This window comes from Zootoca vivipara, chromosome 12, assembly GCF_963506605.1.
Source record: "Zootoca vivipara chromosome 12, rZooViv1.1, whole genome shotgun sequence".
NCBI classification, from domain to species: Eukaryota; Metazoa; Chordata; class Lepidosauria; order Squamata; family Lacertidae; genus Zootoca; species Zootoca vivipara.
Window position 1 is genome coordinate 26,662,188 of NC_083287.1, and position 72,089 is coordinate 26,734,276.

The following is a 72,089-nucleotide window of genomic DNA, read 5'->3' on the forward strand; positions in this document are numbered from 1 at the left end:
TGGGTGTTCTGCAACATCTGGAGCACTGCAGGTCGTCTACTTGCACCAGTAGAATGTTAAATGCTGCATTTCATCCTGGCAGCTAAAGGTAACTGATTTTTAAGTCTAAGGGGTAGAGTTAAACTCTGTGGTTGAGAGCTACAAGTGACCTTTTCATCTTTCTTGTCTTATATACAAAAGGGAAGTCGAAGCTCACTTCAGTATGCCTGTACAACAAAATGCTTCTGTTCTAGAGGCTTCAATGTGAAGGGTACCAAAACAGCTGGAACAGCAGCATCCCAGTCTGTGTCACACATTTACAAAGCATTCAAAAGGGGTGAACAATCCTATGTTAAAGTATGTAAGGGTAGTTTCAGAATAAAGCAGTATGTTGGACTCTGGTGTCAGCTCTAAACCTAGCTAAAAGTTATCCTTTATGGAGTTGTCAGCATTTCAAAGACAATTTCTCTGAAATCCCACAACCAAAAGAACGAAATATTATGCTTGCAGTCGAAAGGTTCCCATGCGGAGTTGTGTAGCATCAGCCTTGTGCCAGCCCTCTCTTCTGTGCGGTCCTGATAATGTGACCAGAATTACATACCACTGTCAGATTGCTGTAGCAGAGATCTAGCTGCTGAGATGTAGCCAAAGGAAGAGAGTACCAGCCTTGTACAAAAACATGCTTCTGTGCATGGGATCCATCTTGTTTGAATAAAAATATTGTCTAATATTATTATCCAAGGTCAGGTCTAACATTTGGAAATTCTAACAGGGGGAGCAGTGTCAGAACAAATCCTACATTCAAAAAATGCCCCCCTTTACTTCCTCCCTCGTCACACACAGGCCTTAGATCTGGACCTTAATTATGCTTAGAGGGTAATACAATACAACAATGGAACTTAAAATATTAGTTACTACTGAAGTCCTACTAGCTTTAATGGGTATCTCCTAAGCACAACAAAGTCTAGATCAGAGCTTTCCAAACTTTTCATGTTGGTGACACACTTTTTTAGACGTGCATCATTTCGCGACACAGTAATTCAGTTTTACTAGCAAACTGGAGGTTAAACTAACCCCTTTCCAGCCCCAGAGAAGCACCGAGGGCACTCACACAATACACCTACACGCTGCAGCCGACACACTAACATGCCATGAAATACGAGTTTGGAAAGCTCTGGTCTAGATCTACCTCAATTGTTTTAAAAGTAGCAGCAAGAACTAGGTGAGGCCTCGTTTTGAATTCTATCATCCTTTCTACTGCGTTCTGTTTGGCACTTGAAGGAGGGGTTTAAAGGCACCAAAAGCATTTTGAAATTCTTTCTGTTACTGGGGAGTAACACAAACTCAGCTGGTACCTTTGCCGGAGACAGACACCTGAGGGAGTATGCAACAGATGGTTAGAGTGAGGGAGGTCTAGCAATGTTGGATCATTTGTATGAAAGAGGGTTGTCCATCCCTCTTTCTTGTCCATTCGTGGAAACAAAGTTATATGATATACTTTCGAGTTTCTGTATTATCTTCTAGAGCTAGGAATAAAGTATGGTGTGCTGTGGAAAAAATTACGTATTAGCTCTAGTCAGGTGATATTTTATTGTTGTATATTATGCTTTACAAGTTTGACTGAAGCTCATTAAAAGCACTATAAAATTATACCCCGACACGTAAGAAATTAATTGCATGACATAAAGCATAGATAACAAAGGGTGATGGGAGACAGACAGGGAAAAAGCCAAGACAGAATCTACAAAAATGGGTAGTCTAATACTGATTAAAACTAGGAAATAATTTGCTTGGAGGTGGGAGGGTAAGTGTGGGGTTGGTGGGGCAATAAGTCAGCAATTCATCACTTTTGAGAACAGTTTGGTGTAGATCAACAGTGCACCACCAATACATAGGTTTGTTGCATATAGACACAGCTAATGCAGAAAAACAAGTTGATATTACGTGTAACAGAATTAAACTAGCCTACAATAAAGCAGTACACCAATTTGTACTGCATCCTTGGCACTTAGTGACGGGATTATATTTGGTTTAGCAGAAGTGATATGATATGCAGGTCATGATTTGTTGTGGGGTTCTATGTTTTTGGTTTTTGTTTTGGTCTTTTTCTTAAAAAAACAACAACCCTACATTATCCCTTTGAATCTTTCACATTTTACAGTACAGCTACTGATTGTCAACATTACTCTTGTAATAATAAGATACTGTTACAAAAAATATTACAGCAATTGTTTGGAAAGAAGATAATAAGAAGCAATCAATGGCTATTAATCTAATGCATTTAGTGATTTCCAAAGCAAAGTTCAATGCTTAAAGGGCATTATAGCCCAAGCTTCATAGCTATTATTGAAACATAGTATCAAACAGTATTTCCTTTTTAAAAGCAGCACTAGATCCTAAATTTGAAGGTCTACAAACTGCCTGGCCATCTTTTCTAGAAGGACAAGTTTATACAATTTGTGTAAGCAAAATTTTTACCATGACTCAGATTTAAGATGAAAAGAACAACACAGCTTTCAAGTGATTAAAATGAGTAGCCACCTCCCGCTATCCATACAACCTTACCCTCAAAAACATTCCTTCTTGTTATATAAACGTATATATATATATAAACTTAACTGAAACTCTTTTCTCATCAAAAATTTAAACACCACCCTGGAGGGAGTTGGTTTATTATTTTTTTCTTTTTTGAAGAGTCTACACTGTCATTTACATTATACATATGTATGCAATAGACATTTTAATAATATGGAATAACACTTTAAAATTAACTGTTTGTAAAATATTTTACAAAGACATCATTAAATGGTGCTTATTACATATTAACAGCATGTAAGGATATTCACTTGTTTGAACATGTACACACCCCACCCTCCTCCATTTAAACTACTACGAAACACCAAACATTGGTGTATGCGATTCTAAAAATCCTCAGATAAAAATCCAATACAATGTTTTCCATTTTAAAAAACAAAGCTTAAAATATCCTTTTTTTGTTACAAGGATCATCTCTCTCTAATTCTGAACTAAAATAAATTTTCATTTTTTTCATCTCTTGAACAAAGACATTTAAAGTGAATTCACATACACATAGAAAGATAGCCTTTTCTTTTTAGAGTGCAATCATCAGGGATATTTAACATGAACAGACCCTCTCCCCACTGGAACAGTTGAAAAACAGCAGCCAATCAAAATTTGACCCTCAGTGTAGAAATTTTATTTTACAAAAGTAAACTTTAGTACTATTTGCTACTGAGACACTGCTTTCCACTGGCTTTTAAAATTAACCTATCTCAATAACCACTTTAAATGGAAGTATTTGCATAGAGCAGCCTTGTACTTTTTTTTTTAAAGAGACCATTCGACAAGTGTTGTAACACAAGATAAGGCACATGTTTTCAGTATTTGAAATTCAGAGCTAATCCCGAAGAGACAATTTTCTCCTAAAATGTTTCTGTTTTTACCCTGTTCTACCTGAAGAATGCAGAAACGCAACAAAACACAAAATCAAAAATCCCAGTCTTTTAACAAAGTAAAAACTCAGCACATACAGAATAATATCAAATTCTAAAGAAAAACAATATACATTTAATAGAGAAGGAATACACTGCTTATAGGTCTCTAGGTTTTTAAAAACAAACCTAAGTAATCACTGAATAGTCACAAAGTAAATATGATTTGTTCTTACAGTGAATCTCCTTTTTCCTAACTTTTTCCTTTTTCCTCCTTTCAGAAATAAGGTAGCAAAGTTGTGAGGCACTTAAGGCTAACTGTAAAGGAGGAATGCAATGGATTTGGTTGTACAAAACCTAAAACTGTGTATCAAACCCTTGTATTAAACCTTCTACTAAAGTGCTAGAACCTGACATGTAAAGTAAAAGGATAAGCTGAAAAACTACTAAATAAAGTTAACTGCGGGAAAGACATAAAAAATTGAGTGCTTCACTTGCTCCTCTATTTAGAACATGGCTTTTTAAAAGGCCTAAAATAATCTAAGATTAACTATCTTATACCATTCCAAATAAGATTGTCAAAAGTGCCCATTTTATCTGCTAAACATAAAACCATTTGCCTTATCTTATGTTCTACAATGTGATGCAGTAATATTGCAATAGTGCATATTTTCACTCTCACTGAAAATTACATGTGCACACTTTTAGGCCACGATTACAGCTCCAACTTCCACCTATAAATATTAGGTTTGGGATGACAAATCCTATATGCATGCGTTTTAAGTGCAACCACACATGATTTTCAATCTCTGTTCAATAATCCAGTCCTGATCTCTTTCTCTATATGACTTTGTTCTTGAACTACATAAAACCACTGGATGCCAAATCAGAGAAAGATCTGGGTTCTGCTGGATGATGAAGAGGCTGGAGATGTGTTCCAGGCTGGGTGTTGACAACATCTAATTGCGGTGGATATGCATCATTCATATTTCCTCCATTAAAACTATTCTGGAACTAGAAAAAAAAAAAGGCAAGGTCTTATTAAAGATAAATTGCTTTCTTCTTAACACTACTAATTTATATCAAGGTACAGAATAAATGATCCTGCATGCAGTATCCTAATTTCAATGCTTAAGCAGAAACTATTTGATCCAGCTAAGCTAGTTGCAAAGGGACACGGGTGGCACTGTGGTCTAAACCACTGAGCCTCTTGGGATTGCCGATAGGAAGATCGGCACTTCAAATCCCCGCGATGGGGTGAGCTCCTGTTGTTCAGTCCCAGATCCTGCCAACCTAGCAGTTGGAAAGCACGTCAAAGTGCAAGTAGATAAATAGGTACCGCTCCGGTGGGAAGGTAAATGGCGTTTCCGTGTGCTGCTCTGGTTTCGCCAGAAGTGGCTTAGTCATGCTGGCCACATGACCCAGAAAAACTGTCTGCAGACAAACGTCAGCTCCCTTGGCCTGTAAAGCAAAATGAGCGCAGCAACCCCAGAGTCGTTCGTCACTGGACTTAACTGTCAGGGGTCCTTTACCTTTTAAGCTAGTTGCACTCAGGTCCTTTGGGAGCCAATGTGAAAAGTTATTTCAATGAAAACTAAATGCAACTTATCCCAACACCTGTAAATCCTGGAAAATATGCAACACAGAATCTCAACAGGACACATTTAACAGGAGTAGTGGAAAGGACAACTGTTTTCTTTCCCAGCTTCCTGAAATGATTCTTGCCTATGCGGTATAGCAGGAAAGATTGGTTTCTGCTGAATGGAAAGAGAAAAGCTTTCATTTCCCCCATTTCTTCTTCTGAAGTCTCTCCATATAATACAGGGAGATGTGGGTGGGTGTAAAAAACAACTTATGGTTTTCATCTTCCTAGCATAGTATCTACCTAATATCTGCTCAAGTAGGCTTGTTTCTTCCCCGTCACCCCACCTCAAGATGATACCCTCAACAGTCCATAGGTGCTGACAGCATTGACCATGTGTAGGCAAGCTAAGGCCCGGGGGCCGGATCCGTCCCAATCTCCTTCTAAATCCAGCCTGCGGACAGTCCAGGAATCAGCGTGCTTTTACCTGAGTAGAATGTGTCCTTTTATTTAAAATGCATCTCTGGGTTATTTGTGGAGCATAGGAATTTGTTCATCCCCCCCCCCAAATATAGTCCAGCCCACCCACAAGGTCTGAGGAGCTCCCTGCTGAAAAAGTTTGCTGATCCCTGGCATAGACCCTGGGCAAGCTCTTTGGAGGTTTTATAATTTGCTTTTTAAAAGTACAAACTAAAATAATTCTGCATGCCTTGGCAGTCTACCAAGTATGTGGAACATACCACCTTATTTTAGGGAATTCCATTTCAATGCCAAATTATTAGAAGTTATTATGGTGATGAATTTGCTCTTGAAAATTTCATAAAATTTATGAGTTCTAAATCTTTTGATACATTTTTAGCTAAACAGCCTCAGAGTATTTTGCATTTGGTGGCAGCAGATATTCACTGCTATTTAGTGCACTCTGGATTTTGCTCTAATTTCACTCGCCCACCTACCCATAAAAACATTATTTCACAGGCAGCAAAGATCACATTTCAGTCTTTGAATCCAAGATCTAAATTTCACATTTTGTTTCAAATGTTTTAGTTTCAAGCTCTAACACAGGCAACATCAACAAAAGGAGAAGTAAAACATCTAGCCTGGTTTCCAAATATGCAATACCTTCTGATTGAAGAAGTGTTCTATCAAATAGATTATACACAAATATAAAATACAAATAACTTCATTTCTAACACTATAACTTAGATATGCAGTGCAATCCTATATATGTCTATTCAGAAATTATCCCCAATGAGTTCAATGGGACTTATTCCCAGATAAATGTGTACACGACTGCAGCCTAAAACATATACCACTATGAACTGCTGCAACCTCCTGAAACCTATTTAGACTTTTGGATACTGAGCCATTTGACAGCTCTGAAATCTTTTTGTCCATTGTAGAGAAAAATTACAACAAAATCCAGGACCTGGAAAATAAAGCATATTTTGCATCACTTGATCTGACCCCTAGTAAATCTTGGTGCCTTAACAGGTCAAAAACTTAATTTATATTTCTGTCAGTTATAATATTTTGGAGCCTGATTTCTGGCTACCCCTAACTTTAAATCTTTCTAGTTTATATAATGGAAGATCCACTAGCTCTTGTCTGAATCATTCCTTTCACTGAACTCTTCCTCTTAAGAGTATTTTCAAGTTCATTTCAGGCCAAAAGGAGATGCTCCAAAAAGCCTGAAGAGAATTCTTCTTAAAATGAGCATAAAGTGCATCAAAAAATATACACATCAGCACCCTCAGAAATGCTATAAATCATAAAGACAACCCCGCGCTATTAAATGCAACGTTCTATAATGCAATTTTTGTTGAGACATGAATAATCACATGATCCAAATAATTACACCGAGAGGATGTATAATAATAAATACAAGCATTAACAAAAAGTCTCTTTGTGGGATGAACGGTGGATGCTTATGCAAAGGCTAGTGATGTTCTCTTAAAGAGTGGACTTGGATGGCCCCAGAGGAGGTTTTCTAAAAGATCAATAGCACCAACTAAGGCCAACGAAAGTGCAGCCAAGGGCGGTGCAAGCATACACTCCAAACTGCCAGAGCATGTTCTACCCCAAGTCATTGACCTTTATAGCAAGACATATAAATCCTACAAGCACAAAGCTTTAATGAAGAGTTTCGTAGAATGCACAACTTATCATGTCATGGTTTGGCATTATATGCACGAGTAGAGGAAAACCAAGCTATAGCCTTATGTGCTTTTTTTCCTCCTCTTGCATGCTGGGGTTGTTTTCTTTTTCAGCAATACAGTGTTTCATAAAATTAACTGGTAACATATTGAACTGATACAAGTCAAATCTAAAAGCAATGTTATCAACAATTTTTTTCCAGGTGACTGCTCTTAGAAAAGCACATATTCTGATGCATACAAGCATACAAGCAGTCTAAAACTAATGTTTTCCCCTTTAAAATCAAAATTTTAGGGCTTCCGGGTTCAGCGCCAGCGCCGATCGGCGGGGTTTCGTCTCGTCTCCGAGACGGCCCGTCCCTGCTAGCAGTGGGGAGGGCAGCGAGAGCGACGCTGCGCCCCTTAGAACCTCGGGAAGGGCGTCCCGGGGGCAATTTGCTCGGCACAGCCCCAATCCGGACTCCCCAACTCTTCGGTTAGCTCTAATAAGAGCTCCGGAGCGAGGAGGGTAGAAGTCGCGGGGGCCATTTTGAGCGGCAACGTTATTCTAGCAGGGAGAAGCTTCAAGCCGAAGGCGGAGAGCGCTGGATTCTTCCGAAAATAAAACGATTGGAAAAGACTGTAAGTAACCTCACGATTTGGATTATAAAACAATTTGGATCTGGGAGAGAGGGGAGAAAAGAGGAAGCCACCCCCCCCCACGGCAACAAAAGAGACAGTAAATAGAAACCCGAAGCCGTAAACAGAAGATTTGCAATTCAAAAGGATCCCTCAAAGGCATCAAAGAGAATCTCCCCTTTGATGCAGGGTGAAAAGGGGAGTGAGACTGTGGTTTATGACTGCCCTGCAGCAAGAGGTAAAGACTAAGAAAAACCTTTCTTTTCCTCGGGAGCCGGCAGCCCAGACAACCCAGTGAGTTGATCAGGATTTATAAGTCAATTTTTATTTCACTTGGTATTTCTGGACTTTGTGGAATTTCTTTTTTGGTTTAAATGTTTGTGAAATGTGAGTTCGAACTTTATTGTTAATAAGACTTGAAGAATGCAGCCAGCTTGTTAAAATGGAGTCGAGAAAATAAACTGTGATCATATTCCACCCCACGTGACAAGTTTTGACCTTGGCAGGATTGAATTATGTCAACAAAAAAGTGTTCCCCTGAGTTCCAGCGGTCTGTTTTGACCTTAATGTGGGAAACAAGAATAGAGCTATGTCAAGAGGAGACACGACGGCAAGAGTTACAGCAAAAATTTCAGATGGTGATGGCAGAATATGATTTTTTAGGAGATGAAGCTTTTGACACTGAAAAAGATGAATGTGAGAATGACAATGATGGTGATTGTGATTTGGAAGGAAAAGATGAAGATGAGGACTGTGATGATTCAACACAAAATGAAGCACACCACGAAAAAAATGATGACTTTACTCTACAAAAAGTTGGATGGAGTGCCCTGCTTTTGAGGGGGGCACGATTGGTATTATTGGAACTCCAGAACGCCCACAGGGAAGAAGGAAAAAATATGCAGAGAAGAGAAGAAATTCAGGGGTCCTGTATGGTGGCCTGGATGGCAAAAGACTGTAAACAGGGGGTGGGGTGAAGGGAAAGTGATGTTGTGATTATAAGGATGGATTAACAGGTTTATAACTGGTCTGCTGATTATGGAATTTGCTGGATTGGGGGGGTGGAGCCGGTAATCGGGGATGTAAGGTTAAATTGAGAATAGTTATAGTTTTAAAAGTGAATGGATTTTGGAAAATGTGAAAATATGGAGGCTTATAGAGGGAGAAAAAATTAGGCACGGGAAGATAAAATGGGAGTTTGATTTTTCAGTGATTTGAATATTAGATGAAAATGTTAACAATTGATTTATAAGTTGTATAAGATACAAAGGTGTATTTTTATAAAGTAAGAAACTGTTGCAGATGATAAAAAAGGGATGAGAACCGGGGAAGGGGGGGGAGGGGAAGCCCACAAAATATGGTTTTACAATTATGAATGTAAGAAATTTTTTTCTGTTTTGTATTGTTTTTTTTCTCTTTTTTGCCCTTTCTTTTTTCTCTTTTTTTCTATTTCTATTTTTCTCCTTTTTTGGTATGACAATAGATGGTTGGATGGATGGCCTCCTGCGTACTGCCCTGGTTTGCTGGAGCTCCCTGGTGGCGGGGGGGGGGGGCTTTGGGGTCAGGGGAGGGGGACAGAAATCCAAGCATAAAATGGACCATCTCTGACTGTTCACATACATGGGATACTTCTGTGGCAGGGGAGGACCCATGTGGGTGGGTAGGAAGGAGGTGGAAAAGGTGTTTATGTATGTACCGTTTTTTTTGTTTTTTTTGTATTTTGTAAAATTAATAAAAAGTATGTTTTTTAAAAAAATAAAATCAAAATTTTATTTGAAACCCTGCTCCAGAGGGTTAAGAGACATTCAGAGGCAGATTAGGGAGGTTCAGGGAACTCTGGGGGCGGGGAGGAGAGTAAAGTGAAAGTCCGGTCAGGAAAGAGAAAGTCCACTTACACTATACTGAATTTCACCAGTTATGAGGAAGTCAGCCTCTTTTATTTTCATGGATCAAAGATGATATTAAATGTAAGCATCTACACAAATAAAGAAGCTTAAATTTGATAAGATATCATATGCCATTATTTGTAAGCATCTATTGAGACTTGGAACTGTAAAAAAATAGTTTGTTCAATTCATGTTTACTGAAATGAATAAGAGCAGCGTGACTGCTGTTTTATTTAATCAAGGCAATGTGCAAATTAGGCATAATCTAGTTTAACGGCCAGGGATGGTCCCTGTAGCCTCAATGCCGTTTTCTGCCCTTCCCTATCCTGCATGTGTACACTGGTAATTCTCCCAATGATCCAATGGTTTTTCTTGGCCCATGTAGTGAGGGATAGGGAAGGAAACTTCTGGTTGTTGCTGTTGTTGTTATAGCTTATGGGAAATTCACATCCATGGCCTTTACACTTGCAGCCCATAATGTTTATTACATGCCAAGTTCATGTAAACAAGAATAATTCACTGTAGCTTCTGAACTGCATATGTTTTCAAGGTGATTTTTAAAGATGAATATTTTTGCAGCAAGACATGGAGAGCATGCTCTGTGAAGTGGTCTTGGGGGAACTGTCACAAGGGACTTTATACACTAAAGGATGCTACATCTTAGAAATTGATCTAGATCGCAAGGCTGCAGTTGAAGAAGAAATAAACTGTTTAAAAAAATTCTAACAGGATGAATGTGAGTCCTTCTAGAAAACCTCTAGTTTGGAATTTGGATATATGCTCCAAGCTAAGCAAAGAGAATGGCAAACCAAACAAAGGGCTTATGTGAAAGTTTCTTTACATTTGTTGTCTCGCACATACTATACGGCACATTAAAGTCTATTTTGGTTTTGAACATTATACTTCTATAACACTTGTTGGGGACAATCGCCAACTAATGAAAACTACTGTGGACTTTGTTATAGGGTCCCAGACTCAGAATTCAAACTTACTGGAGTAAAAAAAAAAGTTTCAATGCAAACTATAGTAAACCTTCAAGCTGGGTGAGTCAGAGAGCTACTGAATGAGTCAAATATCATAGCTTGAAGGCAGATCCAGCTGCATTTTAAACAATGATGGAAAAATGTCAACTATTACAGCTATGGAAGGATTACAGTTCTGGCCACGCAACACTGTATTAAAAGTTGAAAACATAGCTTTAAGCAGTGGTCAGCTTCTAATATCTTGTAGTGTTTTGTCCCCCCCCCCCCCTGCATCTACAGCAGTACTTCTCCAGCGGAGGGTCTGGGGCCATCAGTGGGCCCAAGTCCACTACCAGATGGGCATCAAGTGCTTGGGCATACTGTAGCCTATTGGACTGACCAATGCAAGTGCAGCAGCATCTTGCATGCATGGCGCATAGGAACATGTGGTAGTGATTCTGAGAGCAAGGTTGTAGCATGCAAAGTTGGAGGGGAGGAAAGAAAGAAAGAAAGAAAGAAAGAAAGAAAGAAAGAAAGAAAGACGGAAAACAGATGATGGACAGACTGAGAAGCAGTGTAAGAGAAATAAGAGAGTCTGAGGGAGATGAAAAGGAGAAGTGCCTACAACATATACATATACATACACACACACACACACACACACACACACACACACACACACATATATATATGATCAACAGCATCAGGGAACAGAGAAAAAGGGAGGGGAAGAGAAGGGAATATAAAGAGAGAAGAGATCTGAAGGAAGTCAGCAGGTTGATTTTTCAGGGTAGGGATAAAGTTATTTCATGGTTTGAGGTGACAAATTCAGTGCAAAGGGAGAAGGCAAGACTCAATGACAGGAATGACTTTTGAGACACATAGAATGGGAGAGAAAATATAAAACAAAACACCTTCTCCACAAGGAGCCCCTGGATTAGCAAATTCTACCTAAAATGGGGGTGCTGAGTCACAACACCTCCAGAGCCAATGCCTATATTTAGGTTGAGAAAAGCTGAATGATGGACCTCCTTGCCACAAAGGAAATTTCTGTGGCAAAGAATTTAGCAATTTTCAAAGAGAAAGTAGGTGTCAATAGAAAATGCCAGTAACTGCCAGTTGGTTATGCCAAGCTCTACCTCTGTCTACTATCATTTTGTGTTTGATTCTGCCTTTGGCTCTGTCATTTTCTGGCTCTCGTGAATTTTCAGCCCTCTCAAGTGAAACCTGGGAGTAGAAAGTTCGAGAAATCCTTGTCTGCAGCAGCAAGTAATCGTTAAGATATATCAACAGGGTTTCGTTACCTGTGTGTTGCCTACAAATTTAACAGAACTGAGGTTAAAAAGGTTTAAAGATCAGAAAGTCCAATTTTAGTCCCAAGGCAAGATCCTCTTACAGATCAGCCCATATGAGAGTTTGTCAAGAGAAGCTGCCAGCTGGGGTTGGAAGACTCATCACCAGACCTCACCTATACCAAATAACCATCATCAGCCACATCAATTTTCTCCTCCTAATGCTGTCCTAAAGAGACATCATAAATGTGTTCTATCCCACAAACTTCTGAATGCCAGTCAAATTTCATTCACAAATAATGTGAAGCCACTAAAGATAATATTGTCCTACACTTATTTCAGTTCTAATTGTTCCTTATAACTCCGAAAATAATCTCACAGCATTTGATGCTAACCATGTGAACACACTCTATGTAGATATTGTTTAAATCTATTTCTTTCCTATTCAGAAGTGCATTAATCACTACTTTAAATATCCTAAATTACCTACAGTAATGTAGCAAAATTAAGTTTCCTGAGACTAATGAAGCAAATAATTCACCATTTGACATGACTGGTCCTTTTCTCTTCATAGTTACAGTTAAAATAATTGCTAAGCGATAATGAGGCAGCAGAAGAAAAGGATTCTATTGGAGGGTTACCAGAAAATTTATGCTACCCAGCTAAGTCCCTAGGTCTCTTTAGGATGGCCCACTGAATAAAAATCCATGCACAAATTAAGATGCAAACCAATCAGATGGTAATAGTTCATTTGTACGATGCATTTGTATATTTAAAATTGTTAGCTAGAGAGCAACTCTCAGAACACTGACATAGCACATTTCCAAAGCGAAACAAATGATTTCAGAAATCCCATACCTTGCTTAGCAATGCTTGCTGTCCGGATACCACAGGATTATACTGCATTTGTTCTGTGCTGTTTGGTTGAGTTTCAGATACACACTGATACATTGACACAGCACCTGCATAGCACGTCTGTGGAGTTACTATAACTTGCTGAGAGTTTATTCCACAAGGCTGACTTTCGGGAACCTGCTGCAAACAGCTGAGAAAATCCTCCAGACCAGAAGACCCTGAATAGGATGATCTGTCAAAGCTTCCTACTGGGAAGTCTATCTGCGTAAAATCTGAAAGCTGTGACACCATGCTGGTGGGCTGCTTGTAGGGAATGAACTCCTGCCTACATGCGTATGTTGCTGTGTTGACTTCAGATTTGTAAGGGAACTCCTGAGTTACTTCTTGCATGCCGGAAAAGGCATATGGCTGTGTCTGTTGCTGTGAAGGGTTAAGGGGCATGCTGCTGACAGAGTTCCAGTTTGCGAGCATCCCATTGACCTGCATGTGCTTCATCTTCTGACACAGCTGCTGCTGCTGCTCCACCCCTGGCTGCTGCTTCTGTTGCTGCTCCAGTTGCTGCTGCATTAAACAAGTAGAGTTCTGAACCATGGGCTGCTGTTGCTGCTGGCAACCCGAATACAAGAGGTCAGACTTGTTTAAAGACTCCTGAACATAGGTCAAGATTTCATCAGTTATATCTATGTCTCTAATATCATCTGCCCCAGAAAGTTCGTTTTTAAAAAACTCTTCATCCTGCTGAAAACATTTTATATCTTCAAAGTCAACACCCAGAGTTTTCATGATGTTGTACAGTTCACTGTTTTTGTTATCCTGAAAAAGTCCCACGCTGTCTTCAGGAAGCATCAAGTTGCTTTCCTGGGGGCACTCAGTCTGCTCCTGTTTCAGAATGCTGTTATTCCTCACTGGTAAAACATTATCCTGCCAATCAGAGGCCATCATGCTACCCAGTTCATCCCAGGTGTCCGCAAAAAGGTTCCTCTCAAAGGAAATTTTATTTGGAGCAGGTGGGCAGAGATACACAGATTCATCTTGCTGCAACATTGCACCCAGAAGTGAATTGGGATCAACAGATTCTTTGCGCAGTGTAGTCTTAGAAGAAGCTCCTTTCCCAATGCTGCTTTTAACCTTTGCCTGAGAAGAGTCCATTAAGCCAGGCGGCGGAAACATCACTTCATAGAGCACAGCCTCACCTGTCGCGAACATGAAGGGCAGCTTCATGTTCCGCTTCCGTAAATGCTCTGCCCCTTCTTCATCTCTGAATTGCAAAATAACAAGAATAGCAAGTTAATATAGCAGTAATTGTAAGAAAGAAAGGAAAGCCGTATTTTACTTTAGTGCTGCAACAAACTCTCCCAGTACCTGAACAGACACAGAAAGCAATTATAAGTGGGGGAAAGGCACAGCACTAAAACTGTGCACCTATATAAGAAGCAGACACTAATGGTAGGCTGGGAGACAAGAAACATAATTTACATATTGACCTAGATCCAAAGGACCACATGACAGGTTCCTTATGCCTACAGGAAGTTTGAACATGTTTTTGAAAGACACCCCTAGCTTCTGCCAATTCCACATGGCAAAATGTTTTTGAAAGCACAGGGAAGGGCAGGGAGAGATGACTGGACACTTTGCATCCTAGTCATTAAGTTCAATTTTTATATTGAAACTATTTGCTAATGGAGATTAGAGATTCTATCAATCCTGTATCTATAAACAACATTCAATAATATGATGAATATTCTGCATATTATTAATAATCAAGAAGAACAACTAAAAGGACACACAAGTATTTTAAATGATTTTGTCATTCACAGAAACATGTTACAGAATATTTACTTTTCTGTATTTAGGCGAAGATCCAAAAAGGTGAAGATAGTTCTATGCACCTCAGGGGGCATCAAACCTTTCTGATTAGTAACAGTTCCCCTTACTGTATGGGAAAAAGCTTTCTTCAAACTGAGTAGAGTTAAAAGCAGCTTGTGATATTGTAGTTATTCTTCAGATACAATAAAAGCAAATAATTTCACACTAGGCTAATGCAAGCCTCTAGCATGTATTTGCTTTGGGTTTCAGCCTTTAATATTAACCCACCTTATCCCATTTTGAAGGTTACTAGTAACTCATACAGCAACACCACAACAATTTAAAAAGTTTAATATAATTGTTTTAAATACATATTGCCCTGTAAAAAGGGCCAAACTACCCACAGAGAAAAGAACAAAACAACATTAAGCAAGCCCCTAAACCAAGCAAGCCATTGTTTCAGATCCCAGGTAAAGGGAGCGCTGATTAATTGTGGTTAAGGGGGAAGCAGGCATTGTCAAGATTCTCATAAGTAACCACAGAGCCAACATTTTGCCTGCACTTGCTCCATAGGGAGAAAATGCTTTTAGTGGGAGGATAGGAAGTACAGGGCTAGAATTCTCCCCACAGGACAAACTGGTTAACCACTTTGTTATATATCTCTGTTTTGAATAAGATAGCCTTAGAATAGATCATCCCAACTGCAGTGTCTCTATACGTCGGTGGCTACTTACGTAAGAGGTCTCTGTGTAGCAATAATATAATCTGGTCTCCCATTTTTGTAAACCAGGCGTGCATTTGCTTGAACCCAGGCCCATCGATTTTCTTTGGTAAGAAGTCGAAACACAGTCATACCACTCTCTCCAGTCTTTATCACTAAAAAATTGAGCAGGAAAAAAGAGAGAAGCATTTTTAATGAAGCCCAATAAAAAGTTTGGAACTCTTATTTACATAGAACTTACAAACTAAGCAAATCAAAACCACTTAAAAGGTTAAGTCCAGCTAATTTTCAGGATCAAATGCATATCCATTTAAACTGATGGGTCTTTAGTTATGACTGACTCATGTCCCATTGATTTTAGTGGTTTGCTCTAGATATGACTAAGTTTGGATCCAACCTACTGTTCTGTATTCTATTCTCAACAACACAATGACTGCATTTGCATGTCAGGCTAAAACATAGTTTGCTGAGAATGCAAAAGCATAATTAAGTCTCAGGATTGTGTGCTCCACACACAACTACTCTTGTATAGCTGGAATAGCTTTTGAAACTTTTGGTTCTGCTTCTAGCAAATCACATTTCCCTTCACTGTGCAGTCCTGAAATTGTGGTAAATGCTAACCCTGGTTAGTTTAAACAATTTGGCTTCAGAAAACCGTGTTTTGAATTTGACTTGAATTAAACAGACCATAGTTGGTGTTAAATTCTGGTTAACTAAATCTGTCAATAAAAGCTTCCAAAATTATCTTCCCAGCTGTATAGGAGAAGCAAAAGAAATTAGGCAAGCCCAAGTTCATTGCAAATTGTACATAACATGCTAAACCATGAGTCGGTATTATGTAAAAATATGGCCAATATTTCATGGGTAAACAGAAATAAAAGCTATGGAACCCAAGAGGTTTCAACTGCAACTTATTTAAAACTTTTCAGTATTTTTTTGGGGGAAGGGGTGTCTTTAAACAGGACAAAAATGTGGAATATTTTAACTGTTTTTAGAAAACAAAGTTATTTCCCATATTTATGGAAACTGTAGTTTAAAAAATGCTTTCAGTAAGGAAAGGAGAATGGAAGCCATCTCTAATAAAGTGCTATATAGGACAAAGAAAGAGTACTCCCTTTCTGCAGAAGCTATAGAGATGGTCAAAGTTTGTGACAAAGGGATCCAAATACATCAAGGTCAGAAAACATTCTAAATTTAGACTTTGACTACTTTGAAGAGATTTTTTCCATCTGCCTGAGAAAACTGCTGAACTGGCAGCAAGAGAGGCAGAGAAGAGGAAGTGCAAAGAGCAGGATGTGACAGGAACATGGAGAATGAAGCTAAAGGAATCCACATGGGAAAATTAAACACTGCTTCTTTCAACGTAAGCTCACATGTTTGGTCGAAGGACATGTCTAGAAAAAAGCCCTTATTAGAAAAACAATAAGGTTAATTTTGGATACATTTCTGAATTTATTTTGGCACACTTTGTTCTGCTTCATCGCTCAGCACAAGAGCGCACTTACTTCGGACATGATTCTCAGCACAATAAAGCATATCAGCTGCATGGATAAACTGGTATCCTGTTCCTCTCATGCAGAGTTCTGCTTCAGTATAACCCAGCACAATTCGTCCTCTGCAAAAAGTATTTAAAACATTTAAAATATATTACTCAATCCTTTCACAGCTCAAGAGCTTGAAGAATAAAATAAAACAAAACCCAAAATAAACAAAATAAAATCAGAATTTCCCACTGAACAAGCAGAAAATAATAACTACTCGGAAATTCGCAACAGTCAAATGTTGCCAATAATAATAATAATAATAATAATAATAATAATAATAATAGTGTTCCGTATCTTGCTTCCTGAAAAAGTGGCTTAAATTCATTATTGACCAGTAATTCTCTGAAATATGTACATTTTGGTCATTAAATATGAAATGATCATGAATGAAGCTGTACTTATTTAGAGGGGGTAATTAGCTGAACTTCAATGGAAAGGGTATAAGGACTAAGGCTGCAGAACAATTGCCACTGGGGCTACATATTACAACTTTAACCTGTACTTCTGACTTTCAGCTACTGTATTCTGTATAATTGTCCTCAGATAACCTTGCACTTACTTTGCATCACATCCTGTAGGTGTGAAGTCTAGCTTATGCTTAGTTCTGAAGATGAAGTTTTTGGTACGTATTTCAAGAATGGATGGAGGCTGAAGAGGAGTAGCCACTGCAAACAAAGCCAATTGAGGGGATATAGAAGCGCCATCCTTTCCTTTCTTGTTCTGTCCATGGAGAAACTTTAGTCTCCCTTGAAAATTCATGGCCTTTAAAAGAAGAAAACCAGTTATAACCTCATGCCACATTTTTAGATACAATTTCATTTTTGTTAGGTATGACTGTGATAAGCTATGCCACTGTATATTTTAAACAACATCCAAAAGATCAAGCTTACCCAATTTTACTATGGGACAACCAATCATGTGAAAGGATAGTGAATCTTAAATTAAGAGAATTGATGAACAGCCATTGCAACTTTTCACTATTGAGAGTGAATCGCCTTACTGTTATTTCACAAGTAGCTGCTTTTATGCAAAAAAATTATAGTTTAAACAATTCTTTTGAAAGTATTTTCAAAGATGAACTAATTTATTTCACAAGTTTTAAAGAAAAAGACAGTAATATTTATTGGGGTATAGAAAGACCTCCTTTGGGGACTCTACAACCCTCTTGTGGAAGCTCACATCATTAAAAAATATTAATACAATACAATTCAAACTGCACAACAACTTAATCAAAAAAGAATTTGTAACACTGAAAAATCAATTACCAATATTTTAATTTTTCAGAAAATGACACCGCTGTGATAGAAACTGGGCAGAGCAAGCTTTGTGCATATATTCCCACACTCAATTTGCTGGAAACTGTGAGGACCTTCCTTGTTTTTTCCGCTTAGGGCAGGCATAGACAAACTCGGCCCTCCAGATGTTTTGGGACTACAACTCCCATCATCCCTGACCACTGGTCCTGTTAGCTAGGGATAATAGGAGTTGTAGTCCCAAAACATCTGGAGGGCTGAGTTTGCCTATGCCTGGCTTAGGGCAATGCACTTGCCAGCTCCGATTCAAGGCCAATATAGTCCTACTCATGCATACAGGATTCAGAAGAGGATTAGCTATGATAGTGTCACAGTGGCCGGAGTGGACTACTTCAGAGTAACGACGCTACGCAGCTCTGCATTTTATTCTTTTATTGGTGCTGCGTATTTACAGTGCTGAAGTCATGCTATTTACACGGAGTGATGTGATCAGTCGGTTTCAGAACCTCCTAATGGCTTTTGGCGCGTCTTTCTCCAACACAAAAGCTTTGGCAGACCCATCCTCTTTCCCCTCCTCTTTCTGCGTAGTTCTGGCGTTGGGGGGATGGGTCTCCCTCCCTTATTCGCCCCTTCCTGTCCCGCCTGGGACCCTGGCTCCTCTACCTTGCCTGAGCCTCGGACCCGACTTCCTGCTTCCCTACTGGAATCGGAACTCTCTCTGCTTTCCCCTGTGCTCGGTGATTGGCTTGAACTCAGGAGGGGAGGGACTTCGCGATATCCCCTGTCCCTCACATCCACCCCCCTCCCAAGCTCTCCTTCACCCCTCCCCAGGTCCCCCCCAGGTGTCGGTGACGACTGGAAGCCTAAGAACTCAGTGCTTTCCGAGCCCGTTGGTGTGAACACCTCCCCCCAGTCCTGCAAGCCCCCCCCTTCCGCCTGGGAGGATGGGAATCCCAAAAAGTCCGTGGCGTCAGAGCTGGTGGGGGTAAAAATGTTCTGCCAATCTGCTCCTTCCTCTGACTGGGTGGATCTCGGTGACACCCATACCTCATCCTCTGGTTCCTCAAACTCCGCTTCCCAGCGCCATGGTGAACTGCTCTCCCGTGCTTCCTCCCCCTCCCCCTCCCTTTCCATGTGCCAGGGCTTGGGTCTATGGGGAAAGAGGGCGTGAAATTCTTCTACCAGGAATTCCTCCTGTATCTGAGTGGCTGGGACCCATTCATTCTGGGCCGGTGGAGCATCCTCCCATGCCATGAGGTACTCCAGTCCCCCCACCCCCCACCTTGAATCCAGGATGGCCGTGGCCTCATTGAGTTGCTCCCTGTCTTCCCTCTCCCCCCCTCCCTCAGGGGTTTGTTCGCTGTCTCGGAGCCTGCTGCTTTCCCTGTACGGCGACAGCAGCGATCTATGAAACACAGGGTGCACCCTCATGTCCTCTGGCAGTGCCAGCCTGTATGCCACCGGGTTGACCTGTTGCGTGACCGTGAAGGGGCCCAACCTTCTGGGCGCCAGCTTTTTGCATCGCCCTCTGATGGGAAGGCCCTCCGAGGACAACCACACTTTGTCCCCCACCCTAATGACCTCCCCCGGTCGCCTGTGGCGATCTGCCCCCTTCTTGTACGCTTCCTTGGCTCTCTCCAAGTGTTCTCTGAGCTGCTGGTGCACCGTCTCCAGTTCCGCTGCCCAATCCTCAGCCTGTGGGCCCTCCTCCTCCTCCTCCCCCTCCCTCTCTGGGAAAGATCTGAGGTCACGCCCGTAATTGGCCTTAAAGGGCGACACCCCTGTGGAGACGTGCACCGCATTGTTGTAGGCAAATTCTGCCAGTGGCAGGCGATCCACCCAGTCCGTTTGCCGCTGGCTGACGTAGCATCTCAGGTACTGCTGCAGAATGGCGTTGACCCTCTCCGCCTGTCCATTGGTCTGCGGGTGTCTAGCCGTCGACAAGCTGACCTCCACCTGCAGGAGGTTCATGAGCCGCCGCCAGAACCTGGAAACAAATTGGCGGCCACGATCCGAAATAACCCTCAAAGGTAATCCATGCAGTCTGAATACGTGATCCACAAACAGTTTGGCTGTCTCTTCTGCAGAGACCGCCCTGGCACACGGTATAAAGTGGCACATTTTGGACATGAGGTCCACCACCACCAACACTGCGGTCTTGCCCCTGGACGACGGCAGGTCTGTGATGAAGTCCATGGACACTACTTCCCACGGCCTGTGCGGTGTGGCTAAGGGCTCCAGCAAACCTGCTGGTGGCGCTCTGACCACCTTTGCCCGCTGGCAGGTGTCACAGCCCCTTACATAATCCCTCACATCCTCCCGCACCCCTGGCCACCAGAAGTGTCTCATGACTAGGTGAGCGGTTTTGTCCCTCCCAAAATGACCCGCCGTTGGGTTGTCGTGCATCTGCTTGAGGACCGTACGTCTAAGCTGGGTGGTGGGCAGGTACAGTGCACCCTTGTAGAAAAGCAGCCCCCTGCGTTCTGCAAAGTCGTTTGCCTGCTCCCCCCCCCTCTCAGTTCTCTGAAGATGCGGTTGGCAAATTCATCCGCTGCCGTCAGTGCTGTGAGTTCTGCCTCGCTTACCACTGCTGCTCCGCAGGACCAAGCTGACGGGGGGAAGATGTGCCTGGGTGCCGGTGGCGCCTCCTCCTCCATGTACTCTGGCTTGCGGGAGAGGGCATCCGCCCTGACATTCTGCTCTCCCGGGATGTAGTGTATGGAGAAGTTGAAGTTCGAGAAGAACTCTGCCCACCGTATCTGCCGCTGGTTGAGCACCCTGGCAGTTCTCCAGAACTCCAGGTTCTTGTGGTCTGTGCACACCTGGATGGGGTGCTTGGCGCCCACCAGGAAGTGTCTCCAGTGCTGGAACGCAGCGTGGATCACAAGAAGTTCCCGATCAAACACCGTGTAGTTTCGCTCTGGCTGGGTCAACTTCCTGGAGAAGAAGGCACAGGGTCTCCACTCTCTGTTGGCGTCCAGTTGCAACAAAATGGCGCCCACAGCTTTATCAGAAGCATCTGTCTCCACGCGTAGGGGCGCGTCCTGAACCACGTGGAACAGGTTCTGGTCTGAGGCGAACACCCTCTTGAGGCTTTCAAACGCTGCTTGCGCCTCTGGTGTCCACCTGAACTTCTGCTTGCCTCTCAGGCAGTCAGTGATGGGAGCCGTAACGCGAGAGAAGTTCTTGATGAACTTCCTGTAGAAGTTGGCGAAGCCTAGTAGGCGTTGGGCATCTTTGCGCGTCCTGGGGCTGTGCCAGTCCAGGATGGCCTGCACCTTGTCCTTGTCCATCGCCAGCCCCTTGTCTGACAGCTTGTAGCCTAGGAAGTCCACCTCCTTGGTGTGAAACTTGCACTTCTCCAGCTTCACATACAGGTGGTTCTCCTTCAGGCGCTGCAACACCTCCCTGACATCCTTCACATGCTGCACTGGGTCATCGGAGTAGATAAGGATGTCATCCAGGAAGACCAAGCATTTCCTGAAAAGGAGGGACCCCAGGACGTGGTGCATGAAGGCCTGGAAGCATGCTGAGCCCCCTTGCAACCCGAAGGGCATCACCAGATATTCAAAAGAGCCCAGAGGCGTGAACATCGTGGTTTTCCATTCATCGCCTTCCCGGATCCTGATCAAGTTGTACGCCCCCCTCAGGTCTAGCTTGGTGAAAATCTTGCCCCTGCGTGCCGCTGTCAGGAGATCATCCACTCTGGGCATGGGGAAAGCCACTGGCTCTGTCACTGAATTCAGTCGTCTAAAATCCACCACCAGACGGCGCTGTTGCGTGTCTTTCTTGTCCACCCAGAAGACCGGGCTGCCCCCTGCTGCCTTGCTTTCTCTGATGAACCCCCGCTTGAGGTTCTTGTCGATGAAAGCGCGCAGATCCTCCAGTTCCTGGTCTGACATGGCGTACAGCTTGGCTGGGGGTATAGTTGCCCCTGGCACCAGGTTGATCTGGCAGTCAAAAGGCCTGTGTGGGGGTAGGTGGTCGGACTCCGCTTCGCTGAAGACCTCCTGCAGGTCCCAGTACGGCTTGGGTATCGCCTCACCCCCTTTGATGTGCATGGTGGCCACCGTGGCTATCGGAGGCCCCTCCCCTGGTTGGTGCTGCATGCAATGTTCCAGGCAAAAGTCCGATCCAAAAGTGATGCATCTCTGGTGCCAACTGATGGAGGGGTCGTGGCGCGCCAGCCAGCTCATGCCCAAGACGATGGGGGGGTCTGAGATGGTGGTGACGTTGAATGCCAGTGTCTCTGAGTGCCTTCCCACCGTCATTCTCATGGGGGGGGTTTGATGCGTGATGGCCCCTCCCAGCAGCTCTCTGCCGTCAATGGTTGCCACGTGCAGAGGAAAATCCAGCTGCAGAAGCTGGATCTGGTGCTCTTCTGCAAAGTTTCTTGAGAAGAAGTTCGCTGACGCCCCACTGTCAATTAGGGCGAGGACCGTCAGGGGATAGCCATTTGGGAGCGTGAGCGTCACTTCTAGAACCACTCCTGCTCTGGGAGGGGTGGGCTGGCTCTGCTCCTCTCTGTGCGGGTGGGTGGGCTGGGGCTGTTGTCTGCTGACTGTGCCTGGCTGCTGCCCCTTGTCTCCTGCAGCCAGGCTTTCCCGTTTCCCTGCTGTGGTGCTGCGTCAGTGGGGGAGGGCACAACCGTTCCCGCCTTTCCTTGCCACTCCCTGCGATGTGGGCAGTCTCTGACGAGATGCTGGGGGGAGTTGCAGAGAAAGCAATTCCCACCCCTTCCCTCCTTGCGTCTTGGCGCCGCTGGGGTTTGAAAAGCCCGCGCGCGCGCGCTATCAATCTGCATGGGTTCCTGGTCCTGACTGGCCCCAGGCGTGGCTTGAAAGGGTTGTTGGGGGAGTGGCTTTTCCCGCGACCGTGGGAACCAAGCCCGCTTTGCGCGCGTTGCTTGCTTGTCGCTCCACCGGGATTCCTGTCTCACCCCCACCGCCAGAGCCGCTTTGCTCAGCTGATCCATATTACTGGGCTTTGGACCTCTCGAGAGCTCATCCTTCACCTCCTCATGCAACCCCAAGTAGAACGCCGCTTGCATTGGGGGTGACTCGAGTTCCCACCCCAATCTGTGCACCAGCATGGTGAATTTCGCCCAATACGCGCGAACTGTCATATTTCCTTGGCGTAAATTATGAAGTTCCTCCTTAGTCTGGTCCATATGACTATCGGACGAATACATCGTTTTCAAACCTTCTAGAAATAGTTTGACATTCTTCATGCAAGGATTCTTTGTTGCGATTAACGGTCTTAGCCACTCCCTGGCTGCCCCGGTAAGGTGCTCCACAATAAACGCTACCCTGTGCTCATCATCAGGGAACTCAGCGTGGTGCAGCTCAAGAGCATACACAATCTCAGTCTCAAAGCCCTGATATTCCCTCGGGTCTCCATTGAACTTGCTTACTAGCGTCCCGGCTCTCCTTCCTGGCAGCACTTGGACTTGGGGTGCCCCTCCCGCCTTGTTTTTCTCTGCATCCAGCTTGTTTTGGAGGTCTACCGCCACCGCCCTTAATTCCTGCTCTCTTTCCTGTAGCGCTCTCACCTGTTCCGCAAGTTGTAGCCGGTTGTCCTGGACCTTCCTAGTCTCTTCTTTAGCTGCCTTCAATTCCCCCTGCGCCTGCAGCGACAGCTGCTGCAGTTCTTGCTGGGCTTGCTCCGCGATCTGCCGCCATTTCTCCGCCTCTGACACGCTCATCCCGGCAACTCCAAAGTAGCCCAAAAAAGGATTAGGAGGTTGCTGTCACAGTGGCCGGAGTGGACTACTTCAGAGTAACGACGCTACGCAGCTCTGCATTTTATTCTTTTATTGGTGCTGCGTATTTACAGTGCTGAAGTCATGCTATTTACACGGAGTGATGTGATCAGTCGGTTTCAGAACCTCCTAATGGCTTTTGGCGCGTCTTTCTCCAACACAAAAGCTTTGGCAGACCCATCCTCTTTCCCCTCCTCTTTCTGCGTAGTTCTGGCGTTGGGGGGATGGGTCTCCCTCCCTTATTCGCCCCTTCCTGTCCCGCCTGGGACCCTGGCTCCTCTACCTTGCCTGAGCCTCGGACCCGACTTCCTGCTTCCCTACTGGAATCGGAACTCTCTCTGCTTTCCCCTGTGCTCGGTGATTGGCTTGAACTCAGGAGGGGAGGGACTTCGCGATATCCCCTGTCCCTCACAGATAGCTTTTTGTTTCTTTTAAAAATTGAGTGAAAAATCTGAAATCATAGTATCCTGTTAGGTGTGAAGCAGACATTAATGCAACTCTGTACTCACCAAGAACCCAGATGAATTATCCAAGAGACAGCGTAATCTACAGATGAAGTTTCGTTCCATAAAAGAGGAATTCTCTGGAGGTAGCTGCTCTGGGTTATAATATGTTGCGGACTGTGAAAAGCCATTATCACCTATATGAAAAGATCATTTAAGACTTCCTTTTAGACAAACATTCATTCATATGATAATGGCAACTCCCTTTGTAACCAGGGTTTCAAATACTATTCTAAACAAGAATGACAGTGGGAGGTATCGCTAAGGCATAACACACTTTATAAATATCTGCCATTTGGAAAACCTCTAGATATGTAATGCATGTCCCATTAGTATCAGTCCCCATTACAGATAAGCACCTTTGCAGGTAGTAGGAGAGAAGGCAGTGTGAAGTTTTCTCCTCAATACCTATAAACATTTCTTCCTAGGTATGTCTCGTAAAGACAGACACAAATTATTTGCTAGTGCTACTAACAGATACTAACCTTGCATTATCTGTCCAGAATCTGTAGAATGTACGGGGTTCAGAGCCCAGTGAAGCTGGCGCTGGAATTCTGGTCTGTCTTCCGTGTGAATTAGTTCAAATACACTCTGGTGTATAATATCAGACTATATTCAAGAAACAACGATAGCAAAGAAAATGCTAAGTAATATTCCTGTGCTTGATTGCTACAAAGAATATTACAATTCATGACATTTTAAGTAAGAGAGTCCACTACAATTAATGGACTCCTATAGAATTAATAAAGAAGGAAAGTTAATCCAGCAAAAACCAGTTTTTAAAATCCTTTATAATTGTTTATTAAAACTACTTATACAATTGGGGACAAAACAAAGAATACAATATCCTTGCAATACATCCAAAAGGTGCTAAGCGTATCTTGAACAGGATTGAAACTGATCTGCTTATTTCAAATCTAACTAGAGTATGCATTCAACTGATGCAGTGCCAGCCAAAGTTCCAACAACTGGATATAAGTTAGGTTATGCATTTCTATTGCTTAATTTGGAATCAAGATAATAAAATATATTACCATTTCTTGTGAAAAGGGGGACTAGTCTACTAATCAAAGTCACATTTATGCTATGGACTTTAAATCAACTTTAAATCTCATAGTAAGAACATCAATTTTTGAGGGTGCTGATGATTGTTTAGAGTTCTTAATCCTTTCACAGGAGCTGCAAAATTTATTTACTTATTTTCATATTTTGTGCAACACCTGGTAACCCCTCTCCTTCTGACCCTCCTGAGTTTCGCACATGTGCTTAGAATTGTTCTTCAGGACTTTGCACTGAAAGTGGGAAGGTGGAGGGCTGGTGCACACACCCTTGTGCCACCTACATACATTCACATGGAAACCTCAAGAGAGCTACTGATAGCAGCAAGTGACAAAGCCCAACTCTCCATATAATCTCCCCCAGTGTCTTCATGGAGCAGACAGAAGCTGGAAGTTTGAAACAGAGGTAGTTTTAAAAACAGGTCATAGTGTTGTTGTTTTTAATAAGAGGTTTCTCTACAGTTTCCTTAAGACCTGCTTGCATCAACCATTGTTACCCAGGGAGGTTACCATTTCTGGGATTCCTCTAGAAGCCACCATGACAAATAAATTTGCCTTTCGATACACGAAGCAGACACGAAACTTTGAAAGTACTGTACTCTTTTTTGAAAGAGGAAAAAGTGCTTACCTGCTGAAAACCCAAGTAATCCTGGATTGTAGAAGAAACATAAAATATGAGTGCATCTGATGTGACCACCAGCACAAAGCCGTTTAATGCCTGAAGATAGAACAGCAACAAGTTTAATTTGAAAAATACATTGATACTGCATGTTGAAAAAGAGGATACTGCATGTTGAAAAAGAGGATTTAAAAATTTAATTTAATATATATTACAAGAAGCACAGGAAAAAAGTTAATATAGCCACACTTATTATTCTGGCCAATACCAAACAGCAAATCAGCAGCAGAAAACTAAGTTTTCGATTCTCAAAGCATTTACATAAAATCTACAATAACCCCCAAGAGAGAGATTGCTAGTACATTAGGCATGCAATACTAACGTCCAAGCGTTTTACAATGTGAAAATTAAATCCAAAGTTAAATCAAAGACACTTGTGTAATAATGTTACATGATGACCATTTCATAGGAATGTTACCATAGAAATTGCATCTAGGAAAATGTGGCCCATCATCTAATCAAACATCTACTATATCTCTTGGAAAGTGGTTTAGTCCCATCTGTGGCTGTTTTGCCTGGGTTTGGGCAACTTGAGATACTGTCACCCAATTTGTCATGACTGCTCCCATGAAAAAGGAGTTGGTTTTTGTCTACGTTTGGGTGCCAGGTGCCAGCAACACTGAAGGAATCATGAACCAAGGTTGTAGCCCTGCTAGCTACTGGGTCTGCTTCATTAGTTTATTTCTTGCACCCATTATACACAGTAAGGCATTATGTTCTAGATCTTAGAAAAAGATTAAAGAAAAGCCTGAAGTGGTAACTGGAATAGATGCAAAGTTTTTGCTCACGCTTCTATTGATGAATGAAGCAAATTAAACACATGTTCCAAGATTATTTCCCACAGAAATTCTTTCAACATAACCACAAGTACCTGTAGTAAAAGTTCTCCTTCTAGCATGGTCTCTCTAGGTTTTATAGTTCTGCCACTTTCTTGAATACCATTTCTGTCAGACTTTGCAGAACTGGATGATTTTAGTGCAACTGCAGAAAAAGAAATAAAAATGTAACATTTCTGTGAACAAACTATCACTTGAGTTGATTAACACAAAATACCAAAAAAGTACTATTTCTAAAACTACATATTCTGGAAATGCTTATTTAAGAGGAAAAACTCCAAAAATAACAGAGTAAGTATAATTCTCAGAGCTATTATCCAATGCTGCAACATTGATAGGATTAAGCTTTCTCTCAAAGAAATTGATTCTTGTGTTTGCTCCAATTCTTAGTGCTACAAATTCGCATGTAGTTTTGTCTTTGTAAAATGGGATAACACAGCATGTCTTATATATAATTTTTTAAAAAAATAAATAAAAACTGCAATTATTTGAAAAAGCTAGTTCAACATTTTGCATTATTAATTTCATATTTAACAGGGAAAATGAAGTGAACTGTTTTTCAGTTTAGGGTTACATAATTTTGAAGATAAATGAAACCGCTTTGGCAAGAATTAAGCTATAAATGAAGGGAAGAGTGAAGCTAGTAAGAACACTGATTGGAGAATATTGATCACAAGCTCAAGAAGCTGTGAATAGCAGAATTTCACTGAATGGCTGGGACTGGGGAAGGGGAGACAAGGAAGCACGCATGCTACAGAAGATATGTTCACTGCATTTTGAGAGCAAACTGCCATGAAACACATGAAGTTGCTGTTAGAAACACACCACACAAACACACACACACACACACACAGAGAGAGAGAGAGAGAGAGAGAGAGAGAGAGAGAGAGAGAGAGAGAGAGAGAGAGAGAGAGATATTCTGGCTGCCTGGAACTAGTATTGTGGTTTTCTGCCCTGTGACCTGATTTCTCCTGCCTAGGAAGCTACATTTTTCAAGAATTATGTAAATTTGATTTTTATCTGACTCCTATTTGCATATTTGGCAATACATAAATTAAGACCATCTCAAAAAGAAATAAGTAGGCAGCTTCAGACTTCGTTTAAGCACACACTTTTTTATATATAGACGGGTCAGTTCTCTAGCTTTTGTCACTAGGTCATATTGTTTTGGTGCAGTGTGTTCTCTTGTTCTCCGCCCAGAATGAAGCATCAAATGCAGGTTTGCGGAACTATAAATCTATTCTCTTCAACTCAAGCTCCATAGAAGGAAGGTGACATGGAGGTGGGGAGTGGGGAGGAAGATCAGAAAGAAGAGAAAATAAAGACTTATCAACTTCCTTGAGGAAGTCCCCAAACAATACACTATGCAAAGTTTCGAAGTCACTACACTTAGTGTGTGTTCTGAGCCTCAGGCTCTGGCTTCCTAGAGACCAAAATGCCAGGTCTGGGAATGCAGCTTCCCTAGCTTTGCTTCCTACTATGCAGTCCTAAAATAAAGTCAGATATTGTTAATGAAGTGGATGCTCCTCTATGAGCAGGCCATTGCCCTTCTCTCACCTCCATTAGACAAAACGTATTTGAAAAGTGAGAAGAAGCATGTCACCGGTGATATGCTGCTACACACAGATTTATGAATGAAGCACCCTCTACAATTCTCCCCCCGCTCTCTCAACTGAAATGAGAAATCGGGCAACCTGGTCTCCCTAATCAAACAGTCTCCAAATGCACCACGTTCCTCACTGTTGATACATGAAGTCATTTTGTGTTCCAACGCTGCAGTTCAAATATTTGGTTTATTTCTCAACTCACAAAGCAGCAAATTTACAAGATGCAACTTACGGAAAAAGTCATAGCCTGATCGTACAACATTCGCGTGAGTTTCATGCAAACTGATGGCTGGGATAAAATCAAAATTATCACATATCTCCTTGGAATATCTGTATCACTGAAGGATATGGGCAGGTTTCAGAGAACTGTGAACAGAGGTCTGCTTCTGCAGCAGGACTTCCCCACCTCCTCCCTCCCACTGAAGCTGTATGAGCCCACAAAACACATTCCCATGGGGGAAACAAGCAGAAATTGGAGATATCACTCTTGCCCTTCAACCATTCAAAGGTTTTTCTGGGTCTCACCCTTGGCTTTACAGATAAATATTTGGCTTTGAACCCAATTATAACTAAAATGCATAAAAATCATAAGCCCATTTCACACTCCCACTAGTGGATTGAAAAAGGCCAAGAATTTTTCGCACATAGCCTGGTTTTCTCAAAAATTTAAACTCAAGCGCATTAAATCCAATCTTCCAGTTCAAGCACAAATATTTTAGATAGCTTACAGGCTTACTAAATTCTACTACACACTAATAGAATACCACCACTGTTAGTAAGAAACAATAGCAGTCTACTGCAAACAAAGGCATATTATAATCTACTGCACAGAGTTGCACTGAATTTTTCAATTGCAATTTTCTTAAAGCATTCTATCACAGGAAAAAGATGTGCCCTCAATAGTCACAATAGTCATAAATTGGTTAGCTTTTCTGTGAATGACATTTTGTGTCACTTTAAATTCAAATCTGTTTCTCTGCATAAAAAAACCATGGTTGAGAGGGACAGATACAGGAGGCAGGATATCTGAGTAGGCTGAGAAATGGTACCTGAAAAAGGTTTAAGAACACCAGCAAAACAACTTTTTCACATTTTTCACCAAGCAAAACAACTTTTTCACATTTAAAGTATCTGTTGGATTACCACTGGGGGTAAGGCTACCAGCACAAGCTTCTCTATTTCCCAATCATACTGTAGCCTCAAACCATCCGCCATTCCCTAGTCATCCATTAACTTGGTACGGTAATGGAGGATGGACTTAATGTAAACACAAAGTGAATTAAAACAAATAATTATTCCTCTTCACTGTAGTCTGTGTCAGTGGTCAGTGTGCATGTGTTTCTCTATTTTGCCACCTTCATAAGGTCTCATCTGCACATATACTTGAAGGTTTCAGGAGATTGTTTCACTTGATTCTTATCAAACCTCTTGAGCATGCAGGTGATGGTTTTTATCACCTGCATACTGTGGGGTACTTTTTCAAACTTTGATTTTCAAACCCAGGGAAATTTGAAAAGCAACATGACATGCTTTCAGTTTTAAGAGGGGAACTGAGTGCATACTTAAGTCCTTTTTGTAGCTTCTAGCTTTGAAGACAAAGAAAATTATAATAATAATAATAATAATAATAATAATAATAATAATAATAATAATAATAAATTTGTACCCCACCCATCTGGCTGGGTTCCCCCAGCCACTCTGGGTGGCTTCCAACAATGATTAAAAATACATTAAAATGTCACACATTAAAAACTTCCCTGAACAGGGCTGCCTTCAGATGTCTTTTAAATGTCAGATAGTTGTTTATCTCTTTGACATCTGATGGGAGGGCGTTCCACAGGGTGGGCGCCACTACCAAGAAGGCTCTCTGCATGGTTCCCTGTAGCTTTGCGTCTCGCAGTGAGGGAACCGCCAGAAGGCCATCGACACTGGACCGCAAAGTGTCCGGGCTGAATGATGGAGGTGGAGACGCTCCTTCAGGTATACTGGGCCGAGGCCATTTAGGGATTTAATCTTTGTTTGTATTAAGAAAACTAAAGTACTTGTATTATACTGCGATATTGTACTGTGACTGAATGATGCAACTCCAGGAAACTTATGAAGTAAAAAAAAGAGTTAAAGTTCATATTGAAAATTACAAAAACTGTACATAGTATGCAGCTTTTGTGAATTCTAATACAGGGTGCTTATTTAGCATTTATAATATAATGGTGTGCTTTATTATTATTATTATTTTATTATTATATATTTCTTTACACCCCACCTTTTTCCTTGATAAAGAAAGTACTTGGGCTAAGGGGGGTGGTGGAATGTGGTCCCAGAAAATGAAAGAGAACTTCTGGAAAACACTGGCATAGAATATTTCACAAGTTGGTGGCTGAAATTAACCTTGCTTATATTATTTGCCATTCTGAAGCTGACTTCTTTTGATGGAGATAAGCTTAAGAACCGTAACAAGATTAAGTACAAAGAAGCACTGGCTGAAAGAACAGAGAACAGATGAAGATTAAATACATCAAAAGCTGTAGAAATATTGTTCACAATACTAAGACCAGTGGCCATCCCAGTCAAACATACTGTACTTCAGAAGTGCCACTTACAAGCATGTTGCTTTAGGACAGAACAAAAAACCAAGGATGAGAAATGTTGCATAGTGCCTGACATTAAGGAAGACAGGAACTGTCTTACACAGAGCTTCAGTCTTCTCTATACTGTCTGGTAGCAGGTCTCCTGTGCTTGCCTAATTGGAAATACAGTGGTACCTCGCAGGACGAAAATAATTTGTTACGTGGGTTGTGCCGTCTTACGAAAATTTCCGTCTTGCGGAAACAAATGGCAGACGGCAAAAAAAACCCCGTCTTGCGAGACGCGGCCATAGAAAGCTTCGTCTTGCGAGGCAACAAAGAATCGCTAGACGCTTTTGTCTAGCGAGTTATTCGTCTTGCGAGGTACCACTGTACTGGGGATTGAACCTGGGTCCTTCTACATGCAAAGCAGATGTTCCACCACTGGCCCATCGTATGATCACTTATTCTTGCCGTTGCTGAGAAACCAGATGAAGACCTTAGGGTAAAACCTGTCATTGATATTTGTGGCTGCTAGTTTCCACAACTTCATTTTTGCAACTTGCCCATTGTCAGATGGCATTCATCATACGTTCATCTCCAAATACTGATGATACAGAACTGTATATGGTACACAATTGTTTATGTGTGTAAGTACAGTATTCCCCCACCAGACCGGTAATCGGGGATGTAAGGTTAGATTGGGAATAGTTATAGTTTTAAAAGTGAATTGATTTTGGAAAAATGTGAAAATATGGAGGCTTATAGAGGGGATAAAAATTAGGCACGGGAAGAAAAAATGGGAGTTTGATTTTTCAGTGATTTGGACATTAGGTGAAAATGATAATAATTAATTTATAAGTAGTATAAGGTATAAAGGTGTATTTTTATAAAATAAGAAACTGTTGAAGATGATAAAAAAGGGATGAAAACTGGGGAAGGGGGGAGGGTGGGGAAGCCCACAAAATATGGTTTAATAATTATGAATGAAAGAAAGATTTCTTCTGTTTTGTATTGTCTGTTACTCTTTTTTGTTATTTTTTCTTCTCTTTTTTCTCTTTTTTCTCTTTTTATTCTTTTTTTTGGTATGACAATAGATGGTTGGATGGATGACCTCCTGCGTACTGCCCTGGTTTACTGGAGCTCCCTGGTGGCAGGGGGGGGGGGGGCTTTGGGGACAGGGGAGGGGGAGGAGGGCAGAAATCCAAGCATAAAATGGACCATCTCTGACTGTTCACCTACATGGGATACTTCTGTGGCAGGGGAGGACCCATGGAGGGGGGTGGGAAGGAGGTGGAAAAGGTGTTTATGTATGTACCGTTTTTTGTAATTTGTAAAATTAATAAAAATTATGTTTTAAAAAAAAAAACACCAATCCAAAAAGATTAACATTGGCTTCCAGTACATTTCCAAGCACAATTCAAAGTGTTGATGCTGACCTTAAAAGCCAAAACGGCCTTCGCCCAGTATACCTGAAGGAGTGTCTCCACCCCCATCGTTCAGCTGAGGTCCAGTGCCAAGGGCCTTCTGGCTGTTCTCTCAATGCGAGAAGTGAAGTTGCAGGAAACCAGGCAGAGGGTCTTCTCAGTAGTCATGCCTGCCCTGTGGAACACCCTCCCATCAGAGGCCAAGGAAATAAACAACTATCTAACATTTAGAATATATCTGAAGGCAGCCCTGTATAGGGAAGTTTTTAATGTTTTACTTTGGCTTTATAATTTGTTGGAAGCAGCCCAGAGTACCTGGGGCAACCAAATGAGACAGGTGGCATATAAATAATAAATTATTAACATTAGAAGTGAATCCCATAATGTTCAGTGAAACTTATTCTCAATTGTAGTAATAAATGTCTTCTTTTATATTTTAAAAAATAAACCACAATAATAACATGGCTGTTCCAAATAATGCTAATGAAGATCATCAATTTGCAATGAACTTCCAAAAGTTAACTAAAAAGGAGGGGTGGGGGGGGACAATTTAGAATACTAAATACCGGTATTAAGTTGTTGATGGTTGTTTACCAGCTTATGTTTATTTTGAGAGACTGACTTCTCTTTCAGGTTAGGTAGCTGACAAAACAACACTGAAATGTCAGAACCACTACATGTCATGATACAGAAGAGCTTTAAAATTATACTTGGAGTGAAAACACATATATCATATAAGCACCGAACTGTAGTGTTGGAAAGAGTCCCAAGGGCCATCTAGTCCAGCCCCCTGCAATGCAGGAATCACAACTAGATCATACATGACAGATGGCCATCCAACCTCTGCTGAAAAACCTCCATAGAAGGAGAGTCCATCACCTTTTCTGGGAGTCGAACAACTCTTACTGTGAGAAAGTTATTCTTGTTTATTTGGAATCTTCTTTATTGTAACCTGAACCCCCTGATTCAGGTTCTAGTCTCTCAAGCAGGAGAAAAACTTGTTCTATCCTCCATGTTACAGCCCTTTAGATATTTAAAGATAGCTACCATATCGCCTCTCAGTCTCCTCTTTCCCAGGCTAAACATACCCAATTCTCTCAACCATTTCTCATAAGGCCTGACTTCCAGACTAATCTGAAAATCTGCTCTTCTCCTTAGCTAATTAAACAACAGTAATTTTTTGTTTTATGGAAGAGAACTCTATATGAAACAGGGGGTGGGGACACAAAAGTTAGGCTGAAGAAACAATAGGAAGAATGGAAAAGGTCACAATTTTCTACTTGCTGCTCTTCAAGGAATAGTTTTTGAAAGTAGTTAACAGTGAACACACTGTATATATTCCACATCAAGAAGGCATTTAACACGACGTGACAAGCAGGCAATGCCTGCATACCTCATCCAGTATTTTTGTGGCTCTTTAAATCTAATCAAATTTTTAAAAGTTAAAATACCAATTCTTTCTTGAAATACTTCAATTTTCTAAACGAAATAATTAAACCAGCTTCAAATTAAGAACCCTCCCCCGCTACAGAAGATGTAAGATTGTTCAAATATATGCTCAGTTTAAAACAGGTGGAGGATATACTAGCTGAGAAAGCACTCTGGGAACATCACCATCTAAATATTTAATAAACCACCAACAATATGAATGAGGCTGTACGAGACTCATCAAGAAAGCTCATAACCTTAGCAACTGACAACCTGAAGGGCAGGCTGAAGGGCAGCCACACAATACAAAAGATGCTTTGGGAAAACAGCTAGAGTTAATTCTGGACCCCTCCCCCATTTAATACCACCACAAGAAAAACATCTTGACTATAGCAGGCTTTGGGGAAATAAGGCACTTGGAAAAGGTTTCACACAATACAAAACCATGATTCATTTGCAAATCCTCATAAAGATCTTAATAAGACGTATGCTCACAATAGTATCCAAAATATTATCTGTTTTTAGGGGCATTTCCAATGAGCGATTAAATGCCATTTAACAGATGACTGAAAACATTCAGCACTTAATATATAAGAAAAGGCTCTAGTCCATCATTTCATTTCAAAAAAGGAGATAATTAATTTTTGATTCCACCTATGGTGCAGTGCATCAGATATTCTGTACAAATGTTTTAACCTGTAATAGCTTCTGTTTGGAAAGGGAAAGCCCGTTTCCTGGGCATTGATTAAACAGACACTTTTGAGCATTTTTGTGTGGATGTAGATGCCTTTTGCAAAGCTATAATTATCTAGTGTAGTCCAAGTTAGCAGGTGTTCCTTTAGTACAAGACAATAAATTATTAACCCATAGTGGTATGTGAGGGGGGAAGGCTTTGTCACCGTTAAGAAGGTCATTGTTTCTGAAGCCTCCCCCCCAGCATGACAGGAAAGTTATAATATCTTACAGCACAACTGCAGTGTCCCTGAAAGCTTGAAGAAGTAAAAGCTGTTTAAATCATGAACTGGCACACAAAAGAAAATCAATCTCACTACTTACTTAATGGATACTGGTGGGTGCAGGGAAAAGATGCAGGAAGCTGACATTTTTTTAAAACCAAGAAGTCACATTTCTCACTGAACCTGCCAAGAGGGGATGTTGACCCCCTTATTCTCACCACATGCCCCCAAACTATGCAATTCTCTTCCAAATGGGATGGGGCGGGGGAGAGATCACCCTTACATCCTACTGTGACCAAAGGTAGCCGGCAGGACTTTGAATGAGGCAGTTGCTGCACCATGAATTCTCCATGTCTCTCCATCACACAGGCACCCTCCACACAGATGCAAGGAAAACAAGACTGCTTTGCCCAAAGGGCCCAAATACCTATGGCATCTCAAAGGGCCCAAATACCAATGGCATTTGGTTGTTCACACGTGGTGGGGGGACGTGAAGGAGGACTAATGCCTGCTACTCTTTTCCAAATGAAGAGGACACAGGATCTGAACAGATATTGTGATGGTTGACTTTTGTCACAGTCTAACAACAGATGAAGAACAACAATCCAGGATCTGCAGACAGGAAGAGACTTGATGTTCAGTGCCTACCATTAAGGTGTTCAAGAGAAAACAGACTACAGATAAGGAAGACTGTGGGAGGACTTGACTTGCTTTTCCACCCAAAGAACTTTAGTCACCAGGATCTGGACATTTTACTAATTAGATTTGAAAAATACAGTAATGGCTCAGTGTAGATATGAGTATGCTGAGTTGTTTCCAACAATGAAATAAGTCATCGCGGACTCTTAAGCTATGCACTGGAGTCTTTGCAGAACTTCATATTGGTGACTAAAGGTTTTAATTTCAAAATCTATCAGCTTTGGAAATTCTGTTCTAGAAATGTAACCACACACTAAGTGGTACCATTTCCATACACACAAGCAGATCAAAGGTTTTAAAATTGCCTTCAGAATCTACCACAAAATTATAATAGGAAATGGGCTCTGCCTACTAGAAATATTCACTATTTAACACCATCTGTAAATGTAAAAAGTTTCTCCACGATTATGTCCAGATCTAAATAGGATCTTCAGAAAAACATGTTGCATTTTGATGTGTGAGAGTTTCCTCTGATGGCAAATTGTGCAGTACAGTACTTTAACTAAAATGAAAATTAACCTTTCTCTACAGCATAAATAGAAAAGCATACAAATGAAAATTAGGCAGAAGTCAGCACTGCTTGGCTCTTATCCTTAAGACAGTAGAACTCAGCAATTATACTTAGATTTATTTGACTTGCATTGCAAATAAAACTCTACCCATCTCTTTAAAAAGCTCAAAAATAAAAACCTTTCCATTCTGTCTTTTTTCTACATATTTTTGGCAAGTCATATAGGAAGCTGCCTCTTTTCTAGTATAACATATGTGCATTTTTGTAATATACTACCATCCAAGCATGCTCAGTTTTTGTTGTGCCAAAATGACACTATGAAATTTGAGAATTAGGACAAATTCATACATCATGCTAAAATGAACAAGAAAAATAGTCATGAAGTTCAATACAACAGAGAACATCCATGTGAATTTCTAGGTCAGAAAAAAAGTTACTTGGCAAAAAAATCTTAAAGCTTTAGGTACTTTAGATAACCAACACATACCTCATTAGATTATGAAGTATGTATATATTATGAGTCTTTCAGATTGATTAAAATTTCCATCAAAATGCAACATGTGCACCTTTTATTAATTTTTGGAAAGGAAATCGATTTGAACCTACAAGCCTACAGAGTCACACATCTCATCACTTTAAAATGAGGTTACAGTAGGATCCTTACAATTTGCCAGAAGAAATTACATTCACATGGCAAAGACTGATCTGTTTCATAATTATGCATGTTATTCATTCCAGATGCTTACAGAACTTGAGATTTGCATAAAAAGGGGGGAAATATACACCACAGTGCTCTCACTAGAGAGCAAAGTGTTTTATGCAAATATTAAATTAGCATGTAAAATTCAGTAAGCAAGTATACATCATTATGAATGTTGTTGATTCTCCTATTGTCCCACTCTCTGATTTAGAATATAATTGTTTAATGCATTCCTATCAGACGCTAGGGACTCAGGAAACACTACTGTTCTTTTCTTCAAGAGAATTTCCACCAGCTAGTAACCTCTAATCCTCAGGCAGCCACAAGGTCATTATGAAATCCTGAGTGATTGATGTCAATGAGTTTTATTCTTCACTAACTATGGAATGGAAGGGACCCAGGTGGCACTGGGGGTTAAACCACTGAGCCTAGGGCTTGCTGATCAGAAGGTCAGCAGTCCGAATCCCTGTGATGGGGTGAGCTCCCGTTGCTCGGTCCCAGCTCCTGCCAACCTAGCAGTTTGAAAGCACACCAAGTGCAAGTAGATAAATAGGTACTGCTCCGGCGGGAAGGTAAACGGCATTTCCATTCACTGCTCTGCTTTTCCAGAAGCGGCTTTGTCATGCTGGCCACATGACCTGGAAGCTGTACGCCAGCTCCCTCGGCCAATAACGCGAGATGAGCGCGCAACCCCAGAGTTGGTCACGACTGGACCTAATGGTCAGGGGTCCCTTTACCTTTACCTTCTTCAGCTTGTGCTTCATGAGAGAATTCACAAAGTAGTCTTTGTTTTTATAAAAATTGAGCATTTGTTTATATAGGGAAAACATATTATAAATGGCTTTAACTGTAAACATCTACAAAGCTATGTAAGAAAGCCTTATTGGAATTCTGATGAAATCAAAACAAGAAAACAGGAATTTCTGTGAGAAACAAAGTATAGTTGCTGAGTCATGCAGAAGAATATGATCTGAAAAATATGCTTTGCCTTGAATTCTCACTCAAGCTACACAAAGGGTGTTCTAACAGTGTCATTTAAAATTAAACTCAAATTCTTTACAAGTTTTTCATGTTTATCAAAGAATGCCTACCTGATGGATGTGTAGTGTCTTAAACTAAAGCAGAGTGTTTGGAATATCAGTAAAATAATGTTTCTTGCAGCAACTCATGTCCCATGTACTTTTGAGCAATACAAACACACTTCTTAAAAACAGATCAAGCTCATTAAATGTTACACCAGCCTTGGATTTAAGCACTCACATGGAAGCCATAGGCAAGGGGGGGAAATTGCATGCAGGTGAGTGTATAAATGCAAGTTTGGGCCATTCTTGTTAGCATACCACATATCTAGGCTGTGTTAAGTTTGAAAAAAGATGTTTTGATGCTGTGTTTTTTCAGTTTGAAGCCCAACTGTCTCCCTTCTTTAAGCAAGTCTTGATGCGAGGCCAGATGACTTATAACATACTGGCATCAAGTCTGGTTTCAAATCCTGGCTTATTCTGAAACCACAGCTGTCTGAATTTGGGCATAACTGGGAACTTTTGATAATTTAAAAGGAGCAAACGCCTTCATTCTTCTCTTCCTCACTATAAAAGGGGATGGGTGGGAATAAAGTAAGCCCAAGACTCATGCACCAGTGGAAAATTGTGAACAGATCCTTCATATATATAAAGTCACTTAACCACATAACAATAACCACATATGAAGTCTACAGCCGCTGACCTGCTATCTTCTTGAAGAGAAGGATTCAACCTGCTAACTACAAAGGAAATGGACAACAGGCATGCATTAACTCTTTGCTAGTGAAAATCCCAAGCTTGCAAGACGTTTCCGAGCACAATTCAAAGTGCTGGTACTGACCTTTAAAGCCCTAAACGGCCTCGGTCGTGTCTACCTGAAGGAGCATCTCCACCCCCACCATTCAGCCCGGACACTGAGATCCAGCACCGAGGGCCTTCTGGCAATTCCCTCATTGCGAGAACTGAGGTTACAGGGAACCAGACAGAGGGCCTTCTCGGTAGTGGCACCCGCCCTGTGGAACGCCCTCCCATCAGATGTCAAGGCAATAAGTAACTATTTTACTTTTAGAAGACAACTGAAGGCAACCCTGTTTAGGGAAGTTTTTAATGTTTGATGCTGTACTGTTTTTAACGTTTGGTTGGAAGCTGCCCAGTGTGGCTGGGGGGCCCAGCCAGATGGGCGGGGTATAAATAATAAGTTGTTGTTGTTGTTGTTGTTGTTGTTGTTGTTGTTGTTGTTGTTGTTGTACTGGACACTTGAATAAACAGGGAACTGAAAAACTGCAGCCTCAGTGAGCACATGACATCCACTCCCTGTTATTTCTAGGAACTGCTTTCTCAGTGTATTGGAAAGAGCACAAAGGTGTTACCTCAGCCCTGTGTTACCAGAAAGTGTGCAAATATATTCTTTCAATCTTTAGGAGAATTATTTTATAGTTGGGAACAGACTGAGAGACTGAATTGCTCAAGGCCATCTAAAAGCACACACAGTTTGAAACCAAGACCTCCTAAGTGGAAAGAAATTGTGATACTAGAATTCCATGCTATATAAAAATATAGCACACATTTGAAGCAGTGATCATAAAGGGAAAATATGTTGCCCAAAGTATAGGTTGAAAGCACAGTTACCGAACATGTACAGCCTTGAGACATTAAGAAATTATTTCAATAGGGGTAGCCTTGTTAGCCCCCTGAGTTTGCAGCAAAAACAATCAGAGTGCTGTGACATCTTAAAGACTTGCCACATTTTCAGAATAGAAGCATTTTAGGAAAAGGAAAACTACAATTTTCTTTATTGGTCTCCAGATTTTAAAATGAGGGCTGCTCAGTTTCTACTGGTATACTTAGACTACTATCCTACACCAAATTTGAGAGGAAGCACCACTGAACTCAAAGCCACTCACTTCAAAATTCACAAGCATAAGATTAGAGAGATACTATTATTCAGATTTTAGATGGGTTTTCTGTATGAATAGGTACCGTGGATTTTTGAATTGTATTACAAACTACTGTATGTTGATGTCATATAGACAAAAAGGCAGAGTAAATAAACAGTTCGCTCCTGGGAAAACAAGCTGTTCGAAGTTTTAAAAGCTTACAAAAAAAATTATTGTAATTTTCAGTTTAAGTTTTGTATTAAAACACACTATATGATTTCTATCTCTCATTTAATGGTTTACAAAATCTTTAAACCTAGAATTCAGGCTTTTGGCTGCTCAACACTTTAAGAAGAACTAATTGCTAATAAAAATCTAAAACCCGACAGAGAAATGCTATTCATTTTGGAGTAGTCAATACAAAGACTACTGAAGAACGATGTTTTTCCCCATCTTTAGCACTGATTTTACATATCAACTGAACTAACACGACAGGACAGGTTTAACATCTATTTTTAACAAGTTTTATGTGCCTAGCCTTAGCTTTAGGAAATCTGAGGTAATTAAACATGAAGTTAAAAGCTAAGCACAGGTAAAAGAACTCCCACAAAATGTCAGCACATACCCACAAAAAGTACATATCCGATTACCTAGTATCCTTAAATACAGCCCATTTTCCAAAAGTGCAGCACAACCCTTTTAAATAAAGCATAATTTAACTCAACAATTCACTTCCTGAAAAGCATGATAATCCCTCCTAAAATTTTGTTTGCATTTTTCAGCATTCTTAACATTTGTAAAGGCAATTGTGTTTAATCCAGAGAATGTTTTTAGCCCCACCCCAAACGTTGTATCACCTTCTTCCAACAACTGTGTTGTGTTCAGCCAATGCATGAGCAACCAATTGCCCATTGGGGTTCTTTACAATAAAAGCATGCCCCTGCCCCGGATTAAACCCAGCAATGCCCTACATGCAAGAAATGTATAAGTAGGACTTTATCCATAACTAAATGCCATAGTTCAGATAACATATTAAGCTACGGTAAGGTAAAGCCACAAGCCCCAGTTTGCAATCACACTTTTGCAACATAAGAATATTAAATCTTTATGCTGTATACTGGATATTTCTTTAAAAAACTAAATTTTAGGGGAAATTATCATGTATATATATTTTTTAAAGTTCTGCACCACAAAGTATAAATAATCTGTAATGTAGGCATTTGTGCAAATATGCTTAATTTAACTGTTCCTCAGTGGTGACTCAATAATCATGAGTGTTTCAGTTCTGAAAAACAACTGCTTAAACTGTACATCTTACATGAACAGTAAGTAGGTGACATTTTCCAAGCTACATGTGAACTGTATATAAAATTGATACCTTCAGAGTTTACACATTTTTAATAAGATCATTAGAAGAATTCTTTGGTTATGTCTAACTAATTGACTTCCAAAATGGATTATTTAAACACAGAAAAATGCAAGTGTTTCTTTTGGAGAGGGAGACTATTGTTATAGCAAATTCTTGGGTTTCCTTTCAAATGCGATTATATGATTGCACGTTTATATTTTACTTTCCTCAGGAATTCACACACCCCTCATTTGTATCCTGTTATTCATTTAGCATTTCCCTTCACATCAGTTAACTGTTAACATGAGCCTAGGAGATACAGCTCCACATCACAATATACATTTATACATTTAGCAGATACAGTAAGTTAAGAAACAAGTGCTTTTACTTGGTGCTGTATCTAGAAGAACCTGCTCCTTTTGACAAACTTCTCTTCCTTTCACTTGTTCTTCTATGTTTACTCTCTTAGGCAACATCATGATTAGCAAGAGCGGAGGAGGAGAACAAACAAAGGAAGCAAGTACATGGCTGCCAGTGCACACTTTCTTAACCTCACGGGTTGCCTCTGAAAAAAAGCTGCCACTACACTGTAGTCTAAAGAAGCAGGACATGTACTGGAAACAGTTGACATTACAACTGCATGGGGTGGGAATGGGCGCAGAAGAGGAGAAGCCAGAAGTGCACAACACAGGCATGGCTTTGTTCTGATATCCAAAGTGTGGGAAGTCAAAGGATAAACATTTCTAAAACAGTTTGCTTGTTTAAGCACAGCAGACTTTTATACTGCAGGCATGCAAACTACATGTAGAGACTTCTGCGCATGGTGCGTGAGAAATTAAGGGAAGTAATAATTTAATAGATCAATGTCTCCAGAGATAAAGGATGTCCGCCACCCCAGGGGGAAACAATCAGGTTCTGGTTTACAGTGAAAAGTTTAGGATTTTTCTACTAGTTGCTTAGAGTTAAGTCCCCACACTGCTATATCCTTTGGGTGCTATGGGTGGATCTGTACATTCCTGATGTTTTCAAAGCCCAGCCACTGCTTCCTTGTTTGGCAATTTGTAATGCAGGGCACTGGATTTCTGTTCTCTTTCCTCCTGCAACTCTTGCCCACCAATTGCTTTTCTCCCAGCTCAGGTTCCAGACCCTCGCTTGTGATGAAAACAGGAATATAAAACTGCTGGCTGTGGGGGAAGTAACCAATTTCAAAGTTCATCTGTTAACGACATTTCTAACTTTCTGTAATTTTGCCCTAATATGATTATGGTATACTATCAGTTATTAGTTAATTAACTACCTAAGATTGGAGAACTTGCACAAAGGCAAATATCCAGTTGTGTCTGTCAGCTAACAGAACAGGCACCAGGACTTCCCCTTCCCTTCCTCTCCTTTCCCTTATAGCCCCACCCACACTTAGACAACATCATGATTAGAAAGAGCAGGGAAGGAGATCCTTTAGGGTTGAAGATCCTCTGGAGAAGATTTGTAGGACTGCAGGGGAAATCTTGTCATGCTCCAATGTCAAAAATCCCTCACTCTATATTTTTAAGCCAAGGCAGCCCAAACACCGTTTCGCATGTTTCACAAAGTGTTTCACAAAGCAGCAATCCTTATACTGCTTAATTCTTTAATTACCATGCAATGTGGTGAACACAAGATCCATTATGCTATCATATGTCTAACTTAAGTATACTTAACGGAGCACTGTAAAGCACAGAGAAATTGTAAGGAAGAAAAATATCCACTTTGGTCCCATATACCCTTGCATTGGCCTATCAGCATAACTATAACAGAGTTTGGCTGCTGAAACACTTTTACATTCTAGAGCAGGCATCCCCAAACTGTGGCCCTCCAGATGTTTTGGCCTACAACTCCCATGATCCCTAGCTAAGAGGACCAGTGGTCAGGGATGATGGGAATTGTAGTCCAAAACATCTGGAGGGCTGAAGTTTGGGGATGCCTGTTCTAGAGGATAACATGCATGCTCTAATGGGTACCAAGCAGCTTAGGTTTTGAATGTTATAACCTGCATATTTCCTTGAGTCTAGAAGGAATTAGACAGCCAGTCCAACTCCCTTGGAATTTGATCTCATGGATCCCCATTTGTTAAAATTATAGTGGTTGCATTCTACATTATATGAAGTTTCCAGTTTCCTTCAGGGCCAGCCCCATATACAACACATTACAGTAATCCAATCAAAAGGTGACCAGTCCATGAAGCACATAGCCAGACTATTCCTAACCAGCAATGGTAATAGCTGCTAAACTAGACAAAGCTAACAGAAAGCACTACCAGCCATATTATGGTTGGATTAATAGCAACCAGCCCATTTCTTCCGCCTTGGGGGGGGGGGGGTAGGGGTAGAGAGATAGTTCACTTCTTTGTTAATAAGGACATGTATAATGAACAGCCAAATATGCAGTATTTGACAATGCTCCACGGGTCACATACAGTAACAGTGAAATTATGATCAACACAGCTCCATGTTCAATCATTAGCTCCTTGTAGTCAGATTAGGGCTGGTTTTTTCCACATCGTGCCTCAGAAAATATTTGCATGAAGAAAAATGTGGGGTGATGAAAATTCTGCAGGCTGATTAAGACTATTTAAATTTTTTTAGTTAAAAATAGGTCTTTAAAAGGAGTGCAACTCTTTTAAAATTATTCTTACTGGCATACTTGATCCTTCAGTACTTTAGTTTAGTTTAAAAAAAAAGCATAAGACTAAAGTTACAGTACACACATTTCATAGTCAGTTATGAAAATAAACTCAAATTTCTTACCATCAAAGAAACTTTTGGCTCTTAGGTAACTAACGCTGAGCCTAAGCACAGACAGTTTATCCAGCTTGGCAATAACATCATGAGGGAATGGCAGGAGACTAGCCAGGCGATCCAACTCTGCATTCAATCGATCTCTATGCCTCTTCGATGGATTAGACTTGGCTCCTTCAGGAGGTGAAGGTTTCACTCTGCCATAGTAAAAGAACATAAAAGTCACATTTTAAAATAACTATGCATTTAAATACATTCTCATTAGTAAAGCTTTTATTGGGGCTCACACAATATTTTAATTCACACATTTCCTGAATAGTTCTGTCACTTCCATTAAAGTGATGCATCCCTAGCACATTCTTCCTTTTAAAAAAATTCTTTCTTCAAATGGAAGCTGTGAAAAGGGACCAGGGAGCTAGAAAATGTTATTCTGACCCACTCTCCCAAGGTTTGGGGATTTAACAACTTCCAAGTATTTTATATATACTGCTCCGTGGTCATTTGAAATTGCAAGGTTTAAATTTGCAGAATTACACAGAGAGTCACTTACACAAACAGCTTGTGAAATAGGGTAGTCTGTACATAGTTGCATTTTAAAGAGCCACCCACACAGCAAGGTTCATGTGTGAATTGGGTCACAGGACCAGTGGTTTGAATTGTTCCCAGTTAGCTAAGAACTTGCTTTGTTGAATGTCAAGCACATTATGTAACCATACATAGATGTTATATATTCAATGCAGAAAGTCCAGTTAACCTACCTAATGAGTTCTAGATCAGAGACTATTTTAGGAATGCCCTCTGAAGTAACCATGTTTTAACATATTTAACTCAATAAAGTCTGAGCCAAGCAAACCTCAATGATCAGGGTCTTCCATCAAGTGGGTAATACCATAGAGAAGGTCCAGTTACCATACATGACCTTGAAGGTCTCACCTGTGCAAAAGAGGAAATAGACCCTGACAGATCTAAGGGCATGAAGAATTACATAATAATGTTATATCAGGTATGTGAGTTCTAGATCATTTGAAGATCGATCCACATCCTGTCCTACAATCTTGCAGGATTTCCTTTTGATTCCAAAAAAGGAGCAATACTTTTTATGATTTAAATGAATAGAAGGATCACACTTCTAAGTGACTGTTCCCCCCTGCTTGTTCAGCAAACCTTTTTCTTTTAAAAATGCTAAATTTGCTAATCGTAAACATAGTTTTTATCTTTAAATCTTCAGTAGCTTTTTCTTAGACATTAGATGCCAGCCCCCTTGCTGCACAACAGCACCATTCTGTTTCTTATTTGGGTCTCTATGCTATCATCTACACTCAAAAACCTCCATTTTGTCTGTAAAGGTGAGCTGACAAGGTCAATAAGTAGCACAAAATGAATTTGCTGTTCCTGCTGTCATACATTGCTGAAATGGAAAAGGAAGGAAGCCAACATGTATGCACTCGCCTGGGAACTCTCAGATTTGCTAAAGGCTAATTTTTCTATGCTCCCCTTTTCTGTGTTCCTCCAAGATAACACTGTATCACCATTCAACTGGCTACTGGGAACAGAGCTCTTTGGTTATGTTACTAAACACTCCTTAAATGGGGGTAGTCATTCATCCTTCTTTTGTTCACCAGAAAATCTTACTTCCAGTGACTGCCTTAACCTTTTGTTTTTCCTAAGCCTATAACTGGTTATAGACTTCTGCACTTAGGGAGACCTGACAAGATCTCAGAAGCAGTATGATTTCAGGAGAGCTGTCTTGTTAAAATAAATTCATCCCAACTCTCTCCTAGAGCTCTTGGTTTTGTGTATCTGTCTCTGCACTCTTCATCCGATGGCCATTGACTGTTAAAGCCTTATCACAGCTAAAGAAATCCTGTTAACTGTCTCCCCCCCCCCCCCCGCCCCCAGCTTCCCAATCTCCGCTTGCTTCAAGCCTCACTCCATCCTGCTCCCTCAAGCACTGAAGCAGCACTTAGTCCCACTTGCACCTCTTTCTCTATGACAGTCTCCAGCCTTTACTTTCTCCAGTCTTTACTTTCTCAATAGAAACCCATTTTTGGTTAGGGGGAACCTCTGATCTCATCTCTGTTGCTAAGTATCTTATGAGAGAAATTTTCTACCTGGATTGCTGCAAAACATCTGCAGTTGAAATGCTAATTCCTGAGTTAGCTTTACTGGACCAACAGAAACCTGTCCTCCAGCAGAAAAGAGCCAGGTCCATAGACAGAAAAGTTTTCCATGGAACTAGAGTTAAATTCCCCTACTGATTCAATTTCCAAAAGGGCTGAATATTAGTAAGCAGGTTTCTGATATGTAGAAAGATAAATATGGGTAAGTATGTTTCTGATGTGTAGAAAGATGAATGTCCAGATCAAGTGTGGCAACACCTCCTCACAAAAAGCAAAACAAAAATAAAAACAACTGCAGCAAGTATGAAGATACATACAAGCATCACTATGCAGCAAATGAGTATTTTAAAACAGCCTGCCAAGAAATCCCACAAATTTAGAAAGCAAATATGCCAACAGAAATGCACCAGGATTAGTTGCAAGACAGGTGACAAAGCTAAAATTAAAGCTTGATAACTATGTCACTCTAGGAATAGGTACTCTTCCTGAAATAATGGCATAACATCATTTCAATACTCTCTCTTTTCCAGAACATAGCAAAAGGTTCCATCCAGTTGCCATTCCATCCAGTTGCAATTAATGGTACACAGCATTTTAGACAATTATATTATTATTATTAATACTCTAATGAGTATAAACTTTTCTAATGAGACTCTAGGCAGCTTAGACAAGGAAATGCAGCAAAAAGGCAAATATAGACCAGATCTTATGTCAATTGTTTATTATCCAGAAACAATGCAAGAAAGAAATCTAGTTATTCCCAGACATGGGTTAATTATTAACAATATCCGAAAAAGGGTTAGCTATTTTGTATATAGTTTGATACCTGAATCATTAGTTCTCAACATATTTGCTAACACCTGTATCTAAAAGGCAGACATGTAATGTAACTTAAGTACTCTGATTTAAAGCAGTAGAGTTGCAGCAGATTCAATGTAAGTAGTTTGGTTTAAAAACTGGTTACGACAATTTGTCTACATTATCGAATAATGCATTTGGTTTATTCATTATTAACCTTAAAACCATATTTTGGCGAAGTTCCAGATTTAAAAACACATGGATTTTCATATAATAGTTGGAGTTGCTTGTTTTGAAATGCTTTAGACTTACTGAAACACTTTGGCTTCCACCACACCAATAGCATAGTCCCTTACCCTCTTTGGTTTACTGGTGTGGCTGCCTGTCTTTCCTCTCAGTCCCACCCCCTTTATTTTAAACACACAGGGTACTAATTTCAGTGAAAGTTGACAAAGTTACTCTTTTTCCAGTTTTGGATCAGACAAATTACATGACTAAAACATTGTGCAACTCAAAACTGTTTTAAGTTCTATAGGCAGCTTATAATAGAAGTGTTTTGCTTGACTTAAGTAAATCACTCTTAGATAGGTACCAGACAATTTTCAGAAAAGCAGAAAAAAGCCAATTAAATATATTTCTCAGTTGTAAAAGGTTTACAGCTTTCCTTTAGCAAGTAGACAGGTGGTCCAAAGCTATGTAGAAGTTCACCCTACTGAATGTAGTGAGACTTACTCTAAGGCAAGTGCATATAATTCTCCCAGCTTAAACAAGTATTGTTATAGACTTCCTGGTATTTATGTAATATTTTATTCCATTCTGTAATATTGTATTTCAACACTTGAGGGGGTGGAAGAGGTTATACATATTCAGTTCAGATATGCAGAAGATGCTGTGCACATGCACAGCATAGCAGTTGACATATTAAAGTAAGGAAGCTGCATTTTAATGTATGCATGGACAGAATCCTATTCTATTCTTACTGACTCAAGTGATTTCCAAAAATGTTAACATTTTTATCCTTAAACATATTATATCACTATTGTTTGAGGCCTCGATCACCTGCTTTCAAATGCTCCAAAAGATAAAAGGCAAAAAGAAAATGGCTTAATAATTTTAATGTTATGTGCCTATAAAAGTAAGACCAGAAGGAGCCTGGGTTTCACTTTCTCTTTTTCTATTATTGGAGATCTGCTGTGGGTCAATACTGAGTAGAATTACACATCAGGTCATGCACCCAGAATAATTAGGCAGTTCTTCATACCTTTTAACCTGGTGTTAAGGTTTTAGACTTCTTAGATGTTTATGTTAAGTCTGCTGCAACTCGATTTCTTATGGACAGTGCCGACACTGAATGTCTTGGATTTGTGACCATTATGCTTATTTGCCTTCCGTAGCAGTAACGCCCTGCAGGATGAAATATTAATTGCCTCTAGTCTATTTTTTGGGAATCCTGCAATGTGTTTAAGTTTTTACTCTGCTAACTATACATTAGGGACCCAGGTGGCGGTGTGGTTAAACCACAGAGCCTAGGGCTTGCTGATCAGAAGGTCAGCGGTTCGAATCCCTGTGATGGGGTGAGCTCCCGTTGCTTGGTCCCAGCTCCTGCCAACCTAGCAGTTCGAAAGCACGTCAAAATGCAAGTAGATAAATAGGAACCGCTACAGCGGGAAGGTAAACGGCGTTTCCATGTGCTGCTCTGGTTTGCCAGAAGCAGCTTTGTCATGCTGGCCACATGACCTGGAAGCTATACGCCAGCTCCCTCGGCCAATAATGCGAGATGAGCGCGCAAGCCCAGAGTCGGTCACGACTGGACCTAATGGTCAGGGGTCCCTTTACCTTTACCTAACTATACATTGGAGCTCTGGCTCAATATTGAGTAGAATTCCATGACAGTGTCATGGTGATCAGCAAGTGAAAGGTGTCCACTTATTTACTCATAAAATGTTTATACCACTTTATGTTGAAAATATCTTAGGTAGTTCACTATAAAGCAATACAATTAAAAGCAATCCTAAAGTCTAGATTAAACCCTGCCCCATCTACTTCTTTTCTTCCCAATGTCTCAACAAATGAAACTGACTTGTAAAAATGTTATGAGAGACATTGCACATCTCTTTGTAAACTAAGAAAACCTTTGATAAAATAAATAAATAAATAAATAACACAAATAAAATTGAGCGACATACAAAACAGAGAATAAAGTTGTCTGTATATGTATACATGTTTTTAAGGTAGAAGAATAATATTTTATGTGTATTTTACAATGTTGGTGGATAAGTTTCACAATTTTATATTTTCCTCTGTGCACCTATGGATGAATATAGGCAGCATATGACACTAAAACTATTCCACTATTTCCCACATCAACATATGACATAGTTCTTAAACAAAAACAACTTACCACTGAAAAGTCAAATTAAATGCAAATCTTTTGAAACATTTTAGTCCAAGTCCATAAAAGTAACAATAGTTGAATCTGTCTCTTTAATTAATGTTTCATTAAAAAACCCTTTAAGTATATATATTATGTTACCATAGAAAGACATATAAAATTAATTCTGAACCTAAATACATTCTTAAATATAAGTACTGAAATGAAAATGAGCCACATAACACTTTCAGTTCTTAGTCAAGGAAAGGTGCCAAGAATGACAGCCTGGGAAAAAACAAAAACATGTTAGGACAGGAATTCCCAGAACCATGCTGCAGGGAAGTTCATCAAGCTACAGAAGGGAAGGCGAAACAAGGGGGAGGGGAATTATCTGACTGCTCCCTGGCAGATTCCAATAAATAAACCAATTGTATGATCCACTGAATCTTCACACAATAACTTGCCAACAATAGCCCCATGGTCCCAGTATGAGAGCAAGACCTGGGGGGTTGGGGGTTGGGGGGGGGCTGTCCATTCATTTTGTCCCCTGAATGATATCAGCTCCATCAGAATGTGAGGACATTCTTCATTGTATGCTAGGCATTATATGCTAGGCATAGGAGGCTGGCTAGGCATAGGAGGTCTATTTGCCCTTTTTAGACAGAATGCTGTAACAGTTGCAGGGATAAAAGCCAGCACATATCCTGAACGTTCTGGACTTCTACCGTGTTTCTCCAAAAGTAAGACACCGTCTTATATTTATTTTTCATCAAAAAAAAAAACACGGTGGCTTATTTTCAGGGGATGTCTTTTTATATTTTATTAAGTATGGTACAGTTTAACCTACAAGGTTAAACTGCCTATCACTATGACTTATTTTCAGGGTATGGCTTATTTTTGGGGTATGGCTTATTTTCGGAGAAACACGGTAATACAAAGTTTCACCCAGTATCATAATGGGCCTCAAAAGGCCCAAAGAAAATGTACAGAAGGAAAGCCACATGTGAACCTATATTCTTTGTATTTCATATTCCTAATGGAACAACAACAACAAAAAGGCGGGTAGAGGCATGAACCACATCAAACCAGGGCTTTCTTCAATTGGCTTCTTGTATAATGAATTAGTATTCATGAAGGAGCAAAGTACAACATACATGTCATGTTATACTACAGTGGGAGGTAGGCCACACATCAATAGAACACTTTTTAAAAGTAATGTAAGAATTGCTAGGCAAGTAGAAGAAACGAGAATGCATCAAACAGATCTTCCCAGGCCTATCCCTTCAAACACACACACACTACAAGCCGGTCTTTGACCGTAATAAATTTCATGTTCACACACTAAAATAAACAGTTTACTGGGTTTGTTTGTTTGTTTTTACATTGAATTAACTGGCACAATTCAAAATATGGTTACTTGCAAGAAGATCCATTAATAACAATGGGAGAAACTTCCAAATAAATGTGTTTAGATTGCAGCCTATCTACTCCAACAAGTCCAACTTCAGTGGGATTTACTCCCAAGTGACTGTTCTTTGGGTTGCAACCTATGAGGCTTTCTTAGAATGATACACCACAAACACACACGCATGTACCATATACCAAAGTTTACTAACACTCAGAATGTTTGCTGAACCTTAAATAACCACTTTACTCAATACATTGAGTTAATCTAGGAGTGTATTTTTTTAACATTATTTCTTTAGCCTGGGTGTCATAATCATCCTTTAAAGTCTCTTCTTAATAACTCCCCCACTTTTTTATTTTTTAAAAAAGCTCATTTTACTCTTTTCCGCAGCTGAAGGGGTAGGTGATAATTCTAAATCCCATAAAGTGGTGTTTGCCAACCTGGTGCACTCCAAAAGGTTTGGGCCAAAGCTCCCACCAACAGTTGTGCTTGCTGGGGCTGGTAGTAGTTCAAAACATCTGGAGGGCACCATACTGCTAAAGCCTACCATAAAGCAAGCTCAAAGAAAGCCAGAATATAAATGTAATAAAATAAATAAATATTAAGAGCTCCACATACCTCTGAAAGGGGAGCAGTGAAATCCTAAGCACAGAAACAAGTTCCTCTGAATTCAGTGAGATTTATTCACAGGTGTAAGAATTAAAAAATGTTTTTCTAAGGAAGTGTTTTGTCTACTCTTCAGCAACATTGGAATGTTTTTTCTTCCACAAAGTAGCCCTGAAGAATATTTTTACATTGCAACCGACTACAGCACTTTTCCTTTGGAGTATGTATCTTTTGTATATACAGTATTAGTGTATGTGTACCATAATGTAGACATAGGAAGGAAGGAATTCTCTTAACTTTAATCCTATACAAAGATTAAGTGTAAGTGTTGTCCTCCTTCATGAATTGGCTTCATAAATCAAGAGTTCTCCATTAAGTAGAAAGCCTACTAAATTAACTTTGTTGTGAGCCTGATTTGTTTCATAAGTCAACAATCACATAGCTAACAAACCCTGTTTGACATGAAACTGTGGAGAACAAGGAAGCTCAAATACAAGCTTTCAAAGATTTCACATTCCTCACATGATATGCTGGTAGTTATATCTCACAACAGTACATCAGTGAGTCTGAGTGTTTTTCCTAGAAGCAAGGGGATCTCTTCAGCAACAACCACCTTAAGACTATTCTGTACATGCTAGATTTTTTTTTCTATAATACAGTATTAAAAGCTTACTGTATTTGCACATCAGGAGCCTGCTTCTGTTTACAAGACAAACTACAATGTTACTTAACAGGAAGTGTTGCATAACCATCACCTCTAAAGTAAACTTTGGAGACATAATGGCTATCCTTTTTATGAGTGTGCTGCTTTTCTAGAATCCAGAAACTACTACATAATGTACCTAAGGCTGCTTAATAAGCACAGATAACTTTCAAGTACTGTAATGTGAAGTCAGATACATAAAGTACACTGGCAAAAAAACCCAATTATTTATATTGCATGGCAGTAACACCTGCCAACCCCCTGCCCCAGCACTTTCATACTGGATTAGAAAAATAAACTAGGATGGGGTTTTTTCAAAATAACAATAATAATAATCCTGCATCTCAAGGTTAACACTAGCACCTTGAGGACAATACTAGCTTTGCCAAAAATTATAGAATTCAATTTGTATACATTATTCCAATGGATTTCCTCCTATACGGTATTTGTTCCTATTAACAATTTTAAAAGGCTAACCAGTTCGACTCCACAATCTACATTAAACATTAGTATGCACTTTAGTAAACTTTAAAATTGCTAACACAGCACAGACTGCTCCCAAACCATTCCATTTAATCTTTCTTGAAGTCCTTTGGGAAATCCCACCAAGCTCAGTACAGTTACTTTGTGTAGAGGAATAAATATTTCATCAGCAGTGCTACTTAACCAATAAACACAGATTAGTGAAAAGTGGTACTCATAAACACAGAAAAAGGATTTTTTATATACTAAATATTAATTTTAAATCAAACACTTAAGGGTAAACCTTCATACCTATGATTAACTTTTTTTGAAATTTTAACTATTGATTTCATGTATTCCTAGGATCAGATTTTATACACCCATTAAAAATATAAATCCATTTTTTCTACAATTGCTTATTGTTCTCTTAAAGATGAAACCAATCTGTCTGAAAGTACATAGCTTTGACAGCATGGTAAACATGCAGATTGTACAGTTTTACATTTGTAAAGCCTCGCTTGAAGAATTACAACCATTACAATAAATATGAAAAAGTGCACAGATTCAGATTACTGACACACTTAAATTATTCCATCTGTATCATAACACTCCTGGCCTCCACAACAGCAAGATGCCGCTCCGGAGACTGACACTGTACAACATTGTGGCCTATGGTGGTGAGGTAGAGTGGCAAATCACAATGCTGTACAATATGATCATCATAAAACCAAGCTGAGCAAATGAGTAAATGATCATCTTCGAATCATGGACAAGCCCACTGCAGTGGCAGAAGCACAGTCAGCACAACGTGGCTTTCTGCACACACACCATACATTAACCAGCAATCCCTGTTAAGACAGCACAAGTCACAGCCCACAGCCAAAATAAGCCAAAAGCTACATCCATTGCCACAAGCTTTTGATAATTATCTTAAACTTACATTGAACAGACTGCCAGACTATCACCTTAAATGCCTGCTGACATCCTTGGTCAGGGAACCCAGCCACACTGACAGACAGCGCAATCCAATGCAGGTTTACCCAGAACCAAGTCTCATTATGTTCAGTGGGGCTTACTCACAGGTAAATGTGCACAGGGATGCAGCCTTACACTCAAATAATTCCTTCATCCCTCCCACCTCCCAGTCCTTGTTCTGATTTTAATCAGCTGTTTGAATTTAACTGGGTCATCAGAGCCTGACAAAAATAGGGCCCTGAATCAAGGCAGAGGGCCTTCTCGGTAGTGGCACCCACCCTGTGGAATGCCCTCCCACTAGAGGTCAAAGAGAACAACAATTACCAGACCTTTAGAAGGCATCTCAAGGCAGCCCTGTTTAGGGAAGCTTTTAATGTTTAATGGATTTCTGTATTTTAATGTTTGATGGATTTCTGTATTTTAGAATTTCTGTTTTGTTGGAAGCCGCCCAGAGTGGCTGGGGGAACCCGGCCAGATGGGCGGGGTATAAATAATAAATTATTATTATTATTATTATTATTTACTGCAAGTCAGCCCAGGAATCCATTTCCAATAGCACAACTAACTGCTGAAATATATGTAGCTCTAAGCTGCCTCTGTGCATGTGCAGAATGCCTTTCCCTTCCTAAACCACAGCCTGTCGCCACAAATTTAGAACAAGCTCCAGAACAGTCCCCATTCCAAATCCCAGCCCAGTTTTTCCAAGATGATCAAAATAAAATAATGAGCATTGCCTTAAACTTAAGACTTAAACCTTTCAACCGGAGAACAAGAGGCTCCTTTAGACCTTTACAAATTATTTACAAACATCTGGGGGAGTCACTAGATGCGTTTCTACCAGAGCAACTAAAGGAGGGATGACACAGATTGCGCAAATGGTTAACTCGGGCCACCAAATCCCTTTGCACATGTTTAAGAGTTATCCCAGGGTACCTTGTTTAGAAATAATAATGATGATAATAGGATAGATAGAGAAAATCAGCACAAGCTGAAGAAACTGCCGGAACACAATAGCAAAGCATAACCTTACAAGGGAGAGGGGAGGGGGACAAAAATACAAAAAGTTGCAGTGCGGGCACTACGAGGGTTTAGAGGCGATGCGCTCGCAGCAAGGCAATGCACAAGGTTACAGGGAAAAGGGCATCGGGGTTAATTGGAGGAGAGCTGTGCAGAGGGTGTGTGTGTGTGTGGAGAGAGAGAGAGAGAGAGAGAAAGTAAAGAGGCGACAGCTTTGCAAAGGGGAGCGGGAAGGGGAAATCCAGACCTCAGCATGGAGGAAAAAAAGGCACCCTTTTTTGCTCTCCAGGAACATCCACCCCACCCTACCCCACCCACACGACCCACTTACATTTTCTGCACGGGTTTCCGCCGCTTGCGGCTGGCGTAGGTGACACTGGGGTTCATCCTGCCCCCCCTGGCCGAGGCTCCAGCTCCTCTCCTCCGGCTCCTGCGGCAGAGAGCGGCAGCCCCTCGTTACTTCTGCACCGCCGCCCGAAACAACCACCGCCCCCCCCCTCGGCTTGAGAAGCAGAAACCTCTCAGCAACTATGTCAGCGGCGGCTTAAGAAGGGACCTTGTGGGTGTCTCTGTGTGTGTGTGTGTGAGAGAGAGAGAGAGAAAGAATATTCCTCTCCCGGCGAAACGGCTCCGCCCGCAGCTTCCCGGCCTGCCTTGACACTGTTGTTGTTCGCCCTGCTGCTGCTTGCCCTGATGCCACTCCTGCCGCCGCGGCGCGGACTCCCCTGAGAGGCGGCCGACGGAGGGAGAGAGGAAGGCGGGCTGGCGGGCGAGAGAGGAGGCGGCGGCGGCAGGAGGAGGAGGAGCGGCTGCGGCTGCGGGGGACGGGGCCAGGTGCTCGGCGCCGGCTACACCCACTACGGCCGCCCTCCTCCTCCTCCCTCTTTCTCTCTCTCTCCGTCTGGCCGGCGGGAGTGCGAGACAGGTGCGGAGGCGGCTGCTGCGGCTTCCCGGGCAGCTGCCTTCAGTCGCCGTCTCTCCTCCTCCTCCTCCTCAGGAGCGAGGCGGGAAGCGAAGCCTCGCTTCACCTCAGCGAACGCCGCTGTCGTCGTCGTTGGTTGTCCTCCCTCAGTGTCAGCCAGAAGGCCTCGCTATTCTGTTTTCCCCTCCCTCTCTCTCTCTCTCGGCTATAGCAGCAACGGCTCTTCCAGTCTCAAAAGCCACCCCGCGAGCCAGCCAGCCAAGCCTGCGCTCTCTCTCCCCCGGGCCCGCCCCGCCGCCGCCCACGGAGGAGGCCCCTGTGGGCGTCGTCGGCGTCAAGGGGGCGGCGCGGCGCCATGTTGGGAAGGTCAGACGGGGGAAGCGAGCAGGCACGGCGGATGGATGGGAGAGAAGGAGAAGCAGAAGCAGGCAGCAGGGCCTCCTCCGGCGGTTTCCCCGATGCCACGGGGTTCTGGGCCGCAGGAGGAGAGGGTGGCCACACATCAGAACAACTTTGCCGCGCTTGCGGGAAGGACAGTAGACCCCACCATAACAAACAACCGAAACGATCAGCTTGAGGGTGGAGAGAGCGAGCGAGAGAAAGATTCTTCTTTTTTTTCCTCTTCACGCAGTTTTCCGAACGCGCACGTGCGAATCAGACTGGGAAATGGTTGGCCTGAAGTGCTGTGAGCACTGGAAAGAAGTTGCTGCAGGAAAGTGGCTCCCCGCCCGCATGGCTCACCTGCATTGGCAGGCAGTATTAGAAGTGGATTTGGTCAGCGCTCGCTCTCGCTCTCTCTTTTAAAAAGAGAAATTCCCCAGAGCTGCTTAGACCATAATCCAAAGAAAATGCAATCCATAAAACACAACGTTTAATCTGGACAGTAAGTATAAAAGTCAAAATAGGTATCGAGCAGTAGTACTTCGGTGCAATATCAGAAATTGCAGTCTCTGTCATAGAACATTTCATAGATTTTTTTTTTTTTTTAGAGTTGGAAGAAACCCTCAGAGTCATCTACCGTAGTACAAATCTGCAATACAGGAATCCTGCCACAGACATCCCTAGATGGGCTCGAACCACCAACCTTCTTGGTTTAACAGCCAGACAGTAGATAGGCGTGGGGTGCAGTTGTCAACACATGAAGCACCCCAGTCCTGCACAGTTGCTTCATGACCATATAAAAAGAACATCCATAGAGATTATTTGCTGAGTGAATGCTATTTGAAGGAACTCCATTAATTTTAAAAGATTGCTTTCCCCCATAGCTTCACACCCCTTCAAACATAGCGTTATTTTATGTGATTTTAGGGAAGCACAGCTCTAACAAGTCAACAAAGATTCTTGTAGTACCTTAAAGAAACCCCCACACACGGTGGTGCTTCCATCAGACACTTGTAGTACGTATACAATTCTGAATTTATTTTCTGCAGAGTAAAGATGGATAGGACTGAACCGGAGCTAACTGAATAAACACAAATAATTGTTTCCTAGGACAGATCCTACTGTCACTGTTTTAAACGAATGCTATACAGGGTAATGAGATATGTGTTATAGTCTTGTGCTGACATCATGTTATAGATCAAATAATACCAATGCAAACTTAAAGGAGAGGAATCAAAGGGTTCTACAACACTCTTTGGCACTTGAGAAATCGGTTATCTGCCTCCATCTTTTTAAGGTGCATTTATGTTTTTGAGGTCTTTGCCGTAACTACAAGGAGAGAAAAGCTGAGATAATGAACTACATTTGATGGACGTATGGATTGAATCTGGCCACATCCAGGAACTACAAAAGAGTTCATGACCTATAGGGTTATATAACCTCTGTGGTTACAGCACACCACAATATAGTACCTAAGTGGATTATTTCATTATAATAATTATTACAAATAAATTTATTAATTTATTTCATAGAATCAGAGAGTTGGAGGGGACCCAAGGGTCATCCAGTCCAACCCCATGAAATGCAGCAATCTCAGCTAAAGCATCCATGACAGACGGCCATCCAACCTCTGTTTAAAAACCTCCAAGGAAGGTTTAAAAACCTCCAAGGAAGGTTAAAAAACCTCCAAGATGTAGGTAATCCTGCATTGTAGGTAATAATGTCAAGAGAAGGGCTGCGGACTGGTAGTAAGCGAAACCAGGATAGGTTTAGAGAACCAAACCCCCTTACAAATACATGAAGGCTGGAGGAGTCCAGGCAGGAAGTGGAAGCAGGACAGAGAGCAGCTACACTTTTACAGACCAGTTAGCTTTGTGTCTGTGTTGAAAAAGCTAAAAACATAATATGAGCCTGTTGGATCAGGCCTGTGGTGCATCTAGCCAAGGGTACTGTTCTCACAATGGCCTATGGGAAGCCCAAAAGCAGAACCTGAGCACAACAGCCCTCTCTAACTTTCTTGGACAAACACTATAGAAACACAGTAGTACAGTAGCTCCTTTCATCCATTAGTCATTGAAAGGGTACTTCATATAATTAATAGGAAACAATGTTTATGTTTAGGCCTGCACCCAAATGGGATTAGAAGTCATGATCTAATAGAAGTATACACACAAACAACAACTATCTATATATGCTTCATCAGTGCAGACATCCACACCAATGCATAGAATTCTAGCTGCGTGGAATTACTGCTACTAATTGGAGTGAAGCACTCATGCAATTAAGAGGGTTCTCATGCATTACATTGAATGAGTTGTTATGGAACGTAACAGTTGTTACATTTTAACATACGTATAAGCTATCTGCGTATACAAATAGAACTGTAGAAATCAACAAGTGTACAACAAGTGTACGGTACATTATTATTATTATCCTTTCACACAAACATTTGTACGTGTGTGGAGACAGCTTGTACCTGTGGTCATTGTGATTTGTGAACTAGTCCAATGTGTGATGGAGACCAATAAATCAGCGGAGAAACTAGGCCAAGGTTGCAATCCTATTTTTTTTTTACTTGGGAGTAAATCCCATTGAACTTACTTATGAATGAATGTGCTTCAGATCGCTCTGTGAAACACAGTACGGTAAATGGTCGAAGGATGTGGACTATCTTCGATTGAAACAAATGGCAAACTTTTTAAAGGGGAGAGAGAGAGCTGGCAAATTTGAGATCACTTGTGAGGTGATACATTTTGAGAGTTGGAATTCATTCCTTTAAGAAGAGGAAGTAAAGTAGCATTATGCCATTCTTAGTTCAAAGGTAGCTAGTCAACTGATGTATCTCTGGTTGCAAACCAGTCCTTGAAATGTTTGATTGTCAAACCAATTGGGTTGGAAATGGTCCAGTTAATTTCAGTACTACTATTGCAGAGTAAATGGCTTCAAGATTATAGACTTTATATCCCAGAGTGTTTTCATATGTGTAAGACTGAAATAGTCTTTGACTTTCTCGTATTTACGTTATGTCTGATCATTGTTAATGCAGCCTAGAGGTATTTATAATATGAATGGGTAGTCTGGTCAATGTAGGTTTTACACTTAAGCCTAATGTGTGGAAATGCATTGAGAGAACACCAATAGTGTTATTTTTAAAAATCCAGTTCCCTAGAAGAAGCGTGCCAAAATGGCTTGGTTTAGCAACATCCTCTTAAAGTGGAAATATTCTTCCATTTTGCAGCCAAAACTCTACTTCTAAGAATACTCTGGCACTAGTCTTGACAAGCTGGAATCTGGGTTCCATCTTCTTCTGCATCCCAGCACAGCTTCTGTACAAAGGGATGAAGTAAGATAGTCTTTCAGATACACGAGGTCATCCCTTGCTCATTTCCCGCTTTGACAATAATGATAAAGATCTTTAAAAGGACATGGTATCGAAAAGGTTGGGCAACATAGAACAGTGCGGACTAGTTGCCTTATATAGCCATCAAAAAGCTGTGGCTTGAACCAGTTGGGTTATCCAGCTCACCAGAATCATTTCAGACAGGAGTATGTTGCAACAACGCAGCTTGAAACAAGCATGCAGAAACAAGATTGTCTGTGTTTTTCGATTATACTATAATGTGACATTATTAGGCTACCTAAATTCTTATCATATTATTTAAGTCTCCATAAATAGTCACAAAGCATATGAAGCCCCATATTAACAGATTCATTTGGGGGGCCCAAGGCAAGCTAGCTCTGGGAGAAGGATTGTGTACATGTCATTGTGCTTGTATGCAGATCTGGATTTTTTTCCCCAAATCTCAAGGAATTGAAGATGAAATCAGCAATTGTGGGTGTCTATGTCTGAGCCCAAATGCAGAGATAACACCCAGGTTCTGAGAAGACTACTGAGTTTTGTTTGTGCAAAGTTCCTACCACAAATTGCCTAAGGATGTGCTTCTGATTTTCTATATGGGGCCAGAATGATGTGGCTATATGCCACTTGTCTTGATGTAACTGGTCTGTGTTTCCTGTTTGGATCATATTCCTGGGACGGTGCAATGGTTGGTTTCAGAGTTAATCAGAATCCTATCTGTTGTGACACTCTCTCTCTCTCTCTCTCTCTCTCTCTGTGTGTGTGTGTGTGTATTGGGATGAAAGGAGCATTTATGCTCCCTCGGTTGACGTCACTGACTCCATTGCCAAGGAGGAGCAACTCAAGTATAGGAAATGCTGCTGTTGATTGCAAAAAGAGGGTTGTTGATGCCCAAGACTAGGTTCACACATTAATGTCTGTCACGTGAGAACTTCAGCTATCGCTTGAACATGTGACCCTGCTGTCATAGATAATTGCATAGTAACGTAGAATTCCTGCCATATGATAGGTAGAGCATTTGGACAGTGAAGGTCCATTTTTAAATCTCAGCCCAACCATTCACAAGGTGACGACCTCCTCCCCCCAGCATTTTTACAGCAATTGCAGTTTTGTTAAAGTGTGTCATCTGCTTTGGTTATGCCTCAGCAAAAGACCCAGGCCTGCTGTATTTCTTAGCTTATCTTCCTAGCAAAGGTATAGGAGGCTGTAATATGAGATAGGGATATATTACAAATCACTTTGAGCCTTTGGGAAAAGTTAGAAAGAAATCTAAATATTTAACACATAAGCTGGAACATGATGAGCCTGTCATAGTATTTGTTGTTAAACACCAGCTGTGTGAGCTTAAGAGTCACAGTTTTTCACCTCCATGGCATTTCCAAGTTTATTTCAACTTCTGCCTACAAACAGCATTAACCACATTTTGCTGATTAATTTTTGCTGACATACCTATGGAAAAGAAAAATAATCTGACCTCTTCAGTATCAGCCTCTATTTTGTGGATGTATAAATGATTTAAGGGAGGTTTTATTGTTGTTGTTATTATTAATAAAACAAATATTCTGTTGAAACTGACAGCCAATATCCCTGCAGACCCTGAAACTGACCACTTTGGGGTCTGATACTCCTAGGTAGACAGAAAGGTATTATTATGACAATTATTAATTGCCTTCTAAACCACTATCTCAAGGTGATCTACACATTAAATAATTAAAAGACAAAAGCCTTGATAAGTGGATGCTCATTTATCCAGCTGGGAAACAATCATAGAAAGGTACATATATACATACAGTAAATATTTATAGTCACACAGATTAGAATTCCTACTTCATTAATAAACATGCAATGAAACCTGCTTAACTGAGACTACAAGGGCATTTGAAAATGTTAGCTGGTAGGAAATCATGTGTGCAGACAAACCCTTAATTGTTCTGATGAAATCTGTCCAAGGGCTGGGGAATGCAAGATTTAGCTTGCAATAGAGTCTTGTTTGGTGCTCAAGTTTGCATTTACATTCTTTCATTGTTGCATGCAACTATCTTTTTGATGCTATCCCAATCCCAAACGGTCTTTTCCAGAAAGCTGTCACTCTTTCAAAAATGATTGATACTTGCAATGTATAGCAGGCAGCTCACATACCTTCATCTCCATGTGTTGCCTGCAGAGGGATCAAAGTCTCTATCTTATCCAAAGAACAAGATACTCATGTGGAGATCAACCCCCCCACCGATAAATTGTTTGTATTCTACTTCTTAGGGGGGGAATCATCTTTAGTAATCAGTAACAATAACACGGAAGAACAGGTGAGAGGGAAGTGACTTGCAATGTGAATAATTAACACAAAAATTCAGTCATGTGAAAAAATCATGTCTACCAAAGGTACCTGAGTTAAATTTTTCATTAAAAATGTAATCAACATCACTTTAGGACTAAGAGATATTTAGTATGTTAAACTCAGAATGTTCTTCAAATAATTTGGTAATCTCGACTCTTGAAGTATTCTCAAGGCTAGTGTATTGGGTTTTTTTCTAGGAAGGACTGGGTAAGACATCTATCTATCTGGAATCCCAGAGAGCCGGTCCGTGTAGGCAGTAATGAGCAAGATGACTCAGTAAAAGACAGCAATTCATTTTATCTTTGAATTGAAGATCCATCAAAACAATATGACGCAGGGATTTTAACCTGAAGGACAATCAGTTAAGGATAACACCTCAACAATGTCATGTTCAATCTCTTCGTCATACCTGGAATTACGTTACCTGAAGCAACTTTAGAAATAGATACAACTATAATGCCTACATGTTTCAAACTAATCAATGACATGACTTAATAATAAAATAAGCCAGGAGCTCCCAAACAGGGGTCCATAGACCACCTTTGGTCCACAAGCTTCATTCAAGTGGCCCATGGCATGTTTGCATTAAACATTCACATCAATTTAAAATTGTATTTTTATTGCTTCTTTCACTTCATTTCATTGTATTGTAATTTGAATTCTATGGAATGCAAATTGCAATACAATACAGCAAATATTCACATTGTATCAGTCTTGTCACTCATGTTTAACAGACTAATAAAGTGCAGGTTTCGTCCAAGGATCATCAAAAGGTAACAAGGTCTGAAGAGGAAGAAAAGTGGAATGTTACTTAAGTCAATATTTACCCTTAAGTGTGCTGCAGCTTAAAACATTCCTTTTAGACTAGATTTTTTTATTAAGGTTTGGTTCCATTTACTCAAATTGCCTTGGCATGAGATGTAATTCCTCTGGGCATAATGAGCTTACTGCTTAATATAGCACTAACAAATGTAACTGCTATACATAGTCCTATGGAGGTGAAGATGAATGATTCTTTGTGCAAGATTAGATATGTAAATATGCATGGATGATGGGTGTAGCTAATACCCATTAAGACTTTATTTAAAACAAAGAGAATTGGCATATTACAGGACGGCGCAAGATGTCTCTTGCAATACTTTGAATCACTTCACTATGTACTTCTAAAACTCTGAAATATATTTCGATATGCATTTCAATATGATCCATTTCTAATACAATTATGAAGTCAGACATTTGTTGCTAAAGACCCTGTATGTTCTAATTTGGCCATATTTACCAAGCATGATCTGTACTTTTCCTGCTATGTGTTGCTAGTAAAACATTGTCCCTATTTTGTCTTCTTTTCGAGGTGCGGGAGATGGGGGACACCTGCTTTTCAAAACTGCTGTTTGTATGCCTTGCAGCCTTCGAGCCCCTCTTCAATGACTCCAAAATTTCTAAGGGAGAAGTCTACATATGAATATCCAAATAGAAATTGTATGGACATATTTGATGTAGTTTTGCATCAAGAGTACATCCACAATATTTTGTCTAATCCTAGACCTATATTCCAGAATTCTTATCTGTACACATCTCAGTGCATACTCACATACAATTTGGCCTTTTAGGTATATATATAATCCTGTACACGACACCTTCCCTCTGCTTTTGGCAATGAATGCCTAAGTTCTCACCGTAAATACCCTCCCAGATTCATATATCCCACATTTTAACCTTTTTGGTGCAAAATGGAAACAGTTTAATTTGCCCAAGCATTTGACTGATGCTATGCTTTTAATGCCTACTGTCTCTTTTATTGCTTGTTGGTTTCTTTGAAGGGTTTCCATTATCATTTGCTAGAGAAAATTCTGGATTGTATATTTCAGTGTTTGAATTATATAAGCAACCTTGCAGGCCGCTTCATCATGAGCATGCAAATTATATCAGCAGAATGGCAGGAGTTTGCTCACGGCTAATCTGGGTCATGGTTAGTGTGAATGTTGCCGTTTTGTGGAGGAGAAACTCTGTGTGTTTTTTAATCACCTGGAAAATTCTTGAGGAGCCTTTCAAGACAAGAAAACAGGGACCAATTGTCTTCTAAAATGGAGTGCAGATAATATACATTCAAAATTTTACATGAGTCCAACTGGATGCATGAGCCAGAAATGGGGTGGAGCCAGCTTGCTTTCCAAAGAGCAGTGGAGGGCTCAGGAATGTCCCACAGCCAGGGCCGTCCCTAGGCCCGGGCTGGGTGGCGCAAGGCGCCAGGGCGCCTGGCCATCAGGAGCGCGGAGGGCTTCAGGCCGCTCTCCAGAGGCGCGTGGGGAGCGCTGACCTGGGGCTGCCTGAACAGCTGAGAGGCACAGCGCGGCGGCCCCAGGCTCGTGCTCCCTGCATGCCTCCGGAGCTTCGCACGGGGAGCGGGAGCCTGGGACCGCCTCCTCCGCGCCTCTCAGTTTTTGAGCGGCTTCAGGAGGCGCACAGGGAGCGCGAGCCTGGGGCTGCCTCCTCCGTGCCTCTCAGCTCCCCGCACGCCCCTCCTGCCCGCCTCACGGGGGGCGTTGGAGGGATCTTGGCACCAGGGCGCCAGATATGGTTAAGACGTCCCTGCCCACAGCTGAGTAGGGAAGGTGTACTGGAATAGCTGGGCCATGCTGGCTGTGGTGGTCTGTGGTCTTCAGGAGAAAATGTGGAATATGAAAGCAAATTCTCTACTGCAATCAAGACTGTGCAATTAAGATTTGGCAGAAGCATTGCAAATTTCTCTTTTAAGCTTTCCTGATATTCTAATACATACATTTGTAGCACAAAATCATTGAGATTTCTTGAGCTGTGAAAATGTTGGCATGAGATCCTCCTAGCATTGGTCATGGGCTGGTTATAGAGCCACCCAACCACTTCCACTTTGTAGGGTGAAGGTTAAATTGCCTTTTTATCAACACTCCTCAGAAAATGATGAAAGAATTTGCTATGGTTAGAAAAACCAAAACTGTCTCTTACCTAAGGCCAGTCTTGGAGCCCGCTTATATTTTCAGTAGTCAGGGTCCTGCAGTGTCAGGCTTGCAAAGAGTCCGTTGAAAGAACCAGAGGCAATGGCATAGCTCAGGCAAGGCAGGAGCAAAGTCCAGAGCAGTAAGCAAAGGGGGGCAGGGGAGGTGCACAGATGAAGTGAGGTGGATGCTCAGATTGCAAAGGTAGTATTCCAGAGGAAGACAAGCATAACACAGGAGCCCGTGTGCATTAAAACAATGGGTACAGAATAAAACTGAAGCATGAGTTTTCATGGTGTACCCAAGAATGCACAAATCATATTCATACATTTCAGGCCGACCACTTCCTTTAAAACATGTGTTCAAGCACACCAATCTTAAATACATGGATTGCGCACAGCCAAGTCCAATTGTCAGTTATGGAAGAGAACAAAATACTGCAAGCAAAAGCTGCTCCGTAGCCAACAGAGAGGAAACCCTGGCTGGATTGTGACCGTTACTTGGGAGGAAATTCTATTAATACCTATAGCATTTACTTCCCAAGTGTTGTGCCTAGGGCTGCAGTGTAAATGGACCACGCTGATGCAAAATGTTTGTGGTGTAACTGACTGCAATGCACCAGATGACATTCAGACCCTAGCATTTTCTTCTTTTCTTTTTTTTAAAGGCAAATTTAAACCATGCTGGAATGTTAAAGAGGTTCTTTTTTGGAATCCTTTATTTTGGAAAAATTCTAAACAGCCCTGGTGGAGAAAGAATACAGAAATTGAAAACAGGACAATAGTTTAATAGCCGTCTGTGCTGTTCCTCTCATTACTGACAACACAAGCACAATCCCTACAGTTTTTAACAAGATGGGATGTGTGCATTTGCGTAAATAAGCATCTGATTTTTTTGGGGGGGGGAGCTCTCTGTGCACTGCTGCCAGCAGCATAATGAGATCCTCTTTTCCCTTCTCCATTCTGGGTTACTGGAAAGGGGGATTTCTTCCTTCCTCCAGTCCCTCCCACTCCTCCAAGTTCACATAGGGACAAGGCATCTATCTTTCCAGCCTTTATAATCAGCACTCGATTTGCTCAAAGCATATGGGCTTCAGAAAAGGCCCTCGCTGCAAATCAGAAGCAGGCCTTCCATGTGGGCATAGTATTAGCAGCATTCCCATGACACCTCATCAAACAAATTCAAGTCCTCCAGAGGAAAAGTTTAGATTAACGTTTCAAAAGCGGCAGTAATGTGCTCTTGGAAAGTAGCATTTCATGCGAGTCCTCTTCCTCTTCCCTCCCTCTCAAGTCAAAAGAGCAGAGGCAAAATCCCCGCAAAACTGTGGTCCGCACAACAGACAGACTTTCATATCCTTCATCTCTTACTCTTTTCTTTCACTTTCATGCAGTCAGGTCATTGGGTTGTGGTTGTTGTGGTTGTTAGCACATTATTGTTTTATTTCCAGAGCACATTTTACTTTTCTCACTGCAAGCCACTGTTTCAGAGACACTATGTTTTCTGAGCAAAGGGGTTTGGTTTTGTGCCTGGGGGGTGTGTGTGTAATGCTCCCCCCCCCAAGATGGCACATGAATTGCTAATGTAATTGCAGTGTCTTTCGGAGGGCAAACAGACACTTTATTTATTTCATCAATTGATATGTAATTGGCTTAATTACAGTCATCTCTAAATGGTGTGTGATAAGCTTAGCAAGCAGCATAGAGATATAATCAATTAAATACTAACTATAGAAGTAGAAATGGCTTATGCCTGCTGAAATAAAAGGGCCACTAGATGCTGGAAGTTCAACAGCTTCTAAGCAAAGAAAACAAGACCAGCAGATCTGATCATGGATGTCTCACATCATTTCTTGTTTGGTCCTCTATCATTTGTAATATAATTAGCAACCAGCAGAACAACCCTCTGCCTGCTCAGTCCAGGCAGAACCACTAAAACTGGCATTACTATGTTGAATTCTTTCTTTCTTCACTAATACTCGTAGCATCACTAACTCCAGCTTCTATCAACCTGGTGTCTAGTGAGAGTAGTAGTCCAAAATACCCAGAGGGCACTAAGTTGGTAAAGGTTGGCTTTCTCCTTGTTACGGCATCATCACATTGGGTGTTTCTCAGTTCTACTTCATTAGCTGTCACGGGCAGAGACAAAGAAACATGCAGAATGATAGCCACTTTCACGCATGTGCCATGCATTGGAGGGGGTAGGGTTACTGTACATTCTGACGGGCCCACCCCCCAAATTAACCCCCACCCTGCCAAATGCTGAGGTCTTAATGAAAATGGTCTCCCTGTAGCTTCTGGTGCCAATGGAAAATTCTCTCCCACTGTGAACAGAAGCTTCTGGTACAGTTTTCACGGGACCAACAGAAAGGGCGAAGGCAAGAGTCTTATCACCACCATTGCAGTGCATCAAGACATAATTGCCTCCCCGCTCCTCCATGCCTGCTATTTAAAATGAAATGTTGGGCACAGTGACAGCAATCACACAATGAATGTCACATCTAGCTTGGCTCTAAGCAAACCCTATGGAAGGCTCTATCTGGAGACAGGCATTACTGGATAATACCGTGTTATATAAGTTGCTGTGCAGAACCACACTTTAAATTTTGCTTCCCACTGATTATGCATTTGAATTGCCGCAGCAGCTGTAAAGGACCCTAGGGGGGAATAAGGCTAAGAACAGCTGGATCAGAATGCCAGTACATTTCCCTAACTTCTTGGGGATAAAATATAATGTCTATTGAATAAGCCAAACAGAAGACAGGGGGCTTTTGCATGGCCATTTGCCAGCGCATCGACATAATTTTGCCCTCCTCAACCATCCAGTTGCTGGGAGCCAAGATGCAATGGCAAAATTGTGCCCTTTACTGATCTGCATTCATGCAAATATCCTTATTAGCATTTGGTACCTGCAAGAGGCATCATAATCATCACAATCATCATCATCATCATGTGGTCCAACCTGTTAAGACTATTCCTCCATCGATATTGCAGGAAGTGGCTGTAATAGCAGGAGGAATGTGTGAAAGAACAGGAGACTCCACTAAACATTCTTCATAACATTGTGACTCTGGTTGCTTGACTTCTGGGACCATTTCCAGGAAACTACAGCCTGAAGAAATAGTACAAATGGTGACTATGAAGCCCACGAAATTAGGAATGAATCTGGCACAGAAGTTAGTCATTTTAAGGGAAAAGGCCAACTGGGAACTGCTCTGTAGACCTGGCAGCTGATGAATAGCCCCTATGTGTGGGGAGGAATGATACCTTTGGCAAAGAGATGAAACAAGCTGCATTAGAAACTTCTAAATTAAATGTTTTCAGGGCAGAGCATGATCATGCAGCGGGTAACAGAAATGGATCTATGGAAAATGTATAACATGTGACAGTCAAGTCTATGCTGATGTAGCCTAGTGAATCGTGGTATGTCCCACAAAGGCGGCTGAAGAAAAGAAATCAGGAATGCCAGTTAGCAGGGCCATTTAAAATGCCCAAAGACAACTCTGCAAAATCAACACAGCTGCGAGGACAAAGAATGGGCTTAAACACAGACAGGCCTCATTTTATCTTGTGGATGGAGGCATTTTGCACAGCACATGGGACACAGCACCACAGCTGGTCTTCCAACTCAGAGGCCCAGATGCATTTCCAATGGTCAGGGATGATGGGAGTTGTAATCAAACAACATACGGAGGACACAACAGAGGTTCAATCTTTCCCTGCCCTTGATCCCAAGCAAGAGATTCAGGCAGTACACTCTACTGGAAGACAGAGTAATCTGTGTGTTTATTGTACAGAACACATACCGTATTTTTCTGTGTATAAGATGCCCCCCCTGTATAAGACGACCCCTGTTTTTTGAACCCCAAATTAAGAAATCGAGTTGTTGAGCTTTTGGGGGAGGTCACCATCGCCAGTCGCTCACCCAACCAGTCACCACCACTGCCAATCACCCATCCCCCTCTGCGTTCACAAACACAACCCCCAATTTCTGCCAAAAAATTGTTGGCAAGAACCATCGTCTTATACACGGCAAAATACGGTGGATTTTGAATGTATATTATAGGCACTGGAATACTTCATGAATTGTACCTACTTGTTTTGCACACAAAGAGGTGCAAAGGCTTAATATATCATTATAACAGTAAAATATGAATTCACGTAGCACAGTTATTTTCATCAAAACGGCATATACGGACATTTTACTATAAGACCCACATTTCAAGATGTGGACATTATCATTATTTGACATATATGCCACTGTCCAGACAAGAAGTTGCTATATTTGTCAATCTGATTAAGAAAGTGATGGGAATGTACCAAGAAAAGAAACACTTCCCCCTCTTTGTATGTCTCTTCAATATGGCTGTCAGGTGCATGGCAGAATGGGCCTGCTGCCTTTCAAGATGGCAAAATCGGCTTGAAGTTCATATTCCTATACATCACTTGATCTTAGACAAAAGGTCGAGAAGTGAAGTTCATTTTCCTGTGTTACTGTGGCCTATGAATATCTGCACCTTTTAAATCCCCAAACTCCCCCACTCATACCTTGCTTCCTATTGGTTCTACTCTGTAAGGCTGTAACCTTCATTTTTAACATTTCCTCAGCCCCCATGCTCAACAGTTTTTGGGGGGGCTTGGGGCTGGCTGCTAGTCCAAGGGTCAAACTAGGCGAAATGCCATTTGTGCAATTAGCAACTGTAAATGACTTCTAAAAGCTCAATACAGTAGCCAGTTGAGGGATGCAGTCTGCATTGGCACCCTAGTGCAAAGAATGCAGCCTTCACCCTTGGATCTCCAGTGCAAATAGAATCAGAGTTGGAAGAAACCACAAGAGCCATCCAGTCCAACCCCCTGCCAAGCAGGAAACACCATCAAAGCATTCCTGACAGATGGATGTCAAGCCTCCGCTTAAAGACCTCCAAAGAAAAAGACTCACCACACTCCTTGGCAGCAAATTCCACTGTTGAACAGCTCTTACTGTCAGGAAGTTCTGCCTAATGTTTAGGTGGAATCTTCTTTCTTGTAGTTTGAATCCATTGCTCCGTGTCCGCTTCTCTGGAGCAGCAGAAAACAACCTTTCTCCCTCCTCTGTATGACATCCTTTTTATATATTTGAACATGGTTATCATATCACCCCTTAACCTTCTCTTCTCCAGGCTAAACATACCCAGCTCCCTAAGCCGTTCCTCATAAGGCATCGTTTCCAGGCCTTTGACCATTTTGGTTGCCCTCCTCTGGACACGTTCCAGCTTGTCAGTATCCTTCTTGAACTGTGGTGCCCAGAACTGGACACAGTACTCCAGGTACTGTGATAGCAGGTACTTGATGTGGATTGGGGCAAAAGGTTAGAAGACTAGCCCCATGCCAACATCCCCATCTCCATCAGCTGCAACCCCAGTCCTTTGGGCATTGAATGGACCTAGCTAAATGCAGTTAAGAAGCTATGGCCTGGGGGCTGGATAAGGCCCGAGGGACTTGTTTATCCGGCCCACGGCAACCCCCGCCGCCCGCTCTTACTGGCATGGCACAGTGCACTGTGGTGCGGGGACCCACTTCCAGGTTGGCGGAGCACCGGAAAAAGCTTGTGCGCATGCGCACAGGCCTCCTCCGACCCAGACGTGCACCAGAAATAGCATGTGCACACACGTATGGGCATGCGCTCCCCTGCCCGCTGGCCCACCGCACAATCGTCGCTGGAGACACCAGCCCGAGGCAAGGAAAGCTTGGAGACCCCTGAGTTAGAATGTTCTATGATCACTCATGGTTCCTAGTGACGGGAGGATTCAAAGTACACAGTCAGCCAAATACACAAAGATTCCTCCTCCAGACATGTACGAAGGTCTGGGTAGGGGCAGCAGGACTGGGCATATTGGAGGTAGGGCTACCCACTCCTCCCATTGCACATTATTGAGAGCACCTGAGCTGGGTTTATGCAGCCGAGTGGTCAAGCCTATAAAATGGCCATGATTTTTCATAACGGGACATGGTAAACTACTAACATTCACCAGAGTTTTGCATTTCCTGGTATTGTTAAGCATTCTGAAATCAGCAGTCTGAAACCAGTTTTCTCAATAAGATGGTGTTGCAGCCGAATGTAAAGTAGACTGGGATGTAGGCATGCTTATGTCATAATTATGAAGCACACAGAATGAGACAATCATACACTGGAATGGACAGGAGAATGATGAATGGAGAGATTTTGCGATAAGAGGCAGCCTGCGTGGTTAGGTTGACTAATATTGTAAGAGTGAGAGAGAGTGCAAGCAACCAGAGAACTTATTCATCGAACAATGGAGCAATTTTATCATGCACTGGCGCAATGAGATGTGGGATGATGTTCAACTACACCGCCTGTTGGACACAATATAGTAATGGCTTAGCCTCACTTCTGCTCACTCAATTGAAATACTGATGTATTTTATTCTTTCTCATCTATATGTACATAAACACACACATACATTTATATAAGTGTGTAAGATGTATTTGTTTAAGTTTATATGTCTAAAATATCTAAGATCAATTCTTGCATGCCTGTTATATTCCATATAAATCTTTTAAAGAGGAATAAGTGAATGCAGAGAGGAAGTGGTTGTCTTCTGTAGGGACCGCGCTGAGGAGGGCTGCACTGAGGAGGAATGGTGGGAGCCTCCCCCTCCCCCTGCTCCAGATCCTGAATCTTCCCAGGAGCAGGGAAGTAGTATAGATTTGGAACAGTGGTTTGCAGTGGGGCTTAGTTCAGAAGTCAGAAGCTGGGAAATACTGGATGGGGAACAGCTAGGAGAAGTAAAATAAAAAAATTCCTTCAGTAGCACCTTAAAGACCAACTAAGTTTTTATTTTGGTATGAGCTTTCGTGTGCATGCACACTTCTTCAGATACAGTGAAATGGAAGTTTCCAGGCACTTATGTAGAGAAGGGGTGGGGAGGGGTGGGGATGGGGAGGGGGGATCACTCAGAAGGGTGGTGGAAATGGGTGATTGACTGACTGATAGCTGTTGATGACCGCAAACGACTGCAAATGGTTTTGCATGAAAAAGCAAGGGTTGAGATGGCTGAAGATCGCTTATCATGTATAATGAGATAAGAACCCGATATCTCTGTTCAAGATACCCATTTCCACCACCCTTCTGAGTGATCCCCCCTCCCCATCCCCACCCCTCCCCACCCCTTCTCTACATAAGTGCCTGGAAACTTCCATTTCACTGTATCTGAAGAAGTGTGCATGCACACGAAAGCTCATACCAAAATAAAAACTTAGTTGGTCTTTAAGGTGCTACTGAAGGAATTTTTTTTATTTTACTTCGATCCAGACCAACACGGCTACCTACCTGTAACCAAAGCTAGGAGAAGAAACACTGGGAGATAGAGGGTTAACATATTCACTGTCTCTGGAAAGCATTCATCCACTCTCCCCAAGGCCAAGAAGAGCTGAGAAAGCACACAAAGCACAAAGGCGACAAGCTCATATTACAAGATGGAGCAGTGATGTGGATTAATAGGGACGAAAGGGGGTGGGATTCTTAATTGGGAACACCACCATTTCTAGGAGATGTGTTCTTTGTTCTCTCGCTGTGATTATTAAAGTTTCTAACTGGTAAGAAGACTCCTTTTCCTTTGTTCTGCTTATCTACTGCCACAGGGGGAGGAAGCCGATTCCCTGAAGCCTGACATCTTCTAATTTTGAATACATCGTTCTAGAGCAGGCCTGTCCAACAGGTCAATTGCGATCTACTGGTTGATCGCAGGGTGTCCCTGGTCAATCCTGGTCGCACTTGTGATCCTGAGCGATTTAGCGAAAAGAAAAGAAAAG

General features: G+C 41.4%; 1 protein-coding gene across 1 annotated transcript; it reads right to left on the bottom strand.

The window, feature by feature from the left end:
• Positions 1–3,254: 3,254 nt before the first annotated feature.
• On the bottom strand, positions 3,255–55,489 carry AHR (aryl hydrocarbon receptor). The gene is made up of 11 exons (XM_035128917.2): positions 54,645–55,489; positions 43,863–44,050; positions 26,979–27,088; positions 26,057–26,146; positions 24,856–24,979; positions 24,377–24,507; positions 17,413–17,615; positions 16,815–16,924; positions 15,323–15,464; positions 12,786–14,040; positions 3,255–4,445 (listed from the first exon to the last, which is right to left on the bottom strand). The coding sequence occupies exons 1-11, from the start codon at positions 54,698–54,700 to the stop codon at positions 4,293–4,295; spliced, it is 2,562 nt and encodes an 853-aa protein (XP_034984808.1). The 5' UTR covers positions 54,701–55,489; the 3' UTR covers positions 3,255–4,292.
• Between the last annotated feature and the right edge of the window lie 16,600 nt (positions 55,490–72,089).

Bases quoted from the DNA above. Each gene is read 5' to 3' on its own strand.
- AHR (XM_035128917.2), bottom strand. From the start codon at position 54,700: ATGAACCCCAGTGTCACCTACGCCAGCCGCAAGCGGCGGAAACCCGTG. The intron at 27,089-43,862 runs GTAAGAAATTTG...CTTTTTCTGCAG, and splicing joins AGCCAAAAGTTTCTTTGATG to TTGCACTAAAATCATCCAGT. The intron at 4,446-12,785 runs GTATGGGATTTC...TTTTTTTTCTAG, and splicing joins AGCAAGCATTGCTAAGCAAG to TTCCAGAATAGTTTTAATGG.